This window comes from Helianthus annuus, chromosome 2 (genome assembly GCF_002127325.2).
Source record: "Helianthus annuus cultivar XRQ/B chromosome 2, HanXRQr2.0-SUNRISE, whole genome shotgun sequence".
Taxonomy (NCBI): domain Eukaryota; kingdom Viridiplantae; phylum Streptophyta; class Magnoliopsida; order Asterales; family Asteraceae; genus Helianthus; species Helianthus annuus.
Window position 1 is genome coordinate 153,213,728 of NC_035434.2, and position 72,089 is coordinate 153,285,816.

At 36.0% G+C, this 72,089-nt stretch overlaps 4 protein-coding genes and 1 long non-coding RNA gene across 5 annotated transcripts; 2 read left to right on the forward strand and 3 right to left on the reverse strand.

Annotated features, from left to right (window-relative positions):
• Nucleotides 1–2,258: 2,258 nt before the first annotated feature.
• LOC110906980 lies at nucleotides 2,259–3,613 on the reverse strand. Its single transcript, XR_002573910.2, has 3 exons — nucleotides 3,487–3,613; nucleotides 2,969–3,022; nucleotides 2,259–2,498 (listed from the first exon to the last, which is right to left on the reverse strand). It is a non-coding gene; the product is annotated as an uncharacterized LOC110906980 (long non-coding RNA).
• Nucleotides 3,614–15,504: 11,891 nt separating this feature from the next.
• On the reverse strand, nucleotides 15,505–16,119 carry LOC110898596 (uncharacterized mitochondrial protein AtMg01250-like). Its single transcript, XM_022145400.1, has one exon. It carries the CDS (start codon nucleotides 16,117–16,119, stop codon nucleotides 15,505–15,507), a length of 615 nt encoding a protein of 204 aa, XP_022001092.1.
• An 8,426-nt stretch (nucleotides 16,120–24,545) lies between these two features.
• On the reverse strand, nucleotides 24,546–25,625 carry LOC110898605. Its single transcript, XM_022145413.1, has one exon. The coding sequence runs from the start codon at nucleotides 25,623–25,625 to the stop codon at nucleotides 24,546–24,548; it is 1,080 nt and encodes a 359-aa protein (XP_022001105.1).
• Nucleotides 25,626–36,589: 10,964 nt separating this feature from the next.
• LOC110924760 (29 kDa ribonucleoprotein A, chloroplastic) lies at nucleotides 36,590–38,948 on the forward strand. Its single transcript, XM_022168753.2, has 4 exons — nucleotides 36,590–36,988; nucleotides 37,800–37,901; nucleotides 37,981–38,298; nucleotides 38,612–38,948. The coding sequence occupies exons 1-4, from the start codon at nucleotides 36,635–36,637 to the stop codon at nucleotides 38,672–38,674; spliced, it is 837 nt and encodes a 278-aa protein (XP_022024445.1). The 5' UTR covers nucleotides 36,590–36,634; the 3' UTR covers nucleotides 38,675–38,948.
• Nucleotides 38,949–42,737: 3,789 nt separating this feature from the next.
• LOC110898611 (protein CNGC15b) lies at nucleotides 42,738–45,315 on the forward strand. The gene is made up of 6 exons (XM_022145419.2): nucleotides 42,738–42,763; nucleotides 42,859–43,534; nucleotides 43,629–43,915; nucleotides 44,051–44,162; nucleotides 44,245–44,481; nucleotides 44,559–45,315. The coding sequence occupies exons 1-6, from the start codon at nucleotides 42,738–42,740 to the stop codon at nucleotides 45,222–45,224; spliced, it is 2,004 nt and encodes a 667-aa protein (XP_022001111.1). The 3' UTR covers nucleotides 45,225–45,315.
• Nucleotides 45,316–72,089: the final 26,774 nt, after the last annotated feature.

Consider the following 72,089-nt stretch of genomic DNA (forward strand, 5'->3'; position numbering starts at 1 on the left):
GTTAACCTTAAGGCAAGTCCTTCAACATGGAAGCTTGTTGGTGACTCAGTTTGGTATGAAGAGCTTCCAATAACAAAGTACAGAAAACTTGTTTATAAAGTTTGAGAAAAATCCTAACTTCATCTAAAAATGGTGGTTTACCATCCTCATTTACCTTGGTTAACAACTGGTAATACTCCTAGAGGTGTTCCAAGTATGGGGAAGAAGAAAACAAGTAGGAAAAGTGCAATAAGGAAGCCAAAACTCACTGTTTGAGTCTTTGATTTTTCTACACTAAGTGGATTAAATGGAAGATTTGAGAGTCTTTGAGAGAGATTTTGGAGTGGTGAAAGTGTTTAGAAGGTGTTAGAGGTTGGTATTTATAAATAGAATTAGTGTTTGAGGTATTAAATGAGTTGGTTAGGGGCATTCAAGGAGTTAGTTGGGAGTTAGAAGGAGTTGGTTGAGGCATTAAAGGAGTTGGTTGGGGGTTAGAAGGAGTTTGTTGGGGCATTAAAGAAGTTGTTTGTTAGGCTATGCGGTATGGTGATGGTCCTCCCTTGGAGGATGATCCGCCACGTAGAATGGGTGTGAGGATGGGGCAAAGGGGATGAAACTAAGGAAATCGGGGGATGAACCTAATATATATATATATATATATATATATAAAAGTGTTATGTATAGGTGTGTGAGAGAGGGGGAGGACCGTCCTAAACGGCCTGATGGAGACGGGGAGGACGCGCAGCTGGGGGGAGAAATGGGAGGAGGTTCGGCGCCGCACCGAGACCGGGGGGGGGGGGGGACGGACCCCATACCGGAGAGCCTTATTATAGGCTAAAAACTCATTGTTTTGCATGTTTTATGGTATTTAAGCATATGCAAGCATGTAAACAAAAAAAATACTTACGAAATAACATTCCAACAAAAATAGAATTTGATGTGTGGTTCGGTTTTGAATTAAATTACGTATTCATGCATGTTTATGCATTACGCAAGAATTAATTAGGCAAAAATAATATAAAAGATAATTTCCGTTATGATCAAGTCTCGAATTTACAAGAAATTGAAGAAAGTGTATGAATTATATTAAAATGGAAAATAACAAAATATACGGAACATTACAATTTTAAAGAAGAGAAAATGGCAAGATACAAGCAGAGTTTTCTTTTAGAATTCGAGAGCCTCGTGCGACCAGAAAAATGGATACTAAAATATAAACTTATACACATAAAAACAATAATACGACTGATAATTACAATAAACAAAACAAAGAATTTTTTTTATTTTTTTGCATTTAGAAATTTTAAGTTTTCATTGGGATGTAGGGTTAGTTGGGTTATAATAAATGGGTTTTAACTTTCAATCATATTGGATTGTAAATATTGTTGGGTTTATTATTAGGTTTTAAATATCATATTTTTTTGAACTGCTTTTAAATATTATATGCTTTTATAAGAAAAACTACACAAAATAAATAAAAATTTTTTAAAAGTTTTAGCCCTCTCGGAAAAATGGGGTTATGACCGGTCATCCCCCTTACCTTTGGTATGGACTTGGCTTTGAATATAAGATTAGTATAGTATAGTATAGTATGAATATCTGATATCAATTCAGATATCTTACTAGGCCTTATTTAGACCTTACATGTGCATTCATTAGACCTTTGAACAACTTAGAAGCTCAAAATACGAAAACAAGACAAAACAAAACGTTTCAGCGGATTTGATTTCCGTTGGCCGTCGGCGACGGCTACACACCCCGTCGGCGACGGGCTCTGAAAATGTGCGTCGCCCACAAAAGTCCGTAGACAGGAAAATAGGCCGTCGGCAAGCATAGGGGCGTCGGCGACGGCATCATAGCCCGTCGGCGACGGCCCTCCCTTTGCTGAAACGCTGAAAAACCATTTTGAGATGTTCCGACTATTTCCCGGGTCCGTTTTCAGCTACACGGGTTTCGGGACTTCTTATTTTACCCTCCTTATCACCCATAGCCTACTTGACTCTAAAACTTATACCGTAACACGCTAATACATTCTCATATTAAACAAATATTTAAAATTTTTACCTCATAGGCGATCTCGGAGCGAGCACACTTTTGCGCGAGCCTTCGGTTTGAGTTCAAGCACTATTACTCTTGCCCGAATCTCTCAAACCTAGGCTCTGATACCAACTTGTAAGGACCACTTTTCGTCTTTATAAATTAACTTACAAGGGTAATTAAAAGACTTCAAAATAACAACATTAATACATATTTTTGACAAAAATTGGGCATGACCCGTCCGTAAAACGGATATACCTCTGTTATAAACATAAATAAGACAATTACCATTCTACAATTTGTCCGACAAGACACTACTAAAAACCTAGACATCAAGTGTTAAAATGTATGTCCACAAACAAGTTGTACAAAATAGAAATTTTGACCCAAAACATTAGTGCAACTAGCGGAAGCGCTTGGTATAACATATCATGAACATGTGCTCGCTCCAATTCTCCAAGTCGCCTAAATTGAGGATTTACCTACATTCAACAACAAAACTTTAAAAAGTTAGTCATTATGCTTACAATACCATCATACTAGTTCCATTCGTTTATGTACTTTCATTCCTCTTAAGCATTCGATTACCCAATTAAATGGGTATGGCATATACTCTCATAATGAGATTCAAGCATCCACTTACGACCCGGTAACATCGGGTTAATTGCTTTCAACATAGATCTTTCGTTCTTTCCGTTTGACGGATTGAACTTCATACATTTTGTTATTGCATTCATGACCACCCGTTCTAAACGGATGGTGCCTTATTCTTATTCGACTTGTTCAACTCGAACGGGTCGATTTGCATAGCTTATCATAACCTCCGTTAGCATAACCAAATCCGCAAGGGATTTGGTATCCACTTACTAATCACCATATTCATTATAATAAGAGTTATTCATCATAATTAATAACAAAATTTAAGTAAGGTTTTGTATGCAACGGAACATACCTCGATCCTGTGAGCCTTTCGATTTCTTAGTACTCGAACCTTCTTCCTTCACGCCTATATCAACACATCCATTCGTTCATTTAGTACCCCAAATTTCGTTCCATATTTTTCCAAGTTATACATAATTGTTCTTTCAAGCATTTCATCAAACACTTGGCGGGTTTCGCATTTTCGGGACATTTACCCATCTAACTAAAACATGTTTTTAAGCTAGTTCCTTTAATCATTCAACAACAATCAACCAAGCTTTATCCTATATCAGTTTATCTAGTGTTTATACATCATAGACAAGGTTATTCATCAACAAATCATACATATTACATTACTTGATCATTCTACCCCTAGTAACTTTTGTCAATTGGGTCTTGGCTATTAAACATACAAAATTGCTAGTAATCAGCCATTGTTCTAACCCTATATCATAATCTTAACTTAATTTCATAAATTTCATGACATGCAATCAAGATTTGATCAAAACCCATTTCCTGAAATTTATTAAATCATAAAATTGAACTTACTCTTTCAATGAACAAGTTAAGAGCTTGAAATTTCTTGATTGTGCTTTCAATTTCTTTGGATCTCTACTGATTTCCTTGTGGTATTGGTGAAGCTAGGGTTTTCCCCTGACTTTTATTCGATCGATCAGACCCCCACACACGTACTGTGTGTGGGTTTTCATCTTTTAACATTTTATTATACTTAGTTTTAGGCAATTGCATCTTTAGTCCCTCCATTTCAATCACTTATTTATTTTAAGCACTACCTTCTTATTATTACATTTTAACTTATACCTAATAAATATTTTTGGGGTGTTACATCTGTGGCGGAGGAGACGATGGTTGGGCAAAGATAGAGAGAGATGCCTGATTTTATTTATGGAGAGAGAGAGAGAGAAAAATGATCAAGATGTGATATGTTGAGAGAGAAAGAATCATCTCTGATATTTGTACAGAGATTGAAATGTGTGAGGGGTTAAATTACAAATTTAACCTTGATATAACACATGTGAAGATATTAAGTGGCATCCTCTCATTCATCTAAAACAGTTCTTACGGTTCTTACAACTGGAGGTGGTTTTCATTTTAGCGGTCCCATATATATATATATATATAATATATACACACACATATATATAGGTAAAGTGTAAAATACAATATCCCTTAACGTACATTACATACAATATAGTGAAATCGCATGTTATAAAATAGCATGGATGAAATCGCATGTGTTAATTTTGATGAAATCGCATGTTTGTTTTTTGTAACAATTTCGCATGTGATAATTTTGATGAAATCGCATGTTGGTTTTTTGTAACAATTTCGCATGTGGTAATTTTGATGAAATCGCATGTTAAAAAACCAACATGCGAAATTGTTACAAAAAACCAAATGCGATTTCAATGTGTGATGAATATCTGACGGCTGAGATGATCGCGTACGTAATGTACGATAAGGGCATTTTTACGTTAACCTAACCCTATATATATATATATATATATATATATATATATATATATATATATATATATATATATATATGGTAAGGTTCATGCGAGAACCAATATGAACACAACAAAAAATACCTAAAGAGACCTAACCCCCACCCCACCCCCCACCCCCAAAAAAAACCTAAACACCCCCCCCCACACCCCTCCCAAAAAAAAAAACCTACCCCCCCCCCCCCCAAAAAAAAAAAAAAAAAAAAAAAAAAACCTAAACCCCCCACCCACCCAAGCTAAAATGCTAAAAACTAAACCCTCAAAAACCCTAAAAAAATCTAGAAAAATAAAAAATAAACACAAAAAATAATATCTTTTACATTAAAATTGCTACTTTTAGTAGCCAAAATTTTTTTTTTATAAATTTAAAAAAAAATTGGTAACGAAATCCAGCGATTTTTTATAGAAAATATTAAAAAAATTGTGTGTTTTTCAGCTATTTTTAGGTATTTTTTGTAGTGTTCACATTGGTTCTCGCGGTTGTCGCATTAAAGAGTGGTTGCTAACGGATCCTTCTCCTATATATATGTGTGTGTGTGTGCGCGCGTGCGCGCTTATTTTTAATAAATGTAATTATTATATTAAATTAAACTTGTAGATGTTATATAATTATTTTTTTAGGATAACTATATGGGTTAGGTTTACTAGTGAACAACCCTTTGATAGTGAATACTAGTGAACTAATACTAGCCCTTGATTATCAATACACAAGTGTAAATCAATGGCCATGATTTGATGATGAAAATACACTAGTGTATTTTACGATTTGATGATGTAAATTAGTGGCCAGGATTTGTTCACTCAGTTCACAAATACACTAGCGTTCACTCTAGAACCCAGTGGTGGAATTAGAAGAAAAATTCAGGGGTATCCTAATTTTTTTACCGTTCATTCATAAAACGGAGAATTTTTTTACCATACATTCAGTTGCCAATCCAGGTATTTATTCGTATGGAGTCACAGTTTTAGATGCTTCTATTCCATACAAGCGAACATAAAAGTTTCTGACTTGGTTCGGGTCCTAACATAAGTTTTTGTATTTTCTGATATGTACTAATAATTCATCATGAACTTTAATTTGGTAAATTTATTAAAGTGCTTGAGGTTTTTTATTACTAAATAATCTCAACAATAAAGCATTTTTACATGGTGAAAAATGTTATATGGACATTTACATGTTTAAAAAATAACATGTAACTTATGATAAAATGTTGTTATAAGTAGTAAGCTTCAAATAAAATAAAAAAATTAATATATAAACAATGAATTGATTAAATATATTACATGTAATACTGTAATAAAATAATAATAATAATAATAATCAAAGTTAAATTGTAAGTAAAAAGTAAAATGAAAAAGAATGAACCCACGTAAGTTACTTTCCAAATTTCAAGAAAGAGAAAAATAATTAAATAATAAACAGTTAATTTTTGGTTTTTAAAAAAGCGTCTCCTTCCTCAACGTTTCTTTTAGTGGCATCTTGGTGGTACGATAAGACTTATGATCAATAGGTTATGGGTTCGATTCCCACAAAGGGGGCTTTTACCAGATTTATTGGGTTTACTCCTGAATTGGTGTATAAGCATTATTGTCTAGTGGAGATGGATATGATTGGGTGGTTCCGCTAGTGGCACGATGATACTCTAGTGGTCCGTTAGTGATACAAATTTGTCATTCAAAAATAAAAGCTCTTTTCTTCCAAACATTTCATTTTCTTCTCCAACTCTCTCTTATATTACATTTTTAGAGGTATCTTAACATTTTTCAAAGGTCTCCGAATACATAAAATGGCGAAAAAATAAAAACTTTTACATTTTGGTAACAAAGTTGAGGGGTATTCCGGACAACCCTTGCTAAAACCCCACCCTTACATATATATATAATATCTTTTTAGTCGAGAACGTAAAATTATTTTCATTTGTTGTTATTTTAAATACAAATTTCCATTATTTGTATTTATATATCTCTGTCACTTAAAATCATTTTTATCACTTAAATTAAAGTCGTTTTATTCCTTTATTCATACTTGTATATATTATATGCTGTTAGGGTAAATTTTGGAATTTATTTCCAAAATGGTACATCTTAAGTTGTATATTGGTTATCTTCGTAACATGTGAGTATTCATAGCCCCTTTTCATTTAATTTGTTTTTAATGTGTATCATGTATACATATTCAATCATAAATCATTTTATACAATAATGCAACGTTATTCATGTCTATGTGTTAATTGTGCTATGTGTTAAACATTATTCATTGTGGGTCATTCATATATTCATTCATGCTTTAATCATTAACAACACTAAGCCTAAGGAAGTAGATAATAGCGCTATTAATTTAACCACCCGCCCAAATTGGTATTTGGGTATCGAAAACGAATTCATTCATTCGTTGTGATTCGAGTCGTGTAGGTTTCATCAAATGCAAATCTGTTTATTAATATATGCTTAAATTATATCGTGGATTTATGATTCGCTATTTTATTCATAATATTTGTATCAAAACCTATGTCTACTCACCAACTTGTTAGTTTTTTTTTTTTTTTTTTTTTTTGAACAACAAAGATTACATAAACACTCCTCCTAAATTACATTAATACTACCCCATGCCAGGATTTGAATCCTGGTCTCTCCCCAAGAGGCACAAAACCTCTACCACCCCACCAAAATGGTGATGGCCCACCAACTTGTAAGTTGACTCTTTATTTTATACATGATAAAGGTGAAGCAGTTTAAGATGATTTCAAGCTTGATGAAACTCTTAGGATGCATGAGACTTAGTTTAAAATAATAAAATGTATTCGTATGTATGATTATTTTGTTAAGACTATTTGTTTCATGTAATGAATCTTAAATTTAGTATCATTAAATATTTCATTTTAGTGCCATGACGTAATCCTCCGCGGATTGGGGTGTTACACATCAGAACCCCTTACACATTCAACCCCAATCCGAATCAGCCCAAACCCATACTCACACCGAAGCCCAAACTCACACCACTCACTATACTGAGACCCAATTTGAACCACCTCCTACTAACACAACCCAAACCCACACCGAAACCCAAACTCACACCAGTCCCTTTACCGAGACCTAGTCAGGCACACCTCCCAATATTGAAGCCCATAGCACTCAAACCGACCCCATTCTCAAAAATCCTCCAATTGTGGAACCCACTCCCGTTGTTCTATCCCATGATACCTCGTTCCAATGCCGAAATTTTTAAAACAAAACACCGGATGGATCTTGCTTATACTTTGCATGGTCTTCACTTAGGGGGTGTTTGTTTTTTGTGAAAAGCACTTCATGACCTCTCATGTCTGTCCCATGCAGACCACACGCATACATTTGAATCTACAGTGTGTTTGTTCTCTCGAAGTGATTTCATTAAAAAATATCTTCTAGACCTCTTCTTGGGGCAAATGTGGACTCCCCTCTTCAAGGCTCTTCTCATCTCCTCTCCTCTCCTCTGCACTTTCAAAACACAAGTTCTCAAACCTTAGCATCTTCATCCTCCCAGCCGACCCCTCCACTTCTCCGCCACCACCACATCTCCGTCACCTCCCCCACCTCCGACCAGCCGACACCTTTGAAAGATAGTTGATTCCACAATGTCAAATATTCAACATCTTCATCAAGATTTCACACCCCACAGAAACTAGGGGAAAATTAGCAGTTTTGATCATGGGCAGTATTTGCAGTTCTACAACTAACGTAGCCCCTAGCACAACTGGCAATCTCAGTTCAAGTATCATACTTAAATTCTTACATGTTTTTCATATTTTTTTGAGAATTATTTGTGGGTTTTGTGGTTTCTGTTAATTAATGTTAGAATGGCATCTCAGTTCAGTTATAAAACTAAAATTCTTAATAGTTTTTTCATATTTTTTTGGGAATTATTTATGGGTATTGTGATATCTGTTAATTAATGTTAGGATTCATCTCAATTTTGTTCATTGATCATTAAAGGTTTGATCTTTTTCTCCGTAGTAACACTTTAAGATCATATCTTTAGTATCAAGTATATACACCCAATTTGATATTTTTTAATAGGCGAATTGGAAATAAATAATCTCACCTAACTCAATTTGGCCGATAATAATCCCAAGTCAGTTATTGGTCGATAATAATCCAAACTGATCAATTTTTTTGTAAAATAGTTCGCCGTTAAAATAGCTTAACGGAGTTAAGTTTTTTTCCGAATTACAAACCGAAGTTTTAAGGATTTTGATCAGAATGAGGATATGAGTCGACTGATATAAAGCTTACCGCGAAACTGTGCTCGAAATAGCTTGATTTTTGTTAATTGAAAGTTTAAACATCCGAATTAAAGCACCGTTTTCGTGAGTTGGGGCAGTATTTCGAGATAAGTTTACATCATTTATAAGCTGGAGAAAAATTTCTCCAACCAAAACTTCACCTCAGCTCTCACTCACAACTCCTATTTGTAGACAAACATCTCCGTGCGAATGGATTAGCTTCCTTTTGTGCGAGTGGACTAGTTCTCTTCATACAAAGGAAATGGTTATAAGAGAGAACACAGGCCACGAGTGGATATATTTATAATTTAATAACTGTGAATAAAGTGGTAACGTGTTGAACACTGAACTTAACAAAGTTTGACTTGCAACTTGTCTACACTAGTGGACAAAGGCGGCTTAGCTTAGCCACCGGCTAGGCTGTTACTCTCAAATTATCAGTAGTCTTAAATTTACTTTAATAATGATAGGTTGGTTATATTTTAAAGACAAATTAAGTTACTATAAAAAATTGAATCTTGGGCCATTATGCATCTAACTTAGATACGAAGCTTAGTAAAACGACGTCATTTGAGTTAATATCAATTAAATCCCTTTTTTTTTTTTTGAACGGCAAATTTGGATATGCTGTCACCAGCGGAACTACCCGATCATATCCATCTCCAATAGGCATAATGCCTATACACCAATTCAGGAGGAAACCCAATAAATATGGTCCAAAGTCTTATCTCACCCCTAAAATACCACTAGGCTATAAAGCCATGGGTTAAATCCCTTTGTTCTACTATCTATATTCTTATCAATCTCTAACTCTACGATTATGCACCTATGTATTAAGATAATAAATAGACAATAAAGGAAACATTAGTTACACTTATCCACCTATGGAATAAAACGTTTTTTTTTTCTTTTTTATATAAAAGTTTTTAGATTTTCTAGGTTAAGTCATAACGTGCTACATATTGTATGGTTTAAACTTTTAATTTTTTTTTATTGTAACACATACATCTTAGCCATTAAAATATCCCCATGGACTAAAACAATAATCAGGGAGAAGATGCATCATTCACATTCATGAATCCATGTTTAAAAGTTAAAAACAATATAATTAACCATTATGTAAAATTATACAAACTCTACCTAACACATGTGATTGTAACATATTTTATAATAGTTTTATCAATTTCAATCTAGATCTTTTATTATTATAATAATAAATATGCGGTTTGGTTTAGCACAAAACGTAGATAATAACATTCTTCACACTATCAAATTAAGTTGTTATTGTTGGTATAAGAATCAAGGGTAAGGATATACTAAAAAGATTATTTTAGTATGAAGATTAGAAAATAATTTTATCCATTAGATTTAAAATAAGCAAATAAGATTAAATGAGTGAAATTGAACAAATAAAAAGACGTCGTGGTGTTAGTTTAGGGGTATTTTAGTCCATCCATTTCATATAGTTTCTCTCTCCTCCAATTCTCTTCGTTTTTAAAATATTAATATTTTTTTCATAAAATTGGCTATTTTGTAGACTCATTGTAGTTTTGTTGATTTTAGTCCCAACAAAATAGCTAAGAGCATTCACATCCATTCCATCAAAGTTTGTGTGAGGGATTTTTATAATATAAAGAGTATAAAAAGTGGTTGTGATTTGTGAATGGACGAAAATAGCTAAGAGCATTCACATCCATTTCATCAAAGTTTGTGTGAGGAGTTTTTATAATATAAAGAGTATAAAAAGTGGTTGTGATTTGTGAATGGAGGAGAGAGAAAATGTTACTATTCATCTGTATATTTGGGGGGACACTGTTCATCCCCTATAAATTTTTAATATATTTTGAAAATGATTGTGAGTAAATAAAAGAGAAAAGATAATGATAAAGGTATAAAAGAATATTATTTAATTGAAAAAGAGAGAGAAATGTAGTGCTTTTTAGTGTAATTTAAGGTGAAAATATGGTGGAATGGATGTGAATGCTTTACGAGTGTTCACATGCATCTCACCAAATGTTGTGAGTGAAGTTTTTATAATATAAAGAGTATAAAAAGTAGTTGTAAGTGGATAAGAGAGAAAATGTTACTGTTCATCTGTATATATGAGGGACACTGTTCACCTCCTGTAATTTTTTAAGGTGAAGGGAGTGGTTAGCTAATGGAATAGGTAAACTCCTAATTCACCCAATCACATAGCGCCGTGTCAATTGTTTACCTAATGCTAAAAAACGTTGGCGGTGGTTTACCTAACAGGGTTTAGGTAAACTATTTAAAAAATGAAAAATGTGTGATTGGTTGAGAATAAATGGACCCCACCACACACCCTCTCTCTCCCTCTTTCCCTCCCTTCACTGAGTCGGTGAAGGCTCACCGATCCCCCCCCCCATTTCGGTAAAGTTTGTTTGGTAAACAGGTTGGCAGTGGAGGGTGGTCGGTACCGAGTGGGTTTACCGCCCCCACTCTGTTCACACTTAATATATTTTGAAAGTGGTTGTGAGTAGAGGAAAGAGAAAAGGTAATGATATAGGTATAAAAAATATTGAGTAAACTGCAATTTTACCCCCTGGGGTTTAGGCCAATTGGCACTCTGACCCCCTCTAACGAAACAATTGCAATTTTACCCCCCAACGTAGGTGTTATGTCGCACATTTATCCCCCGGCGTCAATTATGTTAACAGATCTGTTAACTTTAATGTGAAATGACTATCTTACCCTTTAATGTTACCCCCCAACGTTCTTGTTATGTCGCATAATTACCCCCCACTGGTAAATTACTAAATTATCTTTTCTTATTACCCCCTATACTTTGTGTTAAGAAACAATATTACCCCCTGCAACTTCCAAAACCCTTCCCGCCAAAAAAGTTTGACCACCCAAAGTCAACTACACATGGAAATTCACAAGCAGGGGCGGCCCTGGGGGTGAGCGGGGAGGACCACCGGCCAGGGTCCATGATTCCGAGGGGCACGTTTTTTTTTTAATTTTGATATATAAATATATTATAATTTTTTTAATTAGTATACCCATACAAACAACAAGATAGGCCCATTTACAAAACAATTCTTAAAGTTTAGAAGTTAGCCCATTAGATTTAGTTAGCCCAATACCCATATGACTAGAAAAAATAATTCGAATACTATAATTTTGTCAACGGTTGTATAAAAAAACTAGTTTACATTATATATTTCGTTTAAGGCCTAAGGGCACATTTTTTTGAACTCGAACAGGGTACATGAAATCTCAAGGCCGACCCTATTCACAGGAAATCTGATTTAAACTTAATAAACACTTGTATACTCAAAATCAGAAACCTATAAGCATTACAATGTATTATAAACATTATAAACACTTGTATTCAAACTTGTATCCAAACCTGTACATGTAATAACCACCTATAACTACTAACTTCCAAGTATTCAAACATGTTCATGTATAACCACCTATAACCACCTATACCTGAATCAGAAACCTATAAGCATTATCAACACTTGTATTCAAACTTGTTCATGTATTACCAACCTATAACTACCAAATATCATTTGTTATACCTGGCTGCAACATTCAGAACATGTTTAGCTGATTAAATACTTCACAAAATCAATGTTATACCTGGCTGCAACATTCAGAACATGTTTGGCTGATTACACATACCTGCTGATCAAGCATACCAGCTAACTCACAATCAAGCATACCTGTTCTATGTTTCCATGTATCCAGTTTCCCTGTATGGTCAAAATAAGTTTAAACACCTATCAGTCCCCATGTTTGGCTGATTACAATTATACCCCTCAACTAATTCCTTTATGCTAACAATCACTTTCATACCTGTTGATCATTTATAACCACCTATCAGTCCCTTCTCTTATGACTATTACAATCTGTCCAAAAAGGCATATATTAATGTTTGGCAAAGCACATACACTCAAGCATATATTAATGTTTGGCAAAGCACATACCTGTAAACAGCTTGCAACAATCATCTACCATAAACTGCTTAGTGGAGGTTCAAACATTAGCTGTAAACATACTTGGTGCAAAGCACATACACTCAAACACATACCTGCTGCACTTAACTGTAAACATACCTGCTGCACTCAAACACATACCTGCTGCACTTAACTGAGTGCAATTTGATTAATCTGCTGTTGTTATACACTTAACACATACACTGTAAACATACTAGGCATATTTGATCAATCTGTTTCTGTAAAAAATAACTAGGCACATTATAACAGTATTGACACATTATAACTAGGCATATTTGATCAAATGCACAATATAACTAGGCACATTATAACAGTTATGCAAATGCCCATTATAACTAGATCAGTATCAAAACATTAATATATACAATTAGATCAGTATCAAAACATTAATATATACAATTAGCATACATATTAAACCAAAAGATCCTAATATATTAGAGTTCGGCTACACAACCATTTCCTGCTAAGGGGGAAACTGGAAGTGCAGGAAAGGGCGGCCTCGCATTTTGACAACCAAGGAAACCACAATCTATCCTAGTGAAACACGAATCCTAATGTCCACTGCAAACACAGAAAGATCCATGTTCAATAACTCCTGTTTTTAACCTGACATTATTTGTTCGGTAACCTGACATTACTTGTTCATTAACCACAATCACAATACTTGTTCGATTTTACCTGACAAGTGCGAGAACAGGGAGGATCGCCGTTAGACAGGTGGATCGACGTTGGACAGGGGCATCGCCGGTGGTGTGGTCGCCGTTAATGGCTCTGCTGGTGGAGGTGGAAGCATTGTGTCCTCTGATTCGCTCATTCTCCGGTGGACAAGCTTAGGAAGGACCGCCAGTGGGTGTGGTCGCCGTTGATAAGGAAGAAGGAGTGGGGGGAGTGTGGTCGATAAGCTTAGGGGGTAAGATTGTAGTTGGAAGTAATAGTACAGGGGTAATAGTATTATATAAGGTAATATTAAGGTAAATTTACATTTCTGCCCTTTGACCCCTTTGACCGTTTAAAGATAACCAGGGAATTTGACACCGGGGGTAAATGTGCGACATAACACCAACGTTGGGGGGTAAAATTGCAATTATTTCGTTAGAGGGGGTTAGAGTGCCAATTGGCCTAAACCACATGGGGTAAAATTGCAGTTTACTCAAAAATATGATTTAATTGAAAATGGGAGAGAAAATATAGTGTTTTTTTAGTGTAATTTAGAGTGAAAATATGGTGAAATGGACGTCAATGCTCTGACACCTCTGCGGATGCCACTTACTAGTTTATCTCTGATTAGTTCATTTTGGATTGTCTACTTTTCTCAACATATATAAACTTTTCTCAACATATATAAGGCCTACTTTATTAATTTTGGTTACCAACATGCCTATTTTGATAATTTTCTCATCAAGATGCTTTATCCTAGAAATTTGATGTCTTATAAAATTACATCTTGAATTTGTTTTTTTTTTTTTGGAAGGCGAATGTCATTAATAAACACAACCCGCCGACAATCTCTAAGATCGAGAACATCGAAACGCGGAAAAGATTACATCACGAAAAGTCAAAATTACACCAATTTCTCCAATCTATCGAACCCTCCTTATGTCTACTCTTAAACCAGAGATACGCCAAGGACTTCACATCCGAAACGATACGGGCGACATTAGAATCCACTCCGTTGAATATCTTTTCATTCCTAGCCTTCCAAATTTGCCAACAAGCAATTATAATGATACCGTACATGATTTCCTTCTTCTTCGTTGTGTATGGCAATTCGTCGGTAACGTGTAGCACATCAGAAAACGAAAAAACGAAAAACCGAGGGATCTTGCACCAAGACCCGATAGCATCCCAAACACCACAAGCAACCATACAACCCGAGAACATATGATCCACCGTCTCGTCTATATCGCTACAGAAACCGCACAAACCATCACCAACATTTATATTACGATGCCGAAGAGCTACCTTGGTAGGAATCCTATCCAAGCTAGCTCTCCACATGAATATGTTGCATTTTCTCGGCACCCACGTACACCATTTATATACCATATTGTTACCGGATTGATTGCTCCCTTTCATCCATTTCCGAGCTTCTTTTACCGGATAACCTTCACCTGGATCTTGAGTCCATGCCCAACAATCTTCCCGGTCACTAAGGAGAACACTCGAGAGGTCACGATGACATTGAATAAGCTCCTCTATTTCCAGCTCACTACTCGGATATTGCTTCCAATTCCAGCTTATAGCAACAGAATCATTACGCTCGGAGAGACGGTCGACCACACTACAGCGCTTGTTACCATCCAATCGGAACAATCTAGGAAATTTAAATTGTAACGGTTCCGTGGTGAGCCAGGGATCGATCCAGAACTTGAGTTTCAAGCCGTCGCCCACCACCCCTTTTTTCAAATTTACAAACCCATTACCATCAACTTTAAGGGTGTATCCAGCTTTGACCAACCTGTACCATGCTCCGGCAAAGCGATTATTACATTGGATAGTCTCCCATCTTCTACTTGAACCGTGTATAGCATCCACCACCTTTCTCCACAACGCTCTGTCTTCTATACGATATCTCCATAGCCACTTTAGCAACAACGCATAGTTATTATCCTCCAACTTGGCTTAACCCAACCCTCCGTCTTTAATACTCATCGTCACTCTATCCCAAGCAACCCAGTGTATTTTATTTTTTTCGTCACATCCGCCCCATAGAAATCTTTTAATAATAATCTCCAACTTGTTGATGACCGTAACCGGAGCCTTGTACAACGAGAAATAATACGTCGGTAAACTCTACAAAACCGCCTTGATAAAGGTCACCCTACCCGCCATCGAAACCATACTAGCCTTCCACGAAGATAGGCGCTTTTTGAAAATGTCAACAATCGAGTCCCAGTTTGATATTCGGTTCATGTTTGCACCAACAATAATACCCAAGTATTTGAAAGGGAAGGCCCCCGGTTTACAACCCATCCCAATAGCGCCGATATCAATGTCCTCCATACTCTTTCCTATACCAAACAAATTCGATTTGTGCAAGTTTATTCGAAGGCCCGAGCACATGTGGAAAATACGAAGTATTCTCTTCAAAGCATTTAAGTTACTCTGAGTCCATTCGCCCATAACTAAAGCATCATCGGCATATAGGAGGTGTGAAATAGTATGGCCATCTTTATTCAATCGCACACCTTGGAACATACCTTTGTCACACGCCATCCTTATCAACGACGACAAGCCCTCCATAACGATCAAGAATAAGAACGGGGATATAGGATCGCCTTGTCTAATACCTTTTTCGCAATTGAATTCAAAGGTAGGCGATCCATTCACAAGAACCGAAGAACGAGCTGAACAAAGAACGCCTTCTATCCAATTACACCATCTATTCGGAAAGTTCATTTGCTTCATAATGGATAACAAGAACCCCCAATTAATGTTATCGTAGGCTTTCTCGAAATCAATTTTGAAGAAAAATAATTCTTTCCCCGTATTTTTTGCCCAAGCGTAAACCTCATTAATAATAAGCGGACCGTCAAGAATAAATCTCCTAGAAAGGAAAGCCGATTGCGTCTCGTGAATAATATTTCTCATCACCTTTTTTAGTCGATTAGCAAGGACTTTAGAAATCACTTTACTAATCACACCAATCAAGGTAATAGCGCGGTTGTCACACCCCAACCAATGGCGGAAACATCGGGATGAGACGAAGTGTGAAGATTGCTAGAGACATCATAACGCTATTTGTGACAATATTTAGAAATTCCAAATTTCATTTCATTTCATAACTTCAAATAGTCGACATTACAAGAAATTCAAATACAACAAGTTTAACATAACAACATGATAACATAACAAAATTTGATACAACATATTAAACCCTAACGTCTATATGTGTATCTAGGCATCAACGCTACTTCTTTTCTTAGCATCGTCCTCATCAACCTGTAACATGTTTAAAATAATTCAATGCAAAAGCAAAGGCGAGTATACAAGTTTGGTACATACATAGCATAAGATAAAAGTGTGAACAATTCCTCATAGCAAGCATGCGATTCAAGATAAACATTAAATATGGCATGTGTCTAACATATCAAACCAAGAAAACGCAACTTGCTCATGACATAACCAAAGTTTCAGTAGAGGCGGGTCGTTAATCCTATAGCGCTACATATGTCAAGGTTTGGCTCGTACGAAGTTAATGATAAGTTCAACACATAAGAATCACCCAAATCTAGAGTATCAAGCCATCACATATACAAGCATGTTATAGGAATGTTCATGTGTTTAGACAAAGTTTATGTGTAAGTTTCAATAGGTAAACATGTTACACCCCAAAAGTGGTAAAAGTAAAAAGGGGAAAAGTACGAGTATACTCACAAAGTTTGCATATGTTTTCCGATTATCCAATTGTTGACGAGTAGAGATTTAGAGTCCGAATGTATAAGGGTTAAAGTTCAAGTATGTTTAGAGTCGAGATTCGGTGTTTAAAACAACATAAAAATAAGATATGAGAATAACATGGAAAATAATCATTTAGTACATATGATGCTTGTTCTTGACACTAGGAAACTCGAAGGAGTTTAGATGTTTTCATGGAACAAGGTTCCATTAGAATCGTGACAAGTTATCATAGTCTAGGATGATGTAATCTAGTACCCCGACATATGAACACTAGTTCATCATCAAAGATTCGATTATTCGAATAATATATTTAGGTTATATAATATATGTCCAATAGTTCAAGCATGAGGTAGAAGATTAAAATCTTCATTTTGGTACCTCTAAATGTCATAGAAGTCATGTAGGAGGTAGGAAGATCAAGTCTTCCATTTAGGCACCTCTATGTGTTCACCACTACTCTTGATGTAAAAAAAACAACCAAGGAGGGTCATGAACATACAATAAAGAATAAGAAATATACACACTAACTAAGAGAAATCATCAAATCATGTGAGGATTGTATGTTTGGACAACCCAAGTTGTTCCATAATCACTCATGTATCAAAGACAAAGTTTGACATGACTTGTGGGTTAAAAACCCTAAACAAAACACCAAGTTTATGAGGTTTAATCCTCTGATTTTAAATGTCTCAACCTTGTTTTTAAGCTTAACCAACCATGGGATAAGTTGTAAGCATTAGGACATAGGTATGAGATGTGTTAGACACAAGTTGCATAGGTTTAAACAAGTTTTTGATGAACATAAAAAACAAACAGAAAGTTTATGGACTATTTCGGGGCATTTCCAGGTCTGATTTCTCCAAGGAGAAGTCTAGGAATCGAACCCCATGATTATACAAGCAAGTAGGAAAAAGAATCGAGTGAATCGGATAAGAATTGAGTGAGTTATGCTCATTTTCGTGAAGGGGTGTCAATCTACTCGAACCCTTGCTTTCAGCTACGGTTTGGTGGATGTTTTGTGAGTTTTTAGGGTTGCAAAAGTGGTAGGGAGGCTGGTTATAAGTGGTATTTATAGGGGGAAGGATTAGGGTTTCAATGGGTTGGGCTTTGGAAGTGTTTAGAAGGGGTTACACCTTGAAACTAGCCCACAAAACCCAACTATATGGGGCTGAATTTTGCTGAATTGGGCTGCCATATTTCTTTATTTTTTTTATTTTTTTTAAAACATTATAATGAGTAATTTTGTTAATTAAGTTGTGTAATAATATGCAACAATGTTTCCCCTAACTTGTAACAAGGTGAAATATGAAATAAAACATGATTTAACTAGGTAAAAAGTGTAATGTACAAGTTTTATTTACGAAGCAAGTTCCGTATTTTACAACGATTACAATGAAAGAATGGTTATAAGAACACAAGATTTCCAAAGTTAGAATTTCACGTAAGGTTTCTAAATGTAGGAAGTTTGAAAACGCAGGGCGTTACAGTCTCCCCTCCTTTAGGAAATTTCGTCCCGAAATTTATTCAAGAGGAAGGCTTGAAAGAGTTTTTGGCATAAAGGTGATCATTAAGAATTGAAACTTGGGAAGTTTGAAAGTTTTGAAAAGTACCAAATTTTGGAGAACGTCAAGGTAGATTTGCAAGGGGAAGTTTTTTAAGGATAGTATAAAAAAATCATACTTTCGTAAAACATGTTTATTGAGAGGAACGAAAAGGTTTGTTACTTTAAATAAAGCAATAGAGGTATACTAAGTATAGTTTCACAAGAATCAAGAATAGGGAGGCTATTTTATAGGTAACGAGGTAAGTTAGGACTCAAATGTTTAAACAAGCTGGATTGCGAACGAGTTTTGTATAAAATAATACGAGTATAGAATGAACGAATGACTCTTAAAGAGTACAAGTATGTGAATAGCATAAGTGTTGGATAGATGAACGTAGTGTGTTAAGGATGAAGTCTCGTCATGAATAATCGGATATAATGCGTTTGTGAGTTGCGTGAAGTTGTATTAGGTCCAAAAGGTCTGCAACACACTGAATTTCTCATGGCACGTTTTACGAAAGTTTGGTAACATGGTGAAAACACTTATATATAGGAAGTACCAGCGGCGTATCCACCATGTTTTAACCACATTACGTCCGTTTCGTTACTTGGGGTCATGTTACGTTCCGTGTCTTACCATACACAGTAGTACACTCTATGGTTCTCATACGCCTATCACTATAATCCCGTGTGCACCCGCGATTATACTGATTGTCGCATGATCCACATAGCTTGTACTAGTTATGTATGAATCAAGGTATACATGAATTTGAAAATAAGAATGTGTACGTAGAAGAATGTCGTATGTAAGCATGTTTATGTTTAAGCATGTATGGGACCCACGTAAGCGAATCCCTCGGATTACGCTCGCGTATAGGTACGAATGTACGAATCATGAGTAAGGATGAAAGTATGAGCATAAGTTTAAGTATGAATACGCGTGTATGTATGAGCATAAACATAAAACGTGTAAGTAGTATGTGTACAAGCAGAAGCGTAAAAACGTATAAGTAGTATGTGTATGAGTACAAGCATAAAACGTATGAACATAGGTGTAGGTATGAAAAATAAATATTGCGTATATGGTGTACGTTGAGACATTGTAGAGAAAAAAAAAGGTTAAGTATGTAGATACGAACGATATAAATGATGTTATCGCGAGATATCGACTAAAATGTGTATGATGATGTGCATGTATAGTTGTTTAAACAAAACGTTGACTTTGTCGAATCAAAATTAGATTGAGCTTGGTTTGAAAGGTAGAATATAGTTTGTATATGTAAAGGAACATAAAGTACTCATTGGTCATGCTTAACGTATTTTGTAATAATTGAAATGCTACTTTTGTTTAAAAAAAAGGAGTTCACGTATGTTGAAAATTGTCGGTCCGCATGAAGTCTTCTAGCCCACGTGTTTTGAAATTTGGATGACGAGTTAAGCGTTGTAGAGAAGGTTTTTTTTTTTTTTTTTTTTTTTTAAATAACGGGTTTGTTTCATTTGCATCAAAACATGAAAATTTTGGACTTTGAAAGTTCTTGTGAAAACGTCGACCCTTAGAAAAGAAATTTAGTAAAAGAACTTAGTGATTGTTTAAAAATAATTTTAACAAAGGATTTATTGATGTTGGAAAGAGTATTTGGTAAACGGTCATATAACATCTATGAGGTCTTATAAGTAATTGAGAAAGGTTAGTTTGATTTCGATTAAGAGTGGAAGTCTCTAGTATGATGATATAATGTGAACGTGTTTCAGTTAATAAATCAGATGTGAAGTTCATGGGCAAGAGATTCATTAGACCGATTAAATTGATAGGTAGCATTTCGTAAGGTTTGGAAATTCGTGTAGTAAAACGGTAAAGACATGATTAAGAATCTCGTGTATATGATTTGAGTGAAAATGGATGGTAGAATAAGAAGTACGTTTGATAAACAATGTATTTTGAAATCGGTATAAGTAGGTATTTTGAATAATGATAAATGATTTAGGTATAAAACATGATCGGGTTTGCATAATAAAATATTTTGAAAGATAAGTTTTGGGTAACGGTCACCTAAGTAAGGGAATCACCCCTAACTCGTTGGTGAAGTCGTTTTAAGGGAAGAGGGGTGGAGTCAATCGTCAAGGTAAGGAAGTCACTCCAATCTCGATGATACATCTCCACTAGTTGTTACAAGGAATATGAATTTAAATTATATGAAAATCATGCGTATATAAGTGTATCGAAAAGGTTCGATATGTTGTGCGTGTGAAAAGAGAAATCAAAGGTAAACTCGAGGTTGAAAGATTGCATCGTATAAAATGAACAATAGAAACACATGTTTGACCAAAGTTTGGAGTGTTCCAAAACGGAACTTTGACTAACCAAAGTGGTCGAAAAGTCTTTTGAATTTGAGGAGCATGTTTTGGCCTAATAGGTAAAATACTCTCGCCGACAAGTCGGTTAACGGTATTTACCCTTCCGGTTACTACATGTCCCAAATCAATCGAAATTTCGAGACTTGGCGGGATTTATGAAAAAAAATGCCAAGGAGTGGAACTAGTCGACAAGGTGCGGGTTTCACCCCTAACTTGACGATTTCGTATCCTAAGTGTGGTTGGTACTCGTCGGGTCAAAATTTAATTTCGACGTGTTGACGAGGGTCCACTAGAACTTGAAATTTGAGATTTACCATTAAGATGTGGATTTCACTCCTAGCTTAATCGCGATATCTCGTGTAAAAAAAAAGAATAGATAGATTGAGAGTCGTTCACCAAATTGTGGGTTTCACGCCTATTTTGGTGAATTCGTCTCATTTGTACAATATGAGTGTTGTCGGATTTAGAATAATCGAGTAAAATGCATGAGGGAAGTGTATGTCGAAGGAGATACACAAACAAGTATAAACACATAAGAAAGCATATCAAGGATGATACTTAAATAATGAAATAAAACAAGTATTAACACATAGAGAAATATGTCAAGAATAACACATAAAGAATCGAACAACGAAACAAGTGTTAACACATAATAAAACAAGCATTAATGCGTAAGAATAACATGTCGAATATTACACATGAGTAACATACATGTTTAAAAGAGCATAAATAAGTAACAAATAAAGTATCATGTAGTAGTCCAAGCAAAGCATACGAATAAGGTTCTAAAACTATAGACTAGGCTAAAGCATTCCTACTTTTCCTAATTCCCTATAGTTATGGCTCTGATACCAATCTGTCACACCCCAACCAATGGCGGAAACATCGGGATGAGACGAAGTGTGAAGATTGCTAGAGACATCATAACGCTATTTGTGACAATATTTAGAAATTCCAAATTTCATTTCATTTCATAACTTCAAATAGTCGACATTACAAGAAATTCAAATACAACAAGTTTAACATAACAACATGATAACATAACAAAATTTGATACAACATATTAAACCCTAACGTCTATATGTGTATCTAGGCATCAACGCTACTTCTTTTCTTAGCATCGTCCTCATCAACCTGTAACATGTTTAAAATAATTCAATGCAAAAGCAAAGGCGAGTATACAAGTTTGGTACATACATAGCATAAGATAAAAGTGTGAACAATTCCTCATAGCAAGCATGCGATTCAAGATAAACATTAAATATGGCATGTGTCTAACATATCAAACCAAGAAAACGCAACTTGCTCATGACATAACCAAAGTTTCAGTAGAGGCGGGTCGTTAATCCTATAGCGCTACATATGTCAAGGTTTGGCTCGTACGAAGTTAATGATAAGTTCAACACATAAGAATCACCCAAATCTAGAGTATCAAGCCATCACATATACAAGCATGTTATAGGAATGTTCATGTGTTTAGACAAAGTTTATGTGTAAGTTTCAATAGGTAAACATGTTACACCCCAAAAGTGGTAAAAGTAAAAAGGGGAAAAGTACGAGTATACTCACAAAGTTTGCATATGTTTTCCGATTATCCAATTGTTGACGAGTAGAGATTTAGAGTCCGAATGTATAAGGGTTAAAGTTCAAGTATGTTTAGAGTCGAGATTCGGTGTTTAAAACAACATAAAAATAAGATATGAGAATAACATGGAAAATAATCATTTAGTACATATGATGCTTGTTCTTGACACTAGGAAACTCGAAGGAGTTTAGATGTTTTCATGGAACAAGGTTCCATTAGAATCGTGACAAGTTATCATAGTCTAGGATGATGTAATCTAGTACCCCGACATATGAACACTAGTTCATCATCAAAGATTCGATTATTCGAATAATATATTTAGGTTATATAATATATGTCCAATAGTTCAAACATGAGGTAGAAGATTAAAATCTTCATTTGGTACCTCTAAATGTCATAGAAGTCATGTAGGAGGTAGGAAGATCAAGTCTTCCATTTAGGCACCTCTATGTGTTCACCACTACTCTTGATGTAAAAAAAACAACCAAGGAGGGTCATGAACATACAATAAAGAATAAGAAATATACACACTAACTAAGAGAAATCATCAAATCATGTGAGGATTGTATGTTTGGACAACCCAAGTTGTTCCATAATCACTCATGTATCAAAGACAAAGTTTGACATGACTTGTGGGTTAAAAACCCTAAACAAAACACCAAGTTTATGAGGTTTAATCCTCTGATTTTAAATGTCTCAACCTTGTTTTTAAGCTTAACCAACCATGGGATAAGTTGTAAGCATTAGGACATAGGTATGAGATGTGTTAGACACAAGTTGCATAGGTTTAAACAAGTTTTTGATGAATATAAAAAACAAACAGAAAGTTTATGGACTATTTCGGGGCATTTCCAGGTCTGATTTCTCCAAGGAGAAGTCTAGGAATCGAACCCCATGATTATACAAGCAAGTAGGAAAAAGAATCGAGTGAATCGGATAAGAATTGAGTGAGTTATGCTCATTTTCGTGAAGGGGTGTCAATCTACTCGAACCCTTGCTTTCAGCTACGGTTTGGTGGATGTTTTGTGAGTTTTTAGGGTTGCAAAAGTGGTAGGGAGGCTGGTTATAAGTGGTATTTATAGGGGGAAGGATTAGGGTTTCAATGGGTTGGGCTTTGGAAGTGTTTAGAAGGGGTTACACCTTGAAACTAGCCCACAAAACCCAACTATATGGGGCTGAATTTTGCTGAATTGGGCTGCCATATTTCTTTATTTTTTTATTTTTTTTAAAACATTATAATGAGTAATTTTGTTAATTAAGTTGTGTAATAATATGCAACAATGTTTCCCCTAACTTGTAACAAGGTGAAATATGAAATAAAACATGATTTAACTAGGTAAAAAGTGTAATGTACAAGTTTTATTTACGAAGCAAGTTCCGTATTTTACAACGATTACAATGAAAGAATGGTTATAAGAACACAAGATTTCCAAAGTTAGAATTTCACGTAAGGTTTCTAAATGTAGGAAGTTTGAAAACGCAGGGCGTTACAGCGGTACTCGTTCAGGCCCACCGGATCTTTAACTTTAGGAATTAGCGTTATAAAGGAAGATCCCACTCCACGATTAATATGGCCTGTATCAAAGAATTCCTGCAAAACCTTAACAAAATCATTAGCAAAAAGAGGCCAAAACCTCTTAATGAACCGGAAATTGAAGCCATCCCGTCCCGGAGCCCGGAGCCTAATCGCTCCCACAATCAAACACCGCCACTTTAATTTCCGCTTTAGAAAACGCACCCACCAAGCTCTCGGCTTCAATGTCTGAAAGTTTTTTGATCCCATAACCCTCCATCATCGGCCGAACGTCCGTTTCCTCAACAAACCGATTCCTGAAGAAATTATAAACTTCTTTTTTCACTTCCGGGGGTTTAAAGATCCACTTGCCATCTACATTTAACCCTGGGATGTTGTTAACCACCCTTCTCATATTGAGACAACCATGGAAGAAACTAGTATTTTTCATCCCCCTCCCGCGCCCATCGGATACGAGCTTTTTGTTTAATATCTTTCTTTTTAAAATCGTCCAACCCCCTATTACGGTTCTTAGCTTCATCAAACACCCACAACTCTGCTTCAGTCAAGTCCCTATCGTCGACTATCTCATCTAAATCACGAACCTCGGCCTTCAAATTATATTCCTCCTCCGCCTCATTACTCGACCAGCGCTTCTTCCACTCTATAATACTCGACTTCAAGCATCGAAGTTTCCTCATTAAACCAATCTGAGCCGAGACATTACCAAAATCCTCCGAACACACCTTCTCAACCAAGACGCTAAGACCTTCCCTTTGAAGCCAAGAATTAAAGAACCTAAATGGTTTAGGTCCAAAATTCCGAGCTTCAATTTTTAACACTAACGGGCAATGATCCGATTCCTCCCTCGCAAGAGCCCGATATTCCGCATTAGGCCATTCATTCACAAAATTCCATGACACGAACATTCGATCGATTCGGCTGCACTTATTCCCAGTCACAAAAGTGAACTTCCTCCCTTTTAAAGAGAACTCATGCATCTGCACCTTATCAATGAAATCATTAAATTTATTAGAAACCAAAGCATTAAATTTAGAATTCCGTCTTTCGGTCCTATCACGAACACAATTAAAATCTCCGGCAACCACCCAAAACGCATTGTCTTGAACAATGATACCATCAAGTTCGGCCCATGATAAACGCTTATCCCTAAGTTTTTGAGGAGCATAAACATTAACCACCGAGAATTCCTTCCCATCATCGTTAGAGACACCACGAATGCATAAGAAAAACCGGTTCTTTATCACACGAGAAACCGAAAACCTCTTCGGATCCCATATAGAAACCAACCCACCCGACCTGCCAGTCGCATCAACCCAGTCACATTCATATTTTCCTTGCCCCCAGAATCTACCTGAATCAAAACCCTCAAGAGACGCAAATTGTGTCTCCTGAAGCATGATAAAACCAATTGCATTAGAAGATCTAAGTTTACGAATCCAAGTACCTTTATCGTCACTACCCAATCCGCGGATATTAACAGAGAGGAAATTCATTGATCAACACCTTGAAATCCTTCATTGACAATAACCTGAGCCAGCATGTCAGAAAATTTATCCATGTTTTTCACTCCCAAGTTGTTAGCCATAGACACAGTAGCATCCGTCTCTTTGGTCACCTCTACATTTTCTCCCATCCCAGCATCCTCCATGCTCACCCCTTCAAGATTCTCGTTACTGCCTCCCTGTTGATGGAGAACATCCGGACCCGAGCATGCCTCCTTCTCCAAGGCATTTTGCCTTTCATTAACTGTAAATATAAACCGGTCTAAATCGAACAAATCCTCACCATCACGTTGTCTTTTTTTCGGTCTATCGTTTCCACCCGGAGAAACCGACTTATTACGAGTCCCTTTCTTCCTACAAAAACCTTTTCTTTTTTTTTTTTTATAGCCGAGTCTTTTACACCTTTCTTCACATTATCAAAGTTCTCTATCCCCTCGTGAGCACCTTGCACTGCTTCAATAACATTATTAGTATCCGCTTGTGCCACGTTAAGATCGAACCCCTCGTCTACATCATAATTATCTTCAGGGGCCAAATCCTCTACTTCTGTATCCTCCTCCTCCATATCCACCAAACAATCAGGAATCCAGTCAGCCAGTTCTTCCTCAATCAACACGTCAAAACAAGTAGACTTCCACTTTAGTTTAACTTTCTGATTCACCCTATCTTGAATTTGTTTATTGGTTTCAAGATACGTAAGGCCTATTTTGTTAATTTTGGTTTCCAAATTGCCTATTTTGATAATTTTCTCATCTAGATGCTTTATCCTAGAAATTTGATGTCTTACAAAATTACATGTTTTTTTTTTTTTTTGAACGACAACTTACAAAATTACATATTGAATTTGTTTATTGGTTTCAAGATACGTAAGGCCTATTTTGTTAAGTTTGGTTACAAAAGTGCCTATTTTGATAGTTTTCTCATCTAGATGCTTTATCCTAGAAATTTGATGTCTTATAAAATTACGTCTTGAATTTGTTTGTTGGTTGTGATTTTGGGGCTGAATTATTATTAGATTGGTTATTATTTTTATTTATTTTTTATTTGCTTGATTCAATGACTATAAATGAGATGCTTGTTTTCACACCACATGTGTGATATGCTTGGTTTCTTAACTATCAGATTTGTTTTTTATTGTCAAGGTACATGTACTTGTTAAAATTTCTATCATTCCTCCAATATTTATCAAACTTTTCTTTCCTTGTACCCATAAGTCTAGTTTCCAAGTCTCATCAAACAACTTATTAGCAACAAATACGTAAGCTTTTCTGTTATACAAGAAGTTTCATAGTATACTTTTGAGAATCGAATTGCGATATTATTAGACGAAGCATTATCCATAGTAGGGGAGGGTTCCTTGGGGAATACTAAAAAAACAGGGAACTGGGGAACACTCTTAAAAATTCAACTTAACATGTTAAAAATCAATTTTTTTCTAAATTTTTTTCGACGCCTTTCCTTATAAATACATGTATAAACATTTTTAATAAAAAAAATCAAAAACTAAAAAATATTAAAAAAACAGTTAAAAAATATATCTTATAAAATTAATTTAACATGTTAAAAATCAATTTTTTAAATTTTTTTCAACGCATTTCTTTCTAAAAATGCGTAGAAACTATTCCAATAAAAAACCATTTTTGTAAAAAAGTTTTAAGCCTTTTTTAAATGTTTTTTTTATATTTTTAATTTTTGATTTTTTTTATTAAAAATGCTTCTACAAGTATTTATAAGGAAAAGCGCCGATTTTTTTTAAATCAATTTTTAACATGTTAAGTTAAATTTTTAAAAGTGTTCCTTGGTTCCCTACTTTTTTATTTTTCCCCAATGAACCTCACACATCCACAGTAAGAGGGGTCGGGGCGCCCGGTGGTGAACCCCCACCACGCGTGAAAAGATAAACACCGCCGCTGGTCGTTTTTATTGCGCATCAAACTAATAACGCGTTGTAAATTTGAAAAGTTGAACGTTGTGAGGGTCTTGACCGTTGGCATGTTACCGTTTTTTACCAAATATATATACACCCACAATATAATTTTTATTTACCAAACCTTCTTTCAATCTCATCATTCTTTCTTTCAAACACCAAAAGTACAAAGATGGAAGGTTCAAGCAAGAGAGGTTCGGGTTCGGAGAAAAAACCCATACGACCAAAGGTTCAAGCGAATCTTGGCGAGTCGGCGCGATTTCGTTTGCAAGACGAACCCGACCAAATCCCACATTTTCAAACCCAACCTTTTCCACCCTTTCAAACCCAACAATTTCCACCGTTTCAAACACAACCGTATCAAAACCAACCGTTCGTTCCACCATTTCAACCTCACCAATTTCAACCCCAACCGTTTCCACCGTTTCCAACCCAATCCCACCATGTCGACCCACTAGAAGATGACACCCTCATCCAACAATTCGCACGTGCGTACCGCGAACCACAACAAAATCTCGATGACGATGAAGATGACGTTCAAGAAGTAGAAAAAGAAAAAAATAATGATTTAAAAGTCTTGTTAGAGCCGCAAAACAATTTCGACGAACCGTTAAAGACGATCGTAATTCAACACAAACGCGAGATACGTGAAAAGTGGGGGTGGGAGATGCCTTAGATTTTTTAAGTTTATTTTATTTGCAATGTTAATTTTTTTTTTTAATTTTAGTATGTAATTTAGGTTTTATTTAAATGAAATTTATAATTTTAGTGTTTTATTGTTAATTTATAATTTAAAAACAAAAAAAATTGGTTGTGAGTGATGGAAATCCATCACAACTGATGGACATTTCCACTAAAATCCATCACTAGTGATGGGATAATGCTTGATGACATGGTAGAACTTGCTTGGAAGTTGTGAGTGAGTGATGGACGCCCCTACCCCCTAATAGTCAACACATATTCACTTGAACATTGAAGCAGAATTCCACCAATTTCATATATCCCTTATGACTACATCAGCTTAGCTTAAATATATTTACCCGTTTGTGTAAAACCCAATTTCATCAATAAACCGTGATGTTACACAAATGTAGGCTATCCTTTGATATGATATACGATCAATACATTTTGATATTTTATATACACGTTATACATATTATTTATTTGTTAAATGCACATTTTATATACACGTTATCCATATTATTTATTTGTTAAATGCACCGATATCGTTGGAAACGTATTACAATAATTTTTTTTTTTATAATTTTGCAGATTATGGAAAACCAAGCTTTTTTATTTTTATTTTTTATGCATCAAAATGGAATAAATGTGGATGCAAATTAAATAAAAGTTCAAAATTTGTAATGGGTGTACCCATCTACACACCATTTTGCCTATTTACACACCAAAAAAAGGTGTTTTTTGTCCTTATATGCACACCCTGCAGTGTCGAACTGTGGCCAAAACGCGGTCTTTTGGTCCGGTTAACCAGACAAAGACTGACGGGTGTCTGATGGGTCTGTTGACCGGACCAAAACGCCGAGCTTTGGCCGCGTTTTGGTCCTATCAACCAGACAAAAGACTGACACCCGGTCTGGTTGACAGGACCAAAACGCGGCCAAAGCTCGGCGTTTTGGTCCGGTCAACAGACTCGTCAGACACACGTCAGTCTTTGTCTGGTTAACCAGATCAAAACGCCGCGTTTTGGCCATAGTTCGACACTGCAAGGTGTGAATATAAGGACAAAAAACACCTTTGTAATTTGTGATCAAGAAATATAAGTGATGGAAGTTGATTCATGCAATCAAATTCAAAAATCAAATGGGGGTTTTTAATTAATTGGCTGGAAATGTGAATGAAGCAATGGCCCATCATGATAAAGAAGTGGGCTCACAAATTGACCATGGGCCGGGGGCTGAGCTGAAATGCTAAAATAAGAAGTGGGGTTCACCAGAGTTGAAGCCATTTTATGGCTGAATAGTTTGTTTCTCGCAGTCACAATCAAGACGGGCGCGGGGGGGGGGGGGGGGGGGGGGGGGGGGGAGAAAAACTTTTAAAGAAAAAAACAGGGGGAACAGGAGCAGACCCAATATACAAAATTTTCGATAAAATTTACATTTTAAGTGAAAAACAATAAGGGTCGGGCCCAGACCCCAACTAAGCTCCGCCTGCAAAGATACATGGAATGGGAGGATTATTTGTATTGCAGACTTTGATTTATATATTTTTGCTTTAACAATGACTCATTAATATATGAATATCTTTTCATTGTGATTTTGTTAGTAATCTTTAAGTTAATTATATTTAGAGTAAACTGCAATCTGCGTCTCTGAAAGAGCCTCGTTGTCATTGGTTGAAATTTTCAAAATAGGACTCAAGTTGATAGGGGACCTTTTACTCAGGGACGTAAATTGCAGTTTACTCTTATATTTACTTTCGTGATTGTGTTGTCTCACCATAGTAGTGTAATTAGGAGATTGCGTTAAAACTACCTAATGGTGTCGTTCTACCGTAGTTAAATAGTTTGAGAATGTCCCGTTGATGTGGGTTAGTATAATTTGTGTGTTGATTAGCATATGATTTTTAGGAACTATGTCTATGTAGTTTTTCAAATTGAAAGTTTTATAATTTGTTTAATTAAACCTAAAATTATAAGTGATTGTGTTTTTTCGTATCTTATGTTCTTTGTAGTTCTCATTTTTAATTAGATTGCAACTTAGTTTAGCTTTAGTTCAATTTCATGATCAAATCAAAATCAAAATCTTTAATTTTTATTTTATAATTAAAAAAAACATGTTTTACTAAACCTTAAAAATGAGACAAACGGTTTCTGTAACCCGTTAAAACCCCTTGTGCTCTACGGATACAAAACGAGATTTTATCTATAATTTGGTCCGGGTATCGGTTAAAATTCAGACAACAAGTTTCCATACCCAAGGACGAATCCTAGATTGATATATGTTTAGTCTGGAACCGATGAGCACCCATATGTCAATAATTTGGTCTGGGTATCAGTTAGTTTTCGTCTTGGTCTCGGTCATTGGCGAAGCTTCCCCCCCCCCCCCAATTTTTCCGAAACCAGGGGGCGAAAACGTATATACCTAAAAATTTTCTATACGAAAGTACTATTCATAACACTACGCGGCGAAAAGTTCGAGGGGTCGGGCGCCCCCTCGGACTAAGCCTAAGTTGCGCCACTGGTCTCGGTTATTTCTAGTTTTAAGTGTTTTATATCACCGATCCAAGTTAAGTAAATTATATATGCAAATATGAAAATTTGTTTGGTTGGGATTTATTAGATCTAGTTGGGCTTGTATAAATATTCAAGTATCTCCACCACTTGTTGCCTAATGGTAGAGAGACTTGGGTTTTCTAATAGAGACCCAAGTTCAATCTCTACTTGTGTCATTTTACTGAATTAGGCACAATGATAGATAGAGTATAGTCTTCTTGCAGAGGTGGCAGCCGGCGGTATGGTTTCCCGGGAGAACACCCAAGCCAAACTGTGAAACCAGCGTGAGCCTAGTTAAGTTAAAACAACATAGTTTGGCCAGAGTGGGACAACGGGGCTCTCCAATTTAGGGAGTGCGGTAGCCTAATACAAGAAAGTCGCCGTTCAATTTGAAATTGTTTAATTTGAAATTATTATTAGTAGTTTGGTACTTTGGTACTTATTATTTAAGACTTGTTTAATTTGAAATCATTGTTAACTTGTGATTTGAAATGTTAAACAAAAGTAAATTAAAGGAGCTAGCTTATCTAGTCATAAAAACTTAAGCTGAATATGATCTTAACCCTCAACTCGGATCAACTTTGACATTGACGTTTAATAAGATTTAGCCTATGTTTGTTAAATCGTTTGAATTCGTTTACTTGCTTGCTCATTAATCCATCCAACAGAATTACCACTTTTAGAATTTATTTATTTTTTTCTTTGGCCAGTTGTGCCGTTTGTGGGTTTGTAAGTTTGTATACTACTTTAATGATCTAAAACGATGGGATGTGGCTTTTACTCAGCCAAACATTTGGGTCCAAAACTTTTGTTTGGAAAAAAAAATATCTACAATTAATTTATTATTTATACGGAATATCTAGAACATGTGAATATATCCCGATTAATTATTTAAACATAGAGTAAATTACAAGTTTTGTCCTTTATGTTTACACCAAATTACAGACGCTGTCCTTTTTTCCAAAAGTTGACAGGCGGTGTCCTTTACTTTTCAAAATCTTGCACGTTATGTCCTTTAGGCTAAACTCAATTAGATTTTTTGGTTAAATTTGTCATGTGTCTTGCACATGAGGATATTCTTAAACATAAGTTGGATTTATTATTATCAATTTATTTAAGGTAATTAAGATTTTTATTTTATTATTTTTGGAAGGATCATTCAAACCCCAACTAGCAAGACACTAGGAGGGGCACACAACCACAAATGTTAAACACAATAACTATACCAATCTTTACATAAAATAGAGAAATGAACGATTCTTAATCCAAAAAAACCTGATAAAATCTTCGAAACCTTATTCGGTTTGTTAGAGAAGACAAGATCATTTGCCTTTCATATAGTCCAACAAGCGATCAAAACAATACCATGGTGGATTTTCCTCTTAATCGATCAAGAGGAATAGATTTATGTATTGTTATGTGATCCCTAACCGAAAAAACGAAGATTTGCGGGACTCCACACCCGCTACTAACAAATTGACAAATCAGAGTTGCATTGTTTCAAGATGGAAGAAGATGATCTGCAATCGCCTCAGCCTCCCCACACAATGTACATAACATCGAATCAACAAGAATTTATCACTTACTTAAACCAACAAGAGTAGAAATTATATCCATCTCAGCTTTCCACCAAAAAAATGTTAACATTTGTAGGAACCTAGTTATTCTAAGGCATAACAAATAAATCATTCAGAGAGGAATTATGGAACAACAAAGCCTTCATAGAGGAGACATGTTAAACATGTGAAGCTTCATGTACGCAAGTCCAACGATCGCTATATGCCAAAAACGAAAGCTCCTTAGGAATTCCGATATACACTTGGAACTTAACTGCCTCAGTTGGGCAGTTTATAGAAGTCTGACTTAGCTTTGTTTCATGTTAGGAGGTATGGAGTGCACATTCGTTCAAAAAAAAAACAATCTGATTTTTTATTTAAATGAACATGGATGATCAAAGGGGTGGTGCCCTATTCAAAAAGAGCAGCATAGTGCCCCTAGCGGGGACTAGGGCAGTCCCCCTAAGTGGAAACCTGATACATGGTCGAAAACCGGTGATTGTAATTGCTTAATTTGATGTTTATACATATGTTTTAATTCCGAATAGCCTACTTTTGATTAGATACTTGTTTTGCAGGTCTAGCAGAGTTTAAGGAGCTTTTCGGGAGCTTTACAGGTCACCGGGATGAAAAACGAGCCATCGGGAAGCGATACGGGTCAACCGGAAGCAAGGAACGCGAAAAACAGAAAGTGAAGTTTTGGGGCACCGTCGCCGACGCCCATAGGGGCCGTCGCCGACGGTCTATGCATATCTATGTCGCTCAGAATGTCCGTAAACAGCAAAGCAAGCCGTCACCTAATTTTGGTAATCCACATACCGTCGCCGACGGGGCTTCAGGCCGTCGGCCACGGTCTCTAAAAGTAGCCGACGCGAATTTGTTTTGTTTGGAGGTGCAACGAGTTAAATGGGGTTGTTGGTCATCAATTACGGGAGTTACACTTACTTTTGAGTTTCGAATACCATTTTGGAGCCATTACCTACAATCTATCACCTACCATTCCATCCAACATCATCTCTACAACCCGAATTCTCACTCGAATCCAAACCCTAGTTCATCACCATTACAATCATCCTTCAACCTTCCACCCATTCAATTTCTCCACCTCAAACCCTAACCATTCATCCACCTTCAAGCTTCACGATGATCCAACTCAAGCTTTCTACATCCGGTGATCAAGTTTCTTCGATCATGCTCGGCTAATTCCTTGCAGGTTTCACCCCGGTGTAGACTTTTGTAAGATTTCGGGTTTATTATGTTTTAATAATTGTTTTGTGACAACTTGAAGTGCATTTGAATCTTAGACAATTGTCCTACGTTGGTATTGAATTTGCAAACTGTCGAGTGAATGATTAAATTTGACTTTGTGAAATGAATACACGTATTTATGCCTTGTCTTTTGGTAGGATTTGCTAGTGCAAAGTAACGAAGTGTATCATGGTCCGTTGTTTATGACGTTGATAGCGATTGACACCTAAGCTTTGTGATTGCGACCCGTTAATGAACTATTTCAAGTAAAGCTAATTAAAATACATAGTAACCCTAGGTCTTGCATTTGTTGAAACCGGGTGTGAACCTTGTTTTCTTATTATTGTTCAAGCAATCAATTTTAATTCTCGCACTTTGTTAATCACTAGTAGTTAATTCATTCAATCATTTTAGTAATTCTAATTCACATCTTTCAATTAAACAAAAAATACAAAAATATTTCTTAGCAATCTTCATAAGTGAGACATCTTTTCATAATTCAATCGAATCCATTCGCAAACCACATACTCTTCGTGGTTCGACCCCTTACTACCACTAGCTATTTGTTAAGGGTAATTTGGGTAAATAAATATTATCTTTGATCGGAGCGCGACACTCCGATCAAAACCTCAAAACTGTACATTTGAACCATACCATAAATTACCTACCAAAGCTAATAATTCACATCGATTCACACCAACCTAATTACCTGCTAATCTAACGCACTGCTTCATAAAATCAAATGTAGTTGTTACTCTAAACGTCTTTATAAAGCTGCTTCAAACACCAAAGATAAATTGACTGCTAATTATATAAGAACATTGTTCTAAATATCATCTGCATGGACCAACCGATATGATGAGATCGAAAGCCACTTACGTTATTGGTCTTGGTCTTGGTCTGGTTAAGTACCTTTATATTATGTGTTAGTGAGGGATTTTATTAAGACACGAAGGAGAAAAAAAGTGAAGCAACGTAGACGCCACGTAAGCAACCATAGTTCACCTTCTTCGAATAGCGCACCATTTTGTGGTTATTTTCCCATGTTCACCATCTTCACCATCTCAACTGCCTCACACTCGCCAACCCACCTAAGCAGTGGCAGATGTATAGTATAAGGAGAGGTATCACGAGCTATGGCTCAACCCCGTCGTAGTGTTATTTGTATTTTTTCTTTATATAAAGGATATTCCTGAACAAATACGGAGATACCCCTAAAAATATGATATTTTAATTTATTAAAATTCCACTTTTATAAGCCAAAATTTGTTACAACACCAAACTTATATAATAATTAGGCCTAAATGATAGAGTTAACCAAAATTAAGTATACTATAATTGAAAAAGACCCAAATGACAAACATAGCCCAAGCCCCAGAACAATAAAATATCCTTTTGTTTTGTGTATGGGCGACAACATAAGAAACAGAATGTCACAGAATTGCGGTCATCTCAGCCTCCCAGTGCCCTGTTGCTACCCTGTTGACCGCTAATTTTTTATACCTTAAATTATTGAGCTAGCACCGCCACTACACCTAAGCCCCCGCCACGTGCTCCTCCATGGCAGTGTTTGTGCCCCACGCCCTGCTAAGGCGGAACGGTTTGCGTGCCCAATCAAGCTCACGACACAAAGTCTTAAACCACCTTCATTTGGGAAGCTGGTTGAACCCGTAAACAGGAGTGGTGGTTTTGATGAATTTTAAGAACAAATTGCTTTCTTTTCAATGTCTTATTCATTCATTTATTTACCAGTTTATGCTCTATTTTTTAGACATTTTATTAACATTACAAGTACATAAACATAACATAAAACACTATCATATTCTAACGGTATCTGGGTTTTAAAACCGATCAAACAATATAACAAGAAGACAATCATTTCTATCTAATATGTTTTTTTAAAGGTGTGAATTATTCACAAATGTCAGGAGCTCTAGCATACGTTGTCTTAACCGGTTCCGCGTTAGAGAGCCCCCTTGCACAATAGATCCTCAATTTAAACCCCTCAATGAGAAACCCCTATCACCCAGACCAGGGCCGTCTCCAAAAATCCAAAAAAAAAAAAAAAAAATTGGCCCTGTGCGAGATAAAAAATTTGGGCCCTATTCGCGAATCTTAATTTAACGTAAACCCATCAATCATTCAGTCAAATATATAAAAACTAAAAACCCTAAACATATGAAATCACACAGACTACAGGTTCTAAAATAAAACAAGAATATCAAAATTTTATACCTTAATCTCAAGATTATCCACCCAACAAAACCCTGGAATCGCCCTTTGAAACCCCTCCTGTATCGATGATGATGATATCCTTGCTTCCTCACTCGATTTCGACCTATAAATCCACTCCTCTGCTACGATGATGATGAATGAATGAACCCACTAACCAGCGTGAATGATCGAGTTCTGACTTCTTTTGTTGCCCAGCAGCACCCACAATTGGGTTATAATTTTTGAAATACCTTTGTTTATTAGCCACTTGGGACCAGGGCCTATTAATTAGGCACAGATTGGCCATTATGCCTTTTAACTTTTATGAGTTACCAATCTTATTCTCATATATGATGTATACATTTATAACACAGGCTCATTTAACATTTTTTTTTGTTATACACAGGCGCTTTAAGGATATATTTATAAAAACATACAGAATCTTTTTAAATATATATATAAAAAAATAAAAATTTTTCGGGCACTATATTGGTTTGGGCCCTGAGCGCAAGCCCACCCTACACTTGCTCAGGGCCGGCTCTGACCCAGAGTCAAATTTGAGACTTAGAGAAAAAAACTTATCCAAATCCACTATAAGTAGAACTTAAATACCCGTGCTAACTACTAAAGCACCAGTTATCTAATCTGTGTATCAGAGTATAACACAAACACACACCCCTAGTGTATTTCACAAGTATAAGATAAGATGAAACCGGGTCGGGTCAACCCATATCCACACCACCACCCTCAGGCCTCACCCTATAAACCCACCCTCACCCCTTTCCCCTAAACCTTACCAAAAACCTTATCCTCCACTAAACCCATGGCTTCCTCTGCCTCTCCCCTGCAACTCCATCCCCTATCTTCATCCAAACCCTTATCCTCCTTCACCAAAACCCCAACACCCAATACTCTCCACCTCTTCCCATCATCCTTAACCCCATTTCCAAAGCTCCTCTGTTCCACCACCCTCTTTGAACCCACCCCATCCTCTCGAATCACCCGCAATGTCGCCGTATCGTCCGGGTTCGAGCTCGATGAGGAATTGTCTGATGATCAACAGGAACAGAGTTTCTCCCCTGACCTCAAGATTTTTGTGGGTAATATGCCCTTTAGTGTTGATAGTGCTGCTCTTGCTGGATTGTTTGAGACTGCTGGAAATGTTGAGATGGTTGAGGTATGGTTGTTAATCGCATGTGTTAAACCTAAATTGGGTCTGAATTTGTTGAGAATTTAACTGTTTTTGACATAATTTGGATTCAAATTGTCTGAATTTTTAATTTGCCCCTGTTTCTAGTAGTATGTGAAACAGAGGAATAAATACTCCTCATAAAGCTAAATTGGTTGTGATTTTGTTGAAAATTTTGTGTTCATTTTTGACTGTTTTTTTTACCTCACTTGAAGTTTTGTGAAATTAGGCCCCTGTTTCTAGTAGTATGTAAAACAGAGTGTGTGTGTGTGTGTGTGTGTTTTAGGGTGTTATTATTTCTAATGTTTTAGACCTAATTTGAATTCACACTTTCTAAATTATTATTTTGATGTTCTGTGAAATTGGGCCCCTGTTTCTGGTAGTATGTGAAACAAAGAGGCATAAATAGGGCTGTAAACGAGCCGAGTTACTCACGAGCTACTCGAGATTAGCGTGAAAAAAGCCCGAATCGAGCCGAGGTTAAACGAGCCCGAGCCTAAAAATAAGCTTGTTTAGTAAACTAGCTTGAGCCCAAGCTTCACTTATCGAGATCGAGCCATATAATTTTTATTTAATATTTTAAAAATATATAATAATAGTCATTATTGATAAAATTATGATAAAATAACTAGAATATAATATAAATAATTTAATAAATAACAAACGAGCTGAGCTCGAGCTTGAGCTTGAGCTCTCACAAGTTAATTGAGCTCAAGCTCGGCTCGGCTCGTTATAACTGCTTAACAGTATGTGAAACAGAGGTTTCTGTATCTTTATATGTTGTGTGTGTTATTGGCAGGTTATATATGACAAAGTTACTGGAAGAAGCCGAGGTTTCGGCTTTGTAACAATGTCATCAGTTGAAGAAGTTGAGGAAGCTGTCAGGAAGTTCAACGGTTATGTAAGTAATCGTAAAATATACATACACTCGAAAGCTTCATATATTTCAAGATTGTTTTAAACTGTTTTAAGATTAACAGGAGCTCGATGGGCGGGCATTGAGGGTGAACTCGGGTCCTCCACCGCCACGGAGGGAGGATTCATCGTTTGGCGGGCCAAGAGAAGGCGGTCGTGGTGGCGGTGGGAGAAGTTTTGACAACACCAACAGGGTTTACGTCGGAAATCTCGCTTGGAGTGTTGACAATGTTGCTCTTGAAACGTTGTTCAGAGAGCAGGGAAATGTTGTGGAAGCGAAAGTCGTTTACGATAGGGAGAGTGGTAGGTCAAGGGGGTTCGGGTTTGTTACGTTCAGTTCTGCTGATGAGGTCAACAGCGCAGTCGACTCGTTGGATGGCGTTGTAAGTAAATTATTCATGTTTCAAGGGTCATTTGTTGAATCGTTGTATGTGCAAATAAGCATCGTTTTCAGAACCAGACTAGACGTCGAACTGGTCTCGTTACCGGTCCACTAGTCGGGCTGGTCGAACCGGTCGGATCGGATGTAAGAACCTGTCCGACCGCTGATTCCCAGTCCAACCGGCCTGTTCGAGTCAAAACTGGTCTGATAGGGTGAACCGGACCGGTCAGACCCTTGGTTCCTGGTCCGGCCGGTTTTCAAAACATTGCAAAAAAGTATAAGATTCATGAATTTGACTGAAACTTGTTGTGCAGGATCTTGATGGCAGAAATATCCGAGTAAGCGTTGCTGAAGCGCCACAAAGGCGTCAGTTTTAAACAATTAAAAGGTGTGATGATGCACTTATGTGTGTTTTAAACAATTTGTTTTATTTAGTTATGCGAATTCTTATGAAACCGGTGAGAATGTTACACTAGTTTAAAGAGGAAGGTGATGCTTATTATGAAGCTGTGACGGCATGCACGTAAGGGCTAATAGGTCTTGCAAGTGTCATTAAGTTTTGTAACCGTATGCTTTCGAATTAGATTATATTGGTGTATGATTTGTGGGAAGAATGTTATGGTGATTGTGCAAGAAACATGTTGTTGAAAACTGCATGAAATTCTATTGCATGTAAACAATCATATGTTACGAACATGACAATCACAAGCGATTTCACTCGAAATCACCATATTGAAGAGATTAGAACTTACACACGGTAAGATTAGGATAAAGATTCAAAGATGATTGAAAGGTTTAATGTTTAAGATGAATGACAATTTTCTTTTCTTCATGGTTTAATTTTACTCCCAAAACCACACATACAAGGAAAAACACTTGACACAGAGTTCTCTGAAATTAAAATACGTGACTTCATTTCTTAATATCCAAACATTAAAGTAGTTCTTGTTTAGCCTCACAACCTTTGGCTTTTTAGATTTTAGTTATCAAAAATACATTTTTAACCCTTTCAGACATTTTTAGTCCGAATTTATTGATAACTAAAATGAACAAATGTCAGACAACATATATGAGTTAAACTAGTTGTTTATCATGCGCGCGCGTTGCGGCGCGCTAAACCAAATCGTTCTATAAGAATGACAAAACATGTCAAATAACAAAAAGTAACTCAAACTAAAACGTCACGTATTTTCGGTACCGGTTCGGCACCGGTATTAACCGATTTTTACCCTCAAATACAACCCCCGCCCAAGGGGCCACGCCGAAACCCAAGTCCACCCGGGGTGGTGACTTGGGCGTTTGTACCCAACCCACGACACAACCCCCGTCCCATACCCCATATTCTAATATTTCCTAGATCTTCTTTTAAACACATAGCCGTTAGCCCCGCTCGACGCCCGGGCTGAAACCCCCACCCAAGGGGCCACGCCGAAACCCAACCCACCCGGGGTGGTGAATTGGGCATTTGTACCCAACCCACGCCACAACCCCCGCCCCATACCCCATACCCCATATTCTAATATTTCCTAAATCTTTTTTTAAACACATAGCTGTTGGCAAACGGCTAGCCCAAACGGCTACTTGTCTTGGCCAATGAGATCCAACCATGTCATTTTGATAGCCCCGCCCAACGCCCGGGCTGAAACCCCCGCCCAAGGGGCCACGCTGAAACCCAAGCTCACCCGGGGTGGTGACTTGGGCGTTTGTACTCTACCCACGACACAACCCCCGCCCCATACCACATATTCTAATATTTCCTAAATCTTTTTTTAAACACATAGTTGTTGGCAAACGGCTAGCCCAAACGGCTACTTGTGGTAGCCCCGCCCAACGCCCGGGCTGAAACCCGCGCCTAAGGGGCCACGCCGAAACCCAAGCCCACCCGGGATGGTGACTTGGACGTTTGTACCCAACCCACGTCACAACCCCGCCCCATACCCCATTTTAATTAATTGAATATACTAATAAAAAATAAACTCAATTACTGTTCATTGAGTTTATGTTTTATTAGTATATAATTACTGTTCATTGAGTTTATGTTTTATTAGTATATAATGCCATTTTAGTCCCTGTCGTTTGAGTTATTTTGCCACTTTAGTCCAAAGGTTTCATTTTTTTATCTGTGGGTCCAAAAAGGTTTCACCGTTGCCATTTTAGTCCATTGGGTTAACTTCATCCATTTTTTCTATTAACGAGAAGGGCAATTCGGTCATTTTTTATGTAATCCTGTTAATTAGAAGGGCAATTCGGCCATATAAAATGACCAAATTGCCCTTCTCGTTAACAGAAAAAATGAATAAAGTTAACACAGTGGACTAAAATGGCAACGGTGAAACCTTTTTGGACCTACAAGCGAAAAATCAAACATTTGGATTAAAATAACCTAAACCACAGAGAATAAGATGATATTTAACTCCAACATATATTGTTGCCTGGTGTTTTAAGGAATGATTCACATGTTTGTGGGCTGGACCCTTTAATTGGGCTTTTACAAATATACAAACCACATTCCATATAGAGGAGCTTACATTAGCTACAAAATTAATATACAAGCTATGTCTGATCGAGTTACTAGATGGACAGCCTCTAACAAGAAGAATGGTCTAAAAATTGCGGTGGTTATGCAAAGTTGAATTCAGGAAATGGGCCTGATAATTTTTGTTGTCGTAGTTTTCACTAAACCACCCTAACCCATTTCTTATAGCGTGCCAATCCGATGCCTCGTTTAAATATATGGGTTATGTTTAGGATACACGATTGTTAAGTGTTTTCAAGTTAGGGTTAATGTAACTGACACGGATAAACATATATATAGGGAAGGTTTTATGCAGAACACTAAATATTGCGAGAACACGCAGAACAAAATGAATCACCCATTTTTTTAATCATAAAAACCAAAAAAGTAAATGAAAATATCACAAATGTAAGATTTATTGTTTCCCACACTAGAATCTAAAATAAAATATGGCAAAATTTCGTTTTTATATAACCTACATATATGTAGATTATATGTAGGTTAAATTCCTACATGTATGTAAGCTATGTGTAGGTAAAAATATATGTTTTTTATGTAAGAAACATAAAGTTTCAAAAATGTGAACCTTAGATCCCAAAAATTAGTGATTTAGATTTATTTATTTTTTTGTTCTCGCAATAATTAGTGTTCTATAATTAAAGTCATAAAACCACACATATAAGACCACCCGTAGTGGGGCGTGTTTTTTAAAAAAATTAAAAAAAGCCCCAAAACGCCGTCCCCCCCACTACACCGGGCGTTTTTGGGCGTTATATTTGACAATTTTGCATGTTGGCGTTTTCATTAAAACGCTGAATTTAGTTTTCATTGTCTGACAATCACTTTGGTCCTCCAATCACTTTTGCCCACCCACACTTTTCAACCTGACATCCATTTGACTTTTTTTTTTTTTTTGCATTAAAAATAATATGGGCATTATAATTCTTCACCACTACACCACTTTATGCTATAATGCCCCATGCGGACTGGGATGACACGTGTCGGATAATGCCCAATGGTGGAGGCATTATAATTCTTCACCACTACACATCGTCTAACAAAGTGAAGATTATTAAAACACCATATATGTGAGGGTTTTTTTGTTTTGTTTTTTTTTTTTTTTTTGTGACAAGTTTCTAATTATCAAATGGTTGACAGTTATGTTTTATATTCGTAGCTGTATGGTGGTGTTTTTTTGTGACAAGTTTCTAATTATCGAATGATTGTGTTTTATGTTAATTATCATGTTGTGTTTTATATCCGTAGCTGTATGGTGGTGTGTTTTGAAGTTTTTTATGGACTATTAGAGATCTAATATAGTCTTTTAGTAATATTCACACTTTATTGGTGGGTTTTGAGTGTGTTTTGTGGCTGAAATTATCGTGATTTACGACTTTTTACATTTTTTAGGAGTTTGAATTGTAACCAAACTCCAACCTATACGTATATTATATATAGACTTTTTTTACGATATTTGAATTTGATGTTACTCAAATTGGTCATCTTGAAGGTTTCATGACAGAAAAATTACAATGACAGGTAAACAGCCAACCAGCTGCGTCGCAACAGTTCGACCCACCAACCCGATACAAATGACATCCCTAATTAAAATAGTTATATTTAAAATTTTCCTGATCCAAGGAAAAAAGATATCAGGCATGATCTTGAGATTTAATGATACCTTGGTTTGTATCTATAAATTCTTATTCTTGTACATTTCCTCTTCTGTTTTCTAGCCATTCAAAAGACGAAAAACAATACACGCACATACAAGACAAATATAAGAACAACCCAACCCGACCCAAACCAATCATAAGATGCCAAGTTTAGTAATATACTATCATAAACACTCTTCAATTAGCCTATAAAATACCAGTTTTGGCCCATTAGATCATCCAACAATTTTCACATATCAAGTTCACACAATGAGTAACTCCAAAAGATATGTCAGGTTGACAAACTTGCATTTTTCTTCTATACATAATTCATGTCAGTATGATGACATGATTCATAAATTTTAACATTTTGATGGTTTTTTCTAACTAGATTTGATGCTGACATGGAATCCATGGAACCGATGAACACGTCGTTGAAAAAAGACGACACGAAACTCGCGAAAAAGCTTTCACGAGTTTACTCCGAGGACTATGTGAAAACTGACCCGACGGTTCTTGATCCTCGAGGCGCAGCGATAAACCAATGGAACCATTTGTTTCTCATTGCAGCCTTGATTTCACTTGCGGTAGACCCGCTTTTCTTCTACTTGCCTGTGACCAAAGAGAACATGTGTCTTGATGAGGACATGACCCTCAAGATCACACTCACTATCATCCGTTCGATCGTCGATATCTTCTATGGGATCAAGATTTATGTGCGGTTTCGTACAGCTTACGTGGCAACTTCGTCACGTTTACTTGGGCGAGGCGTGTTGATTCTGGATTCTTCTAGTATTTCTGAGAGGTATTTGAGGGGTGAGTTTTGGCTTGATTTTTTGGCCACACTTCCTATTCCACAAGTCATGACATGGTTCCACATTGTCGATAAGACCGAAATGATGAGCACGAAAACAAGCGTGTTATACTTTATCATGATCCAGTTCTTGTTGAGGCTGTTTCTAACGTTTAGACTCGGGTCACATATATCAAAACAAGCCGGTCTTGTGGCTAATGTAGCGTGGGTCGGGGCTGCTTACAATCTATTATTGTTTATGTTGGCTTCTCATGTATGTTTTGTCCGTAACTATGCTTGAAAGTTGAAACTGCAGCCCGATATAAGACACGACTAACATTGTTGTTTAATGTCTTTTTGTTGTGAAGGTGATTGGCGCGATGTGGTATCTTTTATCGATTGAGAGGCAGGGGCTATGTTGGGTGGAAGTATGTGACATGGAAACCGAATGCAAACATCGGTATTTTGATTGTGTTAATGTGAATCTTCCTAGTCGAGAAGCATGGTTTCCAACGAGTAATGTGTCGAGTATATGTGCGAGTGCTGATAACTTCAAATATGGACTCGTTGAAGACGCTGTTATATACAGTATCGCTTCGGCTAATTTCTATAAGAAGTATGCTTATTGTCTGTGGTGGGGTCTACGAGGCTTAGGGTAACGTTAAACATACATATATAAACCTTTATTATAAGGTGAGGGCGTTCTCTACTGGCCCAACAATTTGGGCCAGTAAAACATGCCCCCACGATTTAATAATGTAAATATTTTACGAGTATTTCGGTTTTCCAGTTCAGCAGGTCAAGAACTTCAAGCGAGCCCGTTTATAGCGGAATCACACTTTTGCATACTCATTGGGATTACCGGATTGGTGCTCTTTGCTTTGCTCATTGGTAACATGCAAGTAAGCCTGGAATCTTTAATGTTTTATGGTTTAAAAGTGTAAAGTTTTGAGTTACAAACTATATGTTGTTTTATAAAAACAGCAATATCTAGAGTCAAGAACTAAACGACTCGAGGAATATCGGGTGAAGCGGATGGATACCGAGCAATGGATGCACCACAGGCATCTACCACACGAATTGAGGGAACGTGTACGCAAACATGATCTCCACAAATGGATTGCAACCCGAGGGGTTGACGAAGAAGAAATTCTTCGACCCCTTCCTCTCGGTATTAAAAGAGATATCAAACGTTATGTATGCGCCGAGCTGGTTAGAAGGGTGAGTTCTTTGATCTCTTCCTATTTTATTTGTTATGCCCAATCTTTTCCTCAATATGATTATGTGAATTCGAATAGGTTCCTTTATTTGATCAAATGGACGAACGCACTGTGGATGCAATATGTGAAAGATTAAAACCCGTGATATCAACACCAGGAACATGTCTAGTACGAGAAGGTGACCCCACAAATGAAATGTTATTTATCATGCGGGGTCACCTAGATTCTCATACTACTGGTGGGGGCCGATCTGGTTTCTTCAACCAGTGTGAGATCGGCCCAGGAGACTTTTGTGGTGAGGAACTACTAACATGGGCTTTGGACCCATGTCCAAGTGTCATCATTCCATTATCCACACGTACAGTCACCGCCATCTCTGAAGTGGAAGCTTTTGCTCTCACCAAAGAAGACTTAAGATTTGTGGCCGTACAATTTCATAAACTTCACAACAAGAAACTAAGGCACACGTTTAGAGTTCACTCCCACCAATGGCGAACTTGGGCTGCTTGTTTCATACAAGCAGCTTGGAAACGATACAAAAGGCGAAAAGAGGTTGGACTTCTTAGAGTTAAAGAGAGTCTGAGCACTCATAGCATCAACAACAAGTCGAGTAGAAAGAAACATGGTTTATCGATATTGGCAACGAGCTTAAGAAGAGGACAAGGATACAATGACGATGATGTCATTCGCAGCCCCATGCCAAAACCAAAGGATCCTGAGTTTCTAGACGATGATAGTAATTGAAGCAGGGGTTAAGTTTCACATCTTTGATCAAATAATGCAAGATTCTAAACATTTTGCAATTTCTACTGCTTAATTGAATTACTATTATTGTTTTGTAGGATAGATAGTAAATACAAGTAATTTGTATAACTAATGGGCCTTTTTTTCTAGTAGTAAACCAATTTTAATTAAAGAACCATAATTCATATTTCTGCAAGGTTAATTGAATTAATATTTATGTTTTGCAGGGTAAATAGTGAATACAAGTAATTTATATAACTAATGGGCCTTTTTAATAGCAAATAAGGAGCGATACATAATCGTTTTATGTATCAAAGTTAAAGCAAAATGTACAATGTTTGTGTGGTTTATTACTTAAAATTAGTTTTGTATTAAACATGTATCAAATAAGATATGTGGTGTATAAGTCAATTTTTTTGTTAATAATACAATTTAGAAAGTTTTAAGATTGGAATTTATGAAAGATGTGTGGGCTACCGGCTATGTGACAGATGAAACATGGCCCAAATATGTAGCAGACATGTTTTAACCAAATCATATGGTTCCTTAAAAGTTTGTTATTAAGGTTTAAACAGAAACAACCGTGTTAACCAACAACAATCCAACCAAAAGCTGTCCGACCCACATCCCTGTCCATAGGTAACATTTAAATATAAAAAAATGGAAAAATATTAAAGTTCAATATATTTACAACACATCAATAAAAGATTGATCAAACAGCTATAAAAGATATTATGGATATCTTATAAAAAAGTGTAGCTAGTGTTCTAAGATCATAACAATCCTAATGTAAAATTAATGTGGTAGCAATTCGTAACTAATAAGGTGTTACTACTTGCAAGTAGAAGCAAAGGGCTTTTGACTTAGTGGCTAGTGCCTAGTTGTATTAAGATGTGTAAAATGATGTCACACCTTAAAAGGTTGAGGATTTGAGTTTTACGGGGTGAACACTGGTTTAGAATTATAAGTAAAAAAACAACTAATGGTCAGGAGAGGTAAAAAAAAATGAATGAGCTTCTTTTGTGACTCTTTTCATTTAAATATAGTTTTATCAATTTTTATAAACTTAACTAACTTTCATATATATTTCATTCTTATTCCTTATAAAAACTCTTTTTTTAAATGTCTGATTCACTTTATGACTAACGGTGCGTTCAAACATGATATAATAATGTGTCTAACATTAATACATTATAACGTTGTGTCCAAGTCTCAGCGTCTTTTTAGTTGTTTTAATAAAATAATAATAATAATAATAATAATAATAATAATAATAATAATATTATTATTATTATTATTATTATTATTATTATTATTATTATTATTATTATTATTATTATTATTATTATTATTATTATTATTATTCCATTGGGTGGCATGATGGGCCCATTATTTGTTTGTTTTTTTTTTCTAACTTCCTTTTCATTGTTGCTTGGATTTATATTGTTGTTACCAAGCTATTTAGGTCGAGACACACAGCCATATTGGTGGTTGAAAGGTTCATTTGTTGCAATTCATTTGTCTTGGAATTTGAATGTGCGTTTGAGGAAAATACAAACTTCACAGAACATGATGATTGTTTTTAGTCATTTCATACATTTTTGTTGATGAAAATGTCATTTATGTGACACCATCAAGTTTGTTTGTCACGCTTGAATAAGTGAAACGAAGACTAAATTACAAATGTTTTATGCCTTTCGTATATAGACATGATTCTAGATCGAGCTAACCTAACCAGACCGCTCGGGTCGGGTGCTTATCAAGGATCAATGTAGGACTATGGGTTTAGTAATAGTCTTTGAAGTCATTTACTTGTCTTTTATCTCGACACCCGGTTTATGATAGTCATAAGAAGGTGTAATTAATCAAAAAATGTATTTGTAGGTAGTTTGTGTATATAGTGTTTGTATTAAGTACAAATAAGTTTTAGCATGGATAGTGTATGAAATGAAGGTGAAATCTACGCGGTGACATTTTCGTAATTACTCTAAATTATGCTAAAGTGATAAAATTATGCTACAATTTACAAGTAATGTAATTTTATTACTCTAGTACAATTTTGTTGTATAGTAATTATTTGGTAAATATTGTAATTATCGTAATTATGAAAAAGCCACCATCTCCGTTTTTCTTCATTTTGTACACTTTGCAAGCTAAATGTTATTTTTGTTGTATCCCACAATTTTAAAACACTTGTTACAATTTATTAAAACCAGTGGCAGAGCTTAAACGAAAACTCAATTGGGGCGGACTCTCAAAATCCAAATCGGTAGGGGCCAAACTCTTAAAAATTCAATATTTTACACTACAAAATAAAAGTTTTCGAAAAATTTAACACTACGAACGAAAAAACGGTGGGAGTCGGGGCACTCCCGGGCCACAAATAGACTATGCCCATGATTAAACATATTGTTAATTTTTAAACCAACTTCTGCCACGATTTTTAAACGTTCATAACTTTTTAAAAACGTTAATATTTTATTTTTAAAAATTACACCATAAATATGAGCATTATATTCTTTTTAAATTTAATATGGTACTGCTATAAAAAAAATCTATTTTTAAAATTAACATGTTTGGTAATTACTAGTGTATGTGTTTTCCACCGTATCGCGCGGACACCTCACTAGTGTGGGTGTGTGTTAACTAAACCGAAGTAGCGTTGAATGGGTGACAGGTTGGAAGGGCCCATTGTGAGACCACCCGTAGTGGGGCATTATGTGGGCATTATGCTAAAAAAAAAAAAACGTCCCCCACTCCCATTACATAGGGCATTATGGGCATTATGCTCAAAAAAAATTGCTTTGGCGTGATATATAAAACGCCTAAAGGGGATTGTGGGAGGGTTGACTGACCAATGAGATTTTTTAGGGGTTTTTTTCTTTATTTTATTTAATGCCCAATAATGCCCCATCACCATTACACCCCATTTTAGAAAACGCCAAATAATGCCACTTTGCTGACTGGACCACCATATGGCGTAAAATGCCCTAGGGTGGGGGCATTATATTCCCCTTCCACTACACATGGTCTGAGGGAATGAAGAAAATGGGTGTTTGGTTAGTTGATGGAATGATTACACAAGGAATCACATTCCCTCTAAACATCCCATGTTGCACCCCCATTTTTTTTTTCATTCCATATTTCCATTCACTCTTTCACCAACACCACATCCCACCCGCCACTATCACCCACCATCACCACCACTCACTGCCACTGCCACCACCTGTCGCCACCGCTACCACCATTATCACCACCACCCAACACCACCCAACATCGCCACTACCACCCACCCACTAGCGATACCCAGCACCATCACCACTGCTATTCACCACCAATTCGTTCATTTTCTTTTCCTGCATACCAAACAAAATAAAGTAATGATTCATTCTATTTTCACATAGTAACAAAATAAAACAAAACAAAACAATGAAATGGATATAATCTATTCCCTTGTCTATTCCACAACCCACACTAGAGAGATCCTAACATTAACACCAACCTAACTCCAGATAATAGGGTGACGCTTGAAACATTTAATTATTAATAGTAAAATGTAGATCTATGAATAATAATTTTAATATTTACACTACTTATCTTTTATAAGAATAGAACATCTACTGTTTCGAACAAAATACCAATTCAACACACTAATACCATTAGGCTACATTCTACAACCTCTTTGATCCATTAAAAACATTTTTAACCTAACCTAAATATATGATACCCTCCTATTAATATTGATTGATTTTTTTTAGAGAACGGTTAATTTGCATCTAACTTGACTTTTGTTAAAATAATATTATAAAGTTGAAAACATACGCATGCAATAATATTATAAAGTTGAAAACATATTTTGGTGTTTGAAGAAGCAATTTATAATGTTCTAATCCACCAATGAATGTTGGAATATATTGGTTTTGACGTGACAAATAAAAGTAACCTAAGGGTATGTAAGTCAATTGCTTCGATGGTGAGGGAATAATTTTTTTTTAACTGCCAACAAATCAATTCCGAGCATTCTCAGGGCACCCACTAGACAAACGGAGTACTCCGAGAGTAACCCGAGTGGTCCACCACCAATTCCGGGGAAAACCCGGTAACCCACCGCCCGTAGGCACGACGGTAAATTACCAGTAAAACCCATTTGGCTTAAGGATCGAACCCATGTTTCCCTGGGTCTCCTATCACTGCCCACCAGTGCCTCACTCCTTTTTTGCACTAAATGGGAATTGAACTTCAGTCTTCAAAGAAGAACTCAAGTCCTCTTACCACTTGAGCACTGAGCGTATAATTAATAGATTTAAGGGGCTGTTTGTTAACTTCTGAATGAATAAGTACTGAACCAGTAAGATTTCAGAATCATTAAGAGTCAGTATAATGCTTAAATATTTAGAAACAAATGTCTGACCGATTCAGATAAGAGGTCTTAACCATTGAGACTCGGTATAATGCTTAACTATTCACATGCAAATGTTTTAGTCAGTCAGACATCTGCTCGTGAAACAAACAGTCTAACCATTAAGTGTTGAACCAGCAAAGAGGTTTGAACCATTAAGAGCTAAACAAATAACCCCACTTTTGTTTTATTAGTTATATATTTCTATTACCGGACTTCTAATAATTAACATGTACGAGTTGATGGGACCCTTTTTGATTTTTGGAAATTTGTGTAACTTATAGTTATATATTCATTATATGATAATCTTAATTTCTTGGACAAAATTTATGCAAGTTGTTTTCATTATTTACATATGGGAAGATCCTAATTTTATCACCAAAGTTGTGTCATGTTTTCAAGGATTTTTATTTTTATTTTAACAAAACCTATTAGAAAATTGAGATTTTTAAGGGGAAATTTGACAACTTCTAATTTTTTTTTTTTTTTTTTTTTTTGGGAGAGGGCCTGACAAATAACAAGGCATACGTTTAACCCACCCCAATGACAATTCTTATTAATTTTCCATGTTTAACCACTTTTGTTTGTATCTCTGAGTAAAGAACCGATACGAAAATTTTTCTGGTAAGCTGCAACGACTCTCTCTCACTTCTGGTTATGAGCTTAAAAGAGGAGGAAGATGATGACTTCAAAATATTCGAATAATCAGTTGTTAGGTCTTGACCTCTTGTGACCCTTTCATTTAACCGGAAGCAAATCTACCATATAGCATTAATGGTATTAAAAAATATTAACCAACTGGGGTAGCCCAGTTGGCCACCGACACCCACCTCTTCCCAGAGGTACCGGGTTCGAGTCTTGGGAGTGGCATATGTCGCCCAGGGTAAGAACTTGGTATGGGGAAGTCACCGCGGAGCTAGCTTGGTCGGGTAGCGGCTCCCGGAGTGAGATCACTCCGGCGGTTGGGAGGACCGTGCACTACCCCCCCCCCCCCGGTATTAAAAAATATTTTCAGGTTTTTTACCTTGATTGTTAGTAATAGTATTAAAAAATAGGTGGTAAGTGTTTAAAAACTAAACTTAACAAAATTTATAATTGTCACATGAATGTTTATTTTCTTAAATACATATCTTGACAATTCTATATGTTAACAAATCACATTATGTTGTAAAACAATGGTCTATTAGTTACTAATATATAAGCATGGTTGTAAAAGTCCCTCCTAGGCTTCGAGTACTCGCTACAAGGTAGGCTGCCGAGGCACGAGTACTGGTCTCCCAGGCGAATTACTCCCCGAGTAATCTCCGCCTAAGCCGAGTACTTCCCGAGTACTCCCGAATCTGACTAGGGAGCGCCTAGCGACTTTTGCAACCATGTATATAAGTATATAAACATGAGAACAAAACTATAAAATCATGCAGAGAATAGAACATGAAGAATTCTTATTCATTAATCAATCTTCACCATATACAAATGCCTCTATATATTTAGGCATATAATTAATACAAAAGAAAATGAAGAGATATGAGTTATGTATGTGGAGAGTCACCATATAAATGACTCATTCATAACACTCCCCCTTGACTATCCACATACTTTTAATACGCTTGGTGATACTGCCTCGTTAAAAACCTTGCTAGGAAAACCCAGTGGGACAAAACCTCAGCTAAGGGAAAAAGAGTGCAACACGTATTTTCTTATTCTGATACTTTTGGATCAGGTATGTTGTCTCGTTAAAAACCTTACTAAGAAAACCCAATGGGACAAAACTTAGTTAAGGGAAAAAGAGTGCAACTAAAAAAAATCTCCCCCTCATTATAATATATATCCTTTAAGTAACATGTGTCCATCTTCCTCGAATGTTACTCAAAACTTTTGTAGAATAATTTGTTGTTTGATGCCTTGAAGTGCAATACTTTATATTGAGTAATGTTGTAAAATCTTCTTGTGAGACTTCTAGTGCTTCCTCTTGCAAACAAATACCATAAGATCCACTACTATGTTGTGTTACATTCTTTACATCTACAAGACTAACGAAACTAGATTTCATAGGTTAGTAAAATATAAACACATATTATTCTTACCTTTAGGGTATCGACATATCTGCTTTACCATTCAAATGTCTCCTCATTGTACATGTGCTATATCATGTTGATAAATTCAAATAAGAAAAACATTTTATGCATAGATAGAAAGAAATATTAATGCACAATTGCACTTTAGCCATGACACCTTTGGAATGAGAATCCCTACTTTGGTAGGAGATGATAATAGCCATTTCTTATAAAAAATGACTTAACAACCTTTAACATACTTTAAGGTTCAACTATGTCCATACTAAAATATCCAAACATCATCTTCTAGATGTACTTGAGGGATTAGTAAAATATGATTACATATATACTCGAACTGCAGTTTGAGTAATAATTAGACCGTGCCAAGGTCATTCAAAAATTCTAAAAGCTCGACAATTTCTCTCAATGATGCCTAGAATCGTTACTGTAAATTGCGATTATAGTGAATTTTTAAAAGTAGAATGTTCATAGAACATGGCTAATTTAATTAAACTTATATCCCTCTTTATGTGAATATCTCGAGTTGTACAACACTCGACCCAACTATTTTAGTCCATACGTATTTTGTCAACTTCATATAATACGTTCTTGCGGTTTTTACATCATTAATGCTTCTAGCATTATCAATCCATGAGGGAATTCTTTCTATCTTATCCAAATATGCATGTGCTTTCACTCTTAGAAGTTTTGCTATATAAACGTGCCCTTTTAACACATAGATATATCTATATCATATGCAAAAATATCAAGAACACTTGCTTTTATCTCCAAAATTCATATTGTACCATGTTTGTACATAGTGTACATTGAGATGCCATAATAACCAGGTACACATTTTCTATGTATGTTTATTGGAGTATTGGTGCACTATAATTACATCCATAAGGTGTTTCAATTAACCTCTTAAGCACTTAAATGCTTTAGGATACTCATGGGGAGTTCCAATTATATTCAATTCAATAACATATACAACATGTATATGTATTCAGATCTGAATTTATATAATAATCATAATATTCTCGATAACTTATTTTATATGACTTAGTATCAAGTGATACATAACTTTCATAAGACGCGTGTCAATTCTCTTTTATATATTACCAGACTAATAAGATATTGGAAAGTCAGTGCATCCACCACTGAAGAATACGTTTTCTCATAATCAATCATAGGTATTTGTGAAAATTCTTGTGCCATCAATTTTGACTTATATCACTTAATTTGATTTTCACATGATTCGCGTAAAGACACTTTTGTATCCAACATATTTTACAACTTCAGTTGTATGGACTGTTGGTCCAGAAAATTTCCATTTCATTAGAGAACTAAACTCTGCCTTATTTGCGTCTTTCTATTTTGGCCAATCATTTCTTAATATTCATTCATAGGCAGATCTTAAATCTTGATCCTCATCATTTAATCATTTTAAGCGCTACAATATATACAAAAGTATAACGACGTCGATTTTTATTTCGATTCCATACATATCTTAGACATGATACAACTTAGCGAGATCTCTTTATTTTCAGGTACCTGAGGTTCTTCTTGAACCATCATGTCTATTGTCCCTTCAGGGGATCTTATTACTATAACCTCGACTTGACCATCTTAATTACTTGCTCCAATTTTCGAGGAATTTTATTGTTGGAATCAGCTAGTCTACCACGCTATAGGCGTGCAATAGACTCATTACAAAAATATGTGGTTGTCCTCTTGGGACACAAAGATAACTGGAGCATAAGCAGTTGTTTATCTGACTTATTTGGTCACTCTATTTAGGTTAGTGAACTTGTCTGGTAATTTGTTCTTTAATATTGGTAAATGAATTATACTTTAAACTTCTAGTTCATAGTTTATAGTCTGAGGATCAAGATGACATGATAATTCATTTTACTTTTCACTTTCCAACTGCTTGTTATCTCCCCCTAGTCTTGGGAACATTCATTCACTAAAGTGAAAACCAATGAGCCATAAACGAATTTCTCACTAATGGCTTTAAGTATTTAATCATAGACGATTATTTATACCCAACATATTCTCAAACTTTTTAGAAGTCCCATCTTTGTGCGGTGTGGTGGATGAGTTTCAATATATGTCGCACAATCAAAATCTTTGATGAGACATCTTTGGTTCCTGACCAAAAACCAACTGTATGAGGAGAACTATCACTTATTGGCTTGATGTGAATCGATGGTACTATATATAAAATTACATATACCTAAATGAACTTTTGCTCCTCTCATGATCATTGGCTTTGTAACCAATAGTAGACGTTTAGTGATTATCTCAACAATAGCACTTATTCCAATGATTGTTAATAATTTGTGAATCAAATTCATTATTATCAAATAAATATATTAATCTGGATTAATATGCTTGCTGTCACGTTAGCTAAGCCACAATCACACAAGCTTCAGGTTGTGGATTTGATAACCATTTAGACGATGCATCGATTTTCAAATACTAAATGGTATCATGTTTATATATTTATTTCCGTTATCATTTCCAGAATATTTGGGGATTCACACCCTACTTTTGTTGATCAGTACTTAACTTCACTTGAGAGCAAACATGACATGTATAATTATCAAGATAATCTTCTGGTTCTTCGATACTTTTCACATCATCATTAATGACTCGGTGTGGTCTAACCGGTCATGTCAACTAACTAAATACTTATGATCCATAAACCTTTGGATTATGATCGCATATGTATTACTTGCACGTATGTAATACAAAATGTAAGATACAAGAGAATGTATTATAACTTCAAAGTTTAAACCATCATGTTATATGGTCATTCCTTAGTTTGCCACTTTTGGTGGTCGATCTCATTATAACTATTGTTACAATTCTAATAGTCGATCTCATCATGACTATCATTTCAATTATTGTAGTCGATCTCATTATAATTTCTAATGGTTGATCTCATTATCAACATGACCATCATTGTATTTTTCTCAATGATCACAATGATCAATATATATTCATTTCATGGATCAAAGTAAAACCAAACAATTTTCACGGTTTCCATTATTTACTCGGACATATAAATCTAAATTCATTTAGAACCTTTTGTTTCTTTTTAATGATATTGCTACCTTAGGATCATATTTGAGGTTTGACAAACAAAGTTTGTTTTATCCGATTTTCCCTTATAAATAAACTTCTCTTTGTTGTCCGAGTCATATAATATTATCGGTCTAACATCTCACGACCATTTAAAACTTGATAATGAGATACATGGAGTATGACACTTTGGGTGTCAAATCTACGCATATTTCTCCACTTTCATGAGAGTGACAATAAACCATGATCTGGTTTGATTGTTCCATTCAGTATTATCGATGCAAAGAAATGATAGCAACAAGATATAGATAGCAACAAATCATTCAATACATGATCTCATAGCATGTCATCATATAAAACAACTTATAATAGGCCTTTATGAAATAAGAAACCTTTTCATCACTAATAAGCAAACGTATATAATTTATGTAATAACTTATCATGGTATAACCAATCACAAAGATATGATATAACCAATCACAAAGATATCTTATATATATTCGTTACTTACTTTGAAACTTAAACATATATCTCTTTCAAGTTCTCAAATCATTTATTATTTGAAAATTGGAATATTGATGAACTACATAGCGTACTCAATTTTTTCTTCTCAAATATTGATATTAAAAAAAAAAACTAATGACATCAAATAAACAATCTATATATTGCACATATGAATCATATAGCAATGATCATTATTTTATACAAGCAATAATAATAGCTAATCAAAAATTAAATTATTTAACATTATGACATAGCCTAATGAATGTATGAGAAATACCGACATCACTAGAAAGGGTCTCTCTAATAACAAATAATGATATCTAGCAATAGGAATCAATTACATGAATTTCTTATATGCAAAATTTGTTATAAATGCTAGTATAACCCTAGTATAAATACCAAATGTTATTTTTATAATCATGCTATAACAATAATAATACATTGCATTATAGATTGTATACTTTATTTAAAACTAAATCACGTGATGTTTCCAATGAGCACTACACACATAACTCATTTATATCTAATTGTGTAAAAGTCCTTTGGCATGCTATATATTAACAATGACTAATGAAAACAATTAATTACGATCCACATTATAACTCATTTATATCTAATTGTGTAAAAGTCCTTTGGCATGCTATATATTAACATTGACTAATGAAAACAATTAATTACGATCCACATTAATATTTTATCTTTTTTACGGTCAACAAGCAAATAATTTCAGTCAAAGGAATAAAAAGAACTTCACTTGGGGTTTAATAGAAAAACTGTATATATTATGTCCTTGATTGAGTAGTAAAACTTTATGATAAGACTAGTAAAACTTTATGAGATAAGATGTTCTTTTCGATCAAAAAAAAGCATAAAACTTTTTTTTAAATAAATTATCATGGTATAATTAATTATGGTGTAACAAAAAAAATATCTCACGTATACATCTCTGTCATGTTAATTTGAAACTATGATTTTAACATATCATCATTTGTTTACTAGTAAATAAGCCCACCTTTTTTTTTACTTTCTACAATAATAAATTATGTAGTTCCATATAATCGTAAAAGTATCACAAGGGTCTCTGTCATATTTGAAACTATGATTTTAACATATCATCATTTGTTTACTAGTAAATAAGCCCACCTTTTTTTTTTACTTTCTAAATAATAAATTATGTAGTTCCATATAATCGTAAAAGTATCACAAGGGTCTCAATGCTATAAATATAATATCTTACCATGCAAATATTTCAAATATTCATATATAACATCTATCTGATCCAACTTTATGAATAAGATACCAACTCATGAATATAATCAAAATCACCATAACAAGAAGCAAATTTAATTAAATCCAATTACTTGGTGTATGCTCTTGTGTTTCTATGCAACCATCTAAATTCTTTTTTTTTTTACCACTATGTTCATATATTCTTATCCAGGTACTAAAAATAAATTAAGAAGTAGCCTACATATTGTTCATTAAAATAATGAGTAATACGGTATCTAATATGAATGGGTAATTTTTTTTAACTATATCTTTTATGTATGCACCGAAATCAATATTTTGGGGTATATGTCCTCAATTCATTTTTTGTCTTATCAATAAATTAAAATATACTAAATAACAAAATATCAATATTTTTTGCACTTAGAAATATATTATATCAAAAACTAAAACTTAAATAGTCCTCTAAAATTGTAAATACAACGGTATAACGTCTCCATTATTTAAATAATCTTTTGAGATTGATATAAATTGAATCAAAACAAAGATTTAATTAAATAGTTAAATAATCTTTGAATTCGTTGTCCCATACAACCAACTCCTATTTCCAAATTAAAATTCAATTCAAATCAATATAATATTATAATTCGTCAATGCATATCAACAGGATGTGTATATGTATTATGAGCAATAAGTTTTTATGTTGTTACCTTATTTGCCAATTGAGATAGGTTCGTGATTGCGGAATGGAACGCCCCGTCAAACGAGCGATGGGTGGGATGTTGGTGATAGCTGTTGTCAAGTGAGAGTCGCAGTTGGTGGCTCCAGTAGGCAATATTAACTTGTACAAAACAATAGAGAATCGCTACCGCTATGGTTTTTTTTTCAACAAAAACACCGTCGTGCTGATAACGTGTTGTAAAACAATGGTCTATTAGTTACTAGTATATAAGTATATAAACATGAGAACAAAACTATAAAATCATGCAGAGAATAGAACATGAAGAATTCTTATTCATTAATCAATCTTCACCATATACAAATGCCTCTATATATTTAGGCATATAATTAATACAAAAGAAAATGAAGAGATATGAGTTATGTATGTGGAGAGTCACCATATAAATGACTCATTCATAACACATTATACTTTATTCAATTATTATTCAATCATGTAATGCATATATTTTTTTAAAACATTATTTATTATTATTAATCAAATAACATTACATTTATATTAACTCATTTATGTCAATCTAGTATATAAAAGTCTCCGTCTTTGTTTTGCATTTACAGGAAATATTTACTATCTAGTTTAAGTTCAACCCGTGTAACACACGGGGAACTAACCTAGTATATATATATATATATATATATATATATATATATATAGGGGGCCGCTAAAATAAGAACCACCCCCAGTTGAAAGAACCGCGAGAACCACTATCAACCAATTAGATGCTGCCATTCAAAAGGGTAATTTGGTCATTTACCATTAAATGTCATTTCCACCTCTCTCTCCTCAATCAAATTGTCAGATCACTTTAAATGCCATCTTTCTCTCTCTCTCTCACTTCATTTGAAACTCATCTCAGTCATCTTTGTCTCTCTCTCTCTTCCTTTGAAACTCATCTCTACAACTAATGAAGCTTCTGAAGATTTTGATGAAGCTTCATCCACCATAAAATCTTGTTATTGTCTCTTGAAGATCTGTTTACCCGTCATTCCGCCGCCCACAACTACCCTTCTCCGCCGCCCACAACTTCCCTTCTCCGCCACCCACAACCTACCGCACCACCCTGCCACCGCCCCCAGATGTTCGACGGTCACCACGGTCGATGAATGGAGATGATCGACAGTCACCACGGTCGATGACGGCCGATGCCGGTGAGATGATTGGGTGTTTTTAACTAAAAATGTTGGGTGTTCTTTACTAAATTGGTAAAAATTTAAGCCTTTGATTCCCCCTCTTGTGTTCAAAACGGAGATGTCTACGATGAAGGTCTCTGTTTTTGTTGTTTGAATCTTTGTTTTGAGTGGTGGGTAGAGGTGGTTCCGGTGATTGGGTAGAGGTAGTGGCGGTTTTGGGGGTGGCCCGACGGTGTTAGCGGCAGTGGTGTTGGAGGTGGTGGCTGTGTGACTGGTTTGGTCGGCGGCAGTTGAATCTGGGTTTTGAATGTGGGTTTTGAATGTTTGATCTGTGGGTTTTGAATGTTTGATATGTGGGTTTTGAATGTTTGATATGTGGGTTTTGAATGTTTGAATCGGTAGAATCTGGGTTTTGAATGTTTGATTTGTGGGTTTTGATCTGTTGAATCTTGGCCTGTGTTCTTGATCTGTTGAATTTTTGGTATGTGTTCTTGATTTTTCTGGGTTTTGAATGTTTGAATCGGTTGAATCTTGGCCTGTGTTCTTGGTATATGTTCTTGATCTGTGGGTTTTTTGTTGCTGTTGAATCTGGGTTTTTGTTGCTGTTGAATCTCTGTTTTTGTTGCTATTGATTCTGTTGAATCTCTGTTTTTGTTGCTGTTGAGTCGGCTGTGATAATGAAAAAAAAAAAAAACTGACGATGGCGCGGCAAGGACGGTGGAGGGTAGGTTTTTGAACCCGCAACCCCACTTTGCAGCCTCTGATTATCGGGAAATCTGAGCCAAAACTTCGTTTTTTTTAACCCGATTTTTTTTTCGAGATACACTTTGTTTTGATGTTGTTGTTTTTTTATTTTTCCCCCTAGTCGATGATGATAACGATATATCTGAGACACCTCCCGAGTTTGCGATTTCTGAGTGCGTTCATTTTTGCGTAAAAAAGTTTTTGTAAAAAAAAAGTTAAACTTTTTACGTAAAACGTAAACATTTTAGGTAAAACGTAAAACTTTTTACGTAAAACGCAAAACTTTTTACTTTAAACGTAAAACGTAAAATGTAAAAATTTTAACGTAAAACGTAAAACCGTAAACTTTTTAAACCGTAAAACGTAAAATGTAAAAAATTTTAACGTAAAACGTAAAATGTAAAAAAGTTTTTGTAAAAAAAAATTAAACCGTAAACTTTTTGACGTAAACCGTAAACTTTTTAACGTAAAACGTAAAAAGTTTAGGCAAAACGTAAAAAACGTAATTTTTTTTTACCAAAACGTAAAAAACGTTAACGTAAAAAACCTGAATTTAAAAATATTAACCTAAAAAACGTTAACGTAAAAAACCGGCGCGTAAAACGTAAAAAAACGTTAACGTAAAAAACCGGCGCGTAAAACGTAAAAAACCGGCGCGTAAAACGTAAATAACGTTAACGTAAAAATGGCGCGTAAGACGTAAAAAAACGTTAACGTAAAAAACGACGGGTAAAACGTAAAAAACCGGGGCGTAAAACGTAAAAAACCGACGCGTAAAACGTAAAATAACGTTAACGTAAACGACCGGCGCGTAAAACCTAAAAAACGCTAACGTAAAAACTCGGGGCGTAAAACGTAAAAATGGCGTGTTGAAAAAACGACGCGTGAAAAAGTCGGGCGTAAAAACGGCGCGTCAAAAAACGAGGTGTGAATAGGCCGGGCGTAAAAACGTAAAACGTTAAACGTAAAAATCTGTAAATAAATCTGAATATGAAAATGTTTAATAAAAAAACTAAGTTTAAAAAATAAAAATCTAAAACGGCGCGTCAAAAAACGAGGCGTGAATAGGCCGGGACATGAAAACGGGAAGCTAAAACGGTGTGTTAAAAAAACGGCGTTAAAAAACGGCGCGTAAAAAACGGCGTTAAAAAAACGGTGCGTAAAAAATGGCGTTAAAAAAACGGCGCGTTAAAAAAACGGCGCGTTAAAAAAACGGCGTAAAAAAACGGCGTAAAAAAACGGCGGTAAAAAACGGCGCGTAAAAACGACGGTTGAAAAAACCCAGCGTGCAAAAACCGGCCCGCAAAAAAAATTGTCTTTTGTTAAAAAAATTTGAATTTAAAAATGTTTTTACTAAAAAAATCTTTTAAAATAATAAAAAGTAATATAATAAAAGTAAAAAATAATATAATAAAACAAAAAAGTAATAAAAAAACAATAAAGGCAAAAAGACAAAAAAGAGTTATTTTACTTAAATACCCTTTTGGATTAAAATAATAAAGACATAATAAGACAAAATCTATTTAATATTAATTTTTATTACTTTTAATCTCATCCATTTATCTTGTTGATTCAAAGGCTAGAAAGTGGTTCCTATGGTTTTTACAACTAGAGGTGGTTTTCATTTTAGCGATCCCCTATATATATATATATATATATATATATATATATACATATATATATATATATAGGGAGCCGCTAAAATAAGAACCACTCCCAGTTGTAAGAACTGTGAGAACCACTTTTAACCAATCAAAATATGCCAACAGAAAGGGTATATTGGTCATTTACTCAAAACATCAAATCCCCTTATCTCTCTTCATTTAAAGTACCTTCTCTCTCCTCTTTCATTATTTATCAGTTATCTTCTTCTTTCTTTCCATTTTTTCTCTCATTTCTCTCTCTCTTTGAATATGGTTTCGAATGATTCTGCAGTGGAAAAACCCAAATCAAAATAAAAAACAACCACCACAAACCCATCATCTCCGGCCCCCTCCCCCCACCACACACCGCTGTTCACCGCCACCCAACCGTTCACCACCCAAACACCGCCCCAATCCTGGATTTGATGGAGATTTGTGTGGGTAACAGTCCCAAAACCACCGCCCAAAGCTCCGATTTGGGATATTGAGCTCCGATTTGTGTGGGTAACAGTCCCCCTCTCGTTTCTTTTTCCGGCGGCCGGAGTTGGACTCCGACCAATATGACTGCTGTTCTTTGCTCCGACGTAACACTCACACCCTCCACTACCATCCTTCTTCACCCTAAGCCCACCACAAACCCCCATGTTTTCAATGATACCCCTGTCCGTTTTCCGATGATGTATTAGATCAGATCTACTATGTCTCTCTCCTCTCTCATTAGATCAAATGTTTGACGACGACGGGGGGTATTGTGGTGGGTTTCACGGAGACGGTGGCGAAGGGTTGGTTGTGGTGGTGGGTACCACCGTCTGGTGGTGGCGTACAACTGCGGCAAAGAAATTGAGGGGGGTTGTAGTGGTGGTCGTTTGTGCGACTTGGTGGGAGTTGGGCAGAGGCGGACCTCCGACCGGTCACCGACACCCCTAAAGCAACCTGAAGTCAGACACCATGTTTTGGGGTTTCCTTTGATTTGATTTTGGGTATGTACATCATTTTGTTATTGTTGATGGGGTTTCCTTTGATTTGATTTTGGGTATCTACATCATGTTTGGTTGTTATTGTTACTGGGTTTTTGTTGGGTTTGAATCTGGGTTTTTGTTGATGAACTGGGTGCTTTTTTGATGAACTGGGTTTTTGTTGGTTTTGAATCTTGTTGGTTTTGAATCTTGTGGTTTTGAATCTGGTTTGTTCTTGTTTGATCAGTGACTGTGGGGTTGATATGTTTTGGATTGGATGGCGATGATGCAAAAAAAAAAAAAAAAAACTAGATTTTGATGACGATAGCGCGGCAAGGACGGCAGAGGGTAGGTTTTTGAACCTGCAACCCCACTTTGCAGCCTTTTTGATTATCGGGAAATCTGAGCCAAACCACGTTTTTTTTCGAGATACACTTTGTTTTGATGTTGTTGTTTCAAAAAAAAAAAAAAAAAATTGAGGCGTCGATGACGATAACAACCTATCTGAGACACCTACCGAGTTTGCGATTTCTGGGTGCATTTGTTTTGCGATTTATGGGTGCGTTCGTTTTAACGTAAAACGTAAAAACGTAAAAAGTTTTACGCAAAACGTAAAAAGTTTTACGTAAAAATTTCATGTAAAACGTAAAACATAAAAATTTTACGTAAAACGTAAATTTTTTAACATAAAAAGTAAAACGTAAAAAGTTTTACGTAAAATATTTTGTTTGTTGGGTTTTTTTTAGGCGTCGATGATGAAAACAATATATCCGAGACACTTCACCGAGTTTGCGATTTCTGGGTGCGTTCGGTTTTTCCTAAAAACGTTTCTGTAAAAAAAAATAAACCGTAAACTTTTTGACGTAAACCGTAAACTTTTTAACGTAAAAAGTAAAAAGTTTTAGGTAAAACGTAAATTTTTTTTTTACTAAAACGTAAAAAACGTTAATGTAAAAACGTAAAACGTAAAAATTTGACGTAAATCGGAAACGTAAAAAGTTTAACGTAAAACGTAAAAAGTTTTACGTAAAACGTAAAAAGTTTAACGTAAAAAAACGCCGCTTGAAAAAATCGAGCGTAAAACGTAAAATGTAAAATTTTTAACGTAAACGGAAAAACGGCGCGTTGAAAAAACGACACGTGAAAAAGCCGGGCGTAAAACGTAAAAAACAGACGCGTAAAACGTAAAAAACCGACGCGTAAAACGTAAAAAACCGACGCGTAAAACGTATAAAACCGGGGCGTAAAACGTAAAAAATCGAGGCGTAAAACGTAAAATAACGTTAACGTAAAAAATTGGCGCGTAAAATGTTAAAAAAACGTTAACGTAAAAAAACATTTTTGTAAAAAAAAATTAAACCGTAAACTTGTTAACGTAAACCGTAAAATTTTTATCGTAAAACGTAAAAACGTGAAGCGTAAAAAGTGTTACGTAAATTTTTTCGTAAGTTTTACGTAAAACATAAAACGTAAAAAGTTTTTCGTAAGTTTTACGTAAACTTTTTCGTAAGTTTTTCGTAAGTTTTACGTAAACTTTTTCGTAAGTTTTTCGTAAAACGTAAAAAGTTTTACGTAAAACGTGAAAATTTTAACGTAAAACGTAAAAACTTTTACGTAAGACGTAAAAAGTTTAAATTTTTAACGTTAAATGTAAAAAGTTTTACGTAAAACGTAAAAAGTTTTACGTAAAACGTAAAAAGTTTAAATTTTTAACGCAAAACGTAAAAAGTGTACAAAAAGGGGCGCGTTAAAAAAAGTGAAAAAACGGCGCGTTTAAAACGGCATGTAAAAAAACGACGCATTAAAAAACGTGGAGAAACGGCGCGTTTTGAAAAAACGACGCTTGAAAAAACGGCGCGTTAAAAAACGGCGTGTTAAAACGGCGCGTAAAAACGGCGCGTTAAAAAACGACGTGTTAAAACGGCACGTAAAAACGGCGCGTGAAAAACGGCGTGTAAAAAATGGCGTTAAAAAACGGCGCGTTAAAACGGCGCGTAAAAACGGCGCGTGAAAAACCGCGTTAAAAAACGGTGCGTAAAAAACGACGTTAAAAAACGGCGCGTAAAAAACGGCGCGTTAAAAAACGGCGTGTTAAAACGGCGCGTAAAAACGGCGCGTAAAAACTGCGCGTAAAAACGGCGCGTGAAAAACGGCGCGTAATAAACGGCGTTAAAAAACGGCGCGTTAAAAAATCGGTGCGTTAAAAACGGCGCATTAAAAACGCCGATTGAGAACGACGCGTTAAAAAACGGCGCGTTAAAAACGCCGATTGAGAACGGCGCGTTAAAAACGCCGATTGAGAACGGCGCGTTAAAAAACGGCGTTAAAAACGGTGCGTTAAAAACGGCGCGTTAAAAAACGTCGCGTTTAAAACGGCGCGTTAAAAAACGGCGCGTTAAAACCGGTGCGTTAGAAACGGCATGTTAAGAAAACGCCGATTGAGAAAAACGACGCCTTAAAAAAATGGCGCGTAAAAACAACGCGTAAAAAACGGTGCGTGAAAAACGGCGCGTAAAAAACGGCGCGTTAAAAACGGCGCGTTAAAAACGGCGTTAAAAACAGCGTTAAAACGGCGCGTTACGCTTGAAAAACGGTGCGTAAAAAAATGGCGTTAAAAACTGTGCGTCAAAAAAACGTAAAAAGTTTAACGTAAAACTTAAATTATAAAAAGTATAAATTTTTTTTAAAAAAAATATGAATTTAAAAATGTTTTTAATAAAGAAATTATGTTTAAAAGATAAAAGTAATAAAAAGTAATTAATGAATAGGACAAAAAAGGTAATTTAAAATTAATATATATAAAAAGACAAAATAGAGTTATTTTACTTAAATACCCTTTTGTATTATAATATTAAAGACATAATAAGACAAAAAGCTTTTAATATTAATATTAACTACTTTTAATCACATCCATCCATCTAGTTGATCTAAGGGCTATAAAGTGGTTCTCATGGTTTTTACAACTAGAGGTGGTTTTCATTTTAGCGATCCCCTATATATATATATATATATATATATATATATATATATATATATATATATATATATATATATATATATATATATATTCATATATGATAGTGATAGTGTAGGTAAATTCATGGAATATTGGATTTTAATACTCCCAACAGTCCCAATTTCAAAAATAACCACTGTCAGTTCCAAGTATTAACATATTGGCCCCCAAAGGACCGTGACTAAAAGAAACCTAACGTCGTTAATCTCTTGTCGCCGGAAAAACGTTTTTGGCCGGAAAACTCAACATTTTCGTCCCAAACCTCTTTGTAACCTTATTACGGATCTTTAGGAACCTTTTTCTAGTAAAAGCCTCAATTATTGAAGTCGCCGGAAAACTCCTTTTTTCGCCAGAAAACTTATTTTTGGCTGGAAAACTCAACTTTTTGGCCGGAAAACTTAACATCTTCGTCCCAAACCTCTTTGCAACCTTAGATCGGACCTTTAAAAACCTTTTACTGGCCAAAAACGGTTTTCCAGCGACCGGAGAATAACAGCGATAGGGTTCTGTTAGTCAGGGTCCATTGGTGACCAATATGTCAATAGTTGGGACTACCAGTGGTTATTTTGAAGTTGAGACTGTTGGCTGCCAACAACGAATAGTTGGTATTATTAAAATCCAATATTCCTAAATCATTGGATCCTACGATTTAAGGGTGAATGTTTAAAGATGAAAGTTCTAAAATAAATATGTGAGTAATGGTAACCCTTGAATATGACCTCAAGTAGAGTTTGGAAAGTGCAAAACTAAAAATAAAACTTGAAGTTAGGGTGAAGGGGGTGCACACCTAATAGGTGAGTGCACTCTCTTACGCCAAACCAATCCCCGTGTGCCACGTCAACTCCCCTCTTAAACTCCCCTAACACCCCCATTTGATGGCGCCACTCCCCTATTAGGTGAATTGGTTTTTTTTTTTTTTTTTTTAAAAAAAAAAAAAAAAAGGAAAGCTTGTGATTGGTCCCCTCTCCCTCTCTCCTCTCTCTCTCCTCCCCCTCTCTCTCGGTGAGCCGCCACCTACAAGCTTCCCCGATTCACTCCCCCGCCTTAACGGCGGTACCCACCTAATCGGCAAAATGCCTCCCCGAGGTGAGTCCCCGAAGACGCCCCGGTTACCCTTAGATACGCAATTGAATCATCATACTTTTTACGATTAAAAGGGGTATACGTATAAAACAATAAACAACATTTGATGAGTGGGACATTGACTATGTGTGATGATAATTTAGCCATGAACACCAAACAAGTATATGTCGGGTGGGGTGGGGATAGGGTGGGGCAAAGAGAAATAACTTAAGTGGGGGTTATAGATGTTACATAACAAAATATACTTCTTCTACATAGGGTCTTTTCTTGTAAAGTGGTTAGGGAAAATTTACACATCCATGCCTTCACATTTATTGTGTTTCTCTAAAATGTCGTCCTGCTACTACTAATAAAAATAATAATAAATATTATTTTTATTATTATTACTGATGCGTGATGCGTGTGTGGTGTGATATATTTTTATGTATTTTAGCTCTTTTTAACTACTTTAGTCAAGTTTTAAATTTATAAAACACGATATTTACCAACACCAAACACACATATGGGCAAGTGCACCCATCGTGAGCGTAGTATAGTGTTAGTAAGATATCGAGGTCGTCCAAGGACACAAGAGCTTTTAATACCGGTTTATCCTCAACGTCTAATCAAATCAAAAATTTAGGAAAAAAGTTTTAAACTAGAAAACAAAAACTAAAATGCTGAAAATAAAAATAAATAAATAAAAACAGATAGACAAGATAAATCACTTGGATCCGACTCGCCTTTAGTGTAACCTTTGATTATTTCCGCACTTTTGCAATTTTTAAGAGATTATCTTAGTTATTGTAGTAGGCCCCTCTTTTGAAGGTGACGTTACCCTCAACCCAGTAGTTTGAGTCAGCAAGGATACAATCCTAAAGGGTCGGATTATTGAAAGATAATTAATTAAGTCATTAATGCATAATGTGGTAGGGCCCTCTTTTGGAGGTGACGTTACCCTCGACTAAATAGTCTGAGTCAGCAGGGATACAGTCCTAAGTAGCCGGGTTAAAGTTTTAATAGTAGTTTATATATGAAGGGATCAAAGAGTTTGGACCCCCGCCATCCAATACCATTGGGTATTGAAGGAGGTCCTACCAAATTTGACCCAGGTCCTTGCAGGATCTATACCTTGAACAATGGCAAGACTCTTACCAAACCATTCCCTTAACCCCTGACCAGGTAGCCAACATATCTCCATATAGACTGTGGAGATATGAATGGTGAAAATCTTTTATTTTATATAGACAGTAAAATAATGCCAAGACACCACGGACAAATGATAAAGAAGAATCACCTTCAACATATATAAAACTAGTTATTAAAGTCATTAATACATAACCAAATAAAAAGTGCGAAAAGATTAAAAATAAAAGTATTACACTAAATGCTTGTCTTCACCAAGTTATGTAAGAGACTTAGGCAAACATGTCCTTTGATTGTCAAGAACTCTTACAATCAATCTTGGATCCCGAGACGACTCACACACTCTATGATGGATGATGGATGATGGTGGTGGATGATTGGTGTTGTGGTGGTGGTGGAGTGTGGGTGAAGTGTGAGAGAGGTGGTGTGCCAAGGGATGATTTGCAAGTGAGCCAAGCACCCCTATTTATAGCCTGAACAAAAGCTCGGGCACGGCCTCGTGTCCATCCCTCTTCTCTTTCTTCATTAATTGTAGTTTGTATGCATTAGTTGACCACGCCCCCGTGTCCGCTGGGCACGACCCCGTGTGCAGAAGCGTATCTGTACTATCAAGATTTCCTCAGATTCTGCGAATCTTAGAGTTGACCACGGCCCCATGTCCAGTGGGCACGCCCCCGTGGTGGGTGATAGAAGCTTCTACAACTTTGTCTTTTCTGCTGACACTTGGGCACGCCCCCGTGCTCATTTAGCACGGGGCGTGTTCAGCATTCTGTTTACTTGTTTTTGCTTGGGAAGATGCTGTCGGGGGGTCGGTGATGTGCGTGTAGTGTAATATATTTTTGATGTATATTTTAAGCCCCTTTTTACACTTTTAGCCAAGTCTTAAATTTATAAAACACGATATTTACTAACACTAAACACACATATGGGCAAGTGCACCCATCGTGGACGTAGTATAGTGTTGGTAAGATACCGAGGTTGTCCAAGGACACAAGAGCTTTTAGTACCGGTTTATCCTCAACGCCTAATCAAATCAAAAAGTTAGAAAATGTTTTTAAACTAAGAAAATAAAAACTAACTAAATGCTGAAAAATAAAAATAAAATAAAAACAGATAGACAAGATGAATCACTTGGATCCGACTCGTGTATTAGTATAACCTTTGATTATTTTCGCACTTTTGCACTTGTTTAAGAGATTATCTTAGTTATTGTAGTAGGCCCCTCTTTTGAAGGCGACGTTACCCTCAACCCAGTAGTTTGAGTCAGCAAGGATACAATCCTAAAGGGTTGGATTATTGGAAGATAATGAATTAAGTTATTAATGCAAATTATGGTAGGCCCCGCTTTTGGCGGTGACGTTACCCTCGACTAAGTAGTCTGAGTCAGCAGGGATACAGTCCTAAATAGCCGAGTTATAGTATTAATAGTAGTTAACTTATGAGGGGGTCAAAGAGTTTGGATCCCCGCCATCCAATACCTATGGGCATTGAAGGAGATCCTACTAAATTTGACCCAGGTCCCTTGCAGGACCTCTAAACGCTGAACAAGGGCAAGACCCTTACCAAACCGTTCCCTTAACCCCCGACCAGGTAGCCAACATACCTCCATATAGACTGTGGAGATATGAATGGTGAAAATCTTTTATTTTATATAGACAGTAAAATAATGCCAAGACACCACGGACAAACGATAAGGAAAGATCACCTTCAACATAAGTAACTAGTTATTAAAGTCATTAATACAAAACCAAATAAAAAGTGCAAAAGATTAAAAATAAAAAGTATTATACTAAACACTTGTCTTCACCAAGTGATGTAAGAGACTTAGGCAAACATGGCCTTGATTGTCAAAAACTCTTACGATCAATCTTGGATCCCGAGACGACTCACACACTCTATGATGGACAATGGATGATGGTGGTGGATGATGGTGTTGTGATGGTGGTGGGTGGGGGATGAAGTGTGAGAGAGGTGGTGTGCCAAGGGATGAGTTGAAATGAAACCAAGCACTCCTATTTATAGGCTGAACAGAAGGCTGGGCACGGCCCCGTGTCCGCTGGACACGCCCCCGTGCCTGTCTGACACTCCCTCTCTTCATTAATTGTAATTCGCAATTACAATTAATGCGCCTGCTGTACTTTCGCCACGCCCCCGTGTTCACTGGACACGGCCCCGTGGTGGGCAATAGAAGCTTCTATAGGTTTGTCTTTTCTGCTGCTTCTTGGGCACGGCCCCGTGCTGGCTGAGCACGGGGCGTGTTCAGTCTTCTGCCTTCTCTATTTTGCTTGGGAGGATGCCGTTGAGGGGTCGGGCAGTCCACTTATGTTCCTTTTCTTGTATTTATGTTAGATTTAGCTGTCTTTTTGCTTCTTTTGTGAATTTGAGCTCATTTAATCCTGAAAATACAAAAGGAAGACAAAAGCACTCTTTTTCCAACATTAGTACTCAAAAAGGGTTAGTTTTATGCCTTATTTGATGTATTTTATATGTTGCATTTTACATACATCAAATATCCCCACACTTAAACTTTTGCTTGTCCTCAAGCAAAACTCTTTAATATGTGGCTTACACTCCCAAATGGAATGGGTAGAAGAGAAGGTTTTGGCTTGTCATAGAGTGTCGGGAATCCAAGATTTTTTTTTTGGGGGGTTTTATTTTTATTTATTTACAATCCTATTCGTTATGATTTATTTAGAACGTTTCATAGGATAAATTACTTATTTGGGCATAACATGCCTTTTTAAAATTCCATTTATATACAAGTTCACATACCTCACGGGAGAAATCACTCACACTCGGCCGAAGGTGTATTTTTAGTGAATCACTCGAGAGCGGCATGGAACTTATTCCTACCATAAGCTTGCCAAGCAATCAATCCTCCTCCTTTTTAACTTGTTACCTTTGTAAATATCAAGAGGACTTTTTGGGTAAAGGCTTGGGCTAAAGGTGTGTGAATGGGTTAGTGGTTAGTAGAGAAGGGCGAAAAACGTAAAAAGCGTCGGTTTTCATAAAACATTTTGTTTTAGTGACTTTGTTTTTTGTGAAGTATTTCTTCAAACAAGCCTTTTGTTTTAAGAGCTTTGTTTGTTTATTTCAAACTTCATCATCATTTTTTTTAGTCACACGAAAAACCGAGCCTGTTACTAAAATATGGGTAAAAATAAAAAGGGTTTTGGTGGGTAAAAGGGTTTTTAGGGTAAAGAAATGAAAGGTTTAGGCTCAAAGGGGTTAACTAGGGGGATTTTGGGTAGGTGGTAAAAAAAAATTGAAAAATAATGGTGTAGAAAGAAAAATGGTTAGTCCTAATGCCTCCATCATTTCCTTACTTGGGTTTAAGTTGGTAAGGACCGGGAATGAATTGTCGTGGCAAGTTCTAGAGTCGTAAGAATCAAGCGGCTATTCACACAAGAAACGAAAAAATGAGCATTTAGTCTAAAGATGTAAATTTGTATGCTCAATAAAGGCTCAAAACTCACTTTTTGTGGGAATGGGTTTTTTCTATGTGATCAAGTATATATAATCAAATTTTAACTAAGCTTGTCATGCCTTTTCATAATTTTCTTATGTTGGTTCTTGTTATCACGACGCTATTGGTTGTAAACTTGTAAAAATATAACCTTATTAATCTTAGAATTCCCAACTTAAACTTTAGACAAGTAAAAAAAAATTGAAAATTTTAAAAAATTTGGGGTGTTTAGCGGTTCCAATGGAGTTTTGTGTAAGGCTTGTTATTAGGACTTGCAAAATTTCAAGGTTTTAGCTTCCCCCCCACACTTAAATTACACATTGTCCTCAATGTGTCCCAAAAATAAATTTTTAGGTTGATTAGATGTGTAATATGGTCTTAAAAGCAAAAATTTATGTTACTGGCAGTCTGGACACGGCCCCGTGGGGACCGGACACAAGAAGTCTAAACTAAGAAGTTCTAGCCTAAAGTTTATTTTATTAGCAAAATTTTCGAAAAGATAATTCTCTGGGTTGAATGCGGCTCGAAGAACTTCTTCCTCCGGGTATGCGTCCCTCACACGTCGGCGAGCCATTCCTCTATCTCCCTTGGGAGAAGAAAGGCGGGCTCATTGGCGTCGGTTTGAGGAGGTGCAACCTCCACCGGGACTTCTTGTAGACCTTCAAGAGGAGGCTCCGCTGTAATGTCATCCCATCCGGTAGGATTGTTGACTCCAAGTGCTAGGTTCCAATCCTCTTGAGGGAGGATTGGTTCCATGGGAGGTGTTACAAGAATGTTCAACCTCTGGTGCAAGAGGTTGATTTCTTGAAAACTGTTTTCCAGCCCCACCATAAGATAATTTATATGGTCTATAAGGACCTCCTCTACCGAAGTCATCTCGTCAAGAGCTTCACGTAATGCCATTACGTAGCGTACGAGAGTTGCTTCAATTGAAGATCTTCTTTCCCTTCGACTGTTTCTGGAATGTGTAGAAGAGGTTCCACTGTTTTGACTTGACATTCTATGAAAACAAACCAAAAAGAGTTCATTTTAATGAAACAGTAACTTCGGACACGACCCCGTGCTCAATGAGCACGGTCCCGTGTTCACCTTTCTGCAGATTTTTGGAACAAGTAATCTTGGAGTTTCAAATTATTTTTCCAACTTATGAAGCATTTTTTAGCAGAAATAACTTAAAACAATGTTGTACAACTTATTTTTAACAAGATTCCTTGAACAAAATCCTAACAAACATCACCATAAAGCTTGGAATCATGGTGATCTCAAGCTTCAATGGAGATGTTGAGGTAAGAAAGATGAAGAAGAAGGTAATGGATAAAAGAGGAAAGGACAAGATGGTTGTTGAGAACCTTCTTTTAGAAAATACCTAGGATGGTATGTGTGATATCCCAACAAATCTCTGTCCCTGGAATGGTCCAAATATGCAGGATTCTTGCTGCATTTATATAAAACGACAGCACGCTGGACATGGCCCCGTGTCGGCTAGACACAGCCCCGTGTGCAGGCAAGATCCTGACACATTTTGTCCGTATTCTGACAAAAGTCAGAAAGGAATCTTTTGGTGAACACAGGGGCGTGTTGACCTGGGCACGGCCCCGTGTCTAGAGGCTGTTTATGAAGTTTCGTCTGGTCCTAAGGAACTTATTCGGATCGGGTGGTTCCTTACTGGATGGAACAACCCCAAAGTGC

What these genes read in the sequence shown, in the direction of transcription:
- LOC110898596 (XM_022145400.1), bottom strand. Translation starts at nt 16,119, where the DNA reads ATGAAGCAAATGAACTTTCCGAATAGATGGTGTAATTGGATAGAAGGC.
- LOC110898605 (XM_022145413.1), bottom strand. Translation starts at nt 25,625, where the DNA reads ATGAATTTCCTCTCTGTTAATATCCGCGGATTGGGTAGTGACGATAAA.
- LOC110924760 (XM_022168753.2), top strand. Translation starts at nt 36,635, where the DNA reads ATGGCTTCCTCTGCCTCTCCCCTGCAACTCCATCCCCTATCTTCATCC. An exon ending in GAAATGTTGAGATGGTTGAG is followed by an intron (nt 36,989 to 37,799) that starts GTATGGTTGTTA and finishes TGTTATTGGCAG; the next exon opens with GTTATATATGACAAAGTTAC. An exon ending in TCAGGAAGTTCAACGGTTAT is followed by an intron (nt 37,902 to 37,980) that starts GTAAGTAATCGT and finishes TAAGATTAACAG; the next exon opens with GAGCTCGATGGGCGGGCATT.
- LOC110898611 (XM_022145419.2), top strand. Translation starts at nt 42,738, where the DNA reads ATGAGTAACTCCAAAAGATATGTCAG. An exon ending in TGTTTATGTTGGCTTCTCAT is followed by an intron (nt 43,535 to 43,628) that starts GTATGTTTTGTC and finishes TTTGTTGTGAAG; the next exon opens with GTGATTGGCGCGATGTGGTA. An exon ending in GCGCCGAGCTGGTTAGAAGG is followed by an intron (nt 44,482 to 44,558) that starts GTGAGTTCTTTG and finishes GAATTCGAATAG; the next exon opens with GTTCCTTTATTTGATCAAAT.